The 72,089-nt window shown below is 34.7% G+C and overlaps 5 protein-coding genes and 1 non-coding gene across 14 annotated transcripts; 2 read left to right on the top strand and 4 right to left on the bottom strand.

Moving 5' to 3' along the window:
* The first annotated feature begins 31,777 nt into the window (after positions 1–31,777).
* On the top strand, positions 31,778–36,029 carry LOC115714374 (squamosa promoter-binding-like protein 2). Of its 4 annotated transcripts, none has more exons than XM_030643052.2 (7): positions 31,806–32,071; positions 32,699–32,812; positions 32,967–33,449; positions 33,614–34,345; positions 34,590–34,723; positions 34,883–35,140; positions 35,253–36,029. In XM_030643052.2, exons 4-7 carry the CDS (start codon positions 33,666–33,668, stop codon positions 35,606–35,608), a joined length of 1,428 nt encoding a protein of 475 aa, XP_030498912.2. In that variant the 5' UTR covers positions 31,806–32,071; positions 32,699–32,812; positions 32,967–33,449; positions 33,614–33,665; the 3' UTR covers positions 35,609–36,029. The 4 variants fall into 4 exon arrangements, with proteins under 4 accessions (XP_030498915.2, XP_030498912.2, XP_030498913.2 ...); XM_030643053.2 differs by having other exon boundaries at positions 31,808–32,071; positions 32,674–32,812; XM_061114831.1 differs by having other exon boundaries at positions 31,808–32,071; positions 32,233–32,812.
* Positions 36,030–37,675: 1,646 nt separating this feature from the next.
* Positions 37,676–41,444, bottom strand: LOC115714375 (ranBP2-type zinc finger protein At1g67325). Of its 4 annotated transcripts, none has more exons than XM_061114832.1 (10): positions 41,255–41,436; positions 40,956–41,001; positions 40,589–40,704; positions 39,676–39,943; positions 39,259–39,329; positions 38,970–39,021; positions 38,770–38,879; positions 38,614–38,638; positions 38,359–38,510; positions 37,676–38,097 (listed from the first exon to the last, which is right to left on the bottom strand). In XM_061114832.1, exons 1-10 carry the CDS (start codon positions 41,261–41,263, stop codon positions 38,095–38,097), a joined length of 852 nt encoding a protein of 283 aa, XP_060970815.1. In that variant the 5' UTR covers positions 41,264–41,436; the 3' UTR covers positions 37,676–38,094. The 4 variants fall into 4 exon arrangements, with proteins under 4 accessions (XP_060970815.1, XP_030498918.1, XP_030498917.2 ...); XM_030643058.2 differs by having other exon boundaries at positions 39,670–39,943; positions 41,255–41,434; XM_030643057.2 differs by having other exon boundaries at positions 37,676–38,510; positions 41,255–41,444.
* Positions 41,445–42,836: 1,392 nt separating this feature from the next.
* On the top strand, positions 42,837–46,248 carry LOC115715098 (YTH domain-containing protein ECT4). Of its 3 annotated transcripts, none has more exons than XM_030643899.2 (6): positions 42,837–43,249; positions 43,660–43,700; positions 43,804–44,286; positions 44,506–45,027; positions 45,372–45,584; positions 45,785–46,248. In XM_030643899.2, exons 1-6 carry the CDS (start codon positions 43,207–43,209, stop codon positions 46,010–46,012), a joined length of 1,530 nt encoding a protein of 509 aa, XP_030499759.2. In that variant the 5' UTR covers positions 42,837–43,206; the 3' UTR covers positions 46,013–46,248. The 3 variants fall into 3 exon arrangements, with proteins under 3 accessions (XP_030499759.2, XP_030499763.2, XP_030499762.2); XM_030643902.2 differs by having other exon boundaries at positions 42,866–43,249; positions 43,632–43,700; XM_030643903.2 differs by lacking the exon at positions 43,660–43,700 and having other exon boundaries at positions 42,865–43,249.
* A 372-nt stretch (positions 46,249–46,620) lies between these two features.
* Positions 46,621–49,178, bottom strand: LOC115715100 (non-specific lipid transfer protein GPI-anchored 1). The gene is made up of 2 exons (XM_030643905.2): positions 48,552–49,178; positions 46,621–47,033 (listed from the first exon to the last, which is right to left on the bottom strand). The coding sequence occupies exons 1-2, from the start codon at positions 48,910–48,912 to the stop codon at positions 46,816–46,818; spliced, it is 579 nt and encodes a 192-aa protein (XP_030499765.2). The 5' UTR covers positions 48,913–49,178; the 3' UTR covers positions 46,621–46,815.
* On the bottom strand, positions 49,152–50,781 carry LOC133036781 (uncharacterized). Its single transcript, XM_061113517.1, has 2 exons — positions 50,434–50,781; positions 49,152–49,163 (listed from the first exon to the last, which is right to left on the bottom strand). The coding sequence occupies exons 1-2, from the start codon at positions 50,779–50,781 to the stop codon at positions 49,152–49,154; spliced, it is 360 nt and encodes a 119-aa protein (XP_060969500.1).
* A 4,691-nt stretch (positions 50,782–55,472) lies between these two features.
* LOC115715435 (small nucleolar RNA R71) lies at positions 55,473–55,579 on the bottom strand. The gene has a single exon (XR_004011306.1). It is a non-coding gene; the product is annotated as a small nucleolar RNA R71 (small nucleolar RNA).
* Positions 55,580–72,089: the final 16,510 nt, after the last annotated feature.

Below are 72,089 nucleotides of genomic sequence, written 5' to 3'. Positions count from 1 at the left end.
GTGCCTCCCACTGAAGGAAGGACCCAGGGGTGACAGTCTGTTAGAACAATGGACCTCAACTCTGGTTTTACGCTAGAAAGACAAACCCAGGGGTGGGCGAGCCAGCGATTGGTGAGCCTCACCTAGACTTAAGAGAATACCTTAAGTTGGCCAGACTTAGGGAAGCTGTAGGCCATGCAGGCCTAACTGAAGAACCTCACGCTGCTGATTGCGATTTTTTGTTCAATAGAGACGCAAATTCTTGATATGGATGAATGATAGGAGTACATCCTTCGATCACACCAAGCAGAATTAGATCGCTGCAATCGGGAGTCTAGCAATCTAATAAGACAGTTCAATTAGAGAACTGATAGAAGAGCCCAGGATCTCCTTAGAGATCCGCTCCAAGGAAGACTGGTGCCAAGTTCCTCAGGAACTAGGACAGATTTTCCACTGCCAGAGGGAGGACAGACCTTTCCTCAAACGTCAAACGGTAAGAATAGCTAGATCCCGGCAACCAGCAGCATGGGGGGCCAACCAGGGATCTCTAGCTCAGTAGCACCCCCTATTGTGCTAACACTGGTCGGCCAGCCACCAACAGGAGTACCCATGGCCGGCCAGAGTACATCACTTCCTCCCCAAGGAGAGCAAGGTGAACAGAGGTCGATCTTCGATCGACATGGACCGAGAGTGGGTAGAACCACCCAAAATGGTAATTCGAGAATTAAAATCGATCACTTCAGGCATCTAGATCCACCAAACTCTAACAATTGGTGTGGTCTACCCCCAATCAACACACAGTCGACATTGGTCGACCGTGGAGTCACGGGAAGCCAAACCTTGCCCAATGCAAGTCTGGCTGGCCAAAGAGGCATCTCGGGCGGCCAGACCCTTCCCTTTACAGGTCTAGCCGGCCATGGAGGAGTACTGAGCAGACAGACCCCGCCCAATGCAGGTCTGGCCAGCCAAGCACAGCACCTGAGTATAAGCCTAGACAGCCTAGGCCAACTCCGTACTTGGGAATAGTCGACCAGGGTATGCAGGGGCTAGCTGATCTTCACCATACACTCTCCCTGGGTATGGCCACTCAGCCCCTAACTATTCAGAATCTAAAGCCTCCCCAAGGAGGGCCAGTCAACCAGATCCCCATAACAACAGATCTTTCTGTGCAAGCACAGTTGGACCAACTCAGGGACATGATCCAGGGCATAGTTGGCCCAAAGCATTCAGACCTTGAACTTGATCAGTCAAAGGGATCACCATTCTCGGCATGCATAAATGTCTTGCCCTTGCCAAAGTTCAAAATACTGGTATGGAAGATGTATACCGAACGAGAAGAACCTAGCATTGTTGTCCCAAAAGAAGTCAACATGTTGGATGACACTCCAACATGGATGACACCTATCGTAGCTTACCTCCAAACCAAAGCCTTGCCAAAAGACAAAAATGAAGCTAGCAAGCTAAGAAGAAAAGTTGATAGGTACCTAATCCTAGATGAGATAACGTACAGACAGAGTTTCTTTATGCCTCTCCTGAGGTGTGTCACCAAAGCCAAAGTTGAACGGCTTATGATAAAAGTGCATGAACGCTTCTGCGGCAACCATGCCGAGGACAAAGCTTATCCAAAAAGATGCTCCGGCAGGGGTACTTTTTGCCAACAATGATCGAAGACTCGATGGACTATGTCAGAAAATGTAACAAGTGCTAGAGATTTTTAAAGATACCAAGAGCTCCACCCAATGAGCTCACGATGATGCAATCTCCTTGGCTCTTCGCAGTGTGAGGGATAGACCTAATTGGTCAATTCCCAAAGGGAAAAGGAGGGGTATATTTTGCTATCGTCGCAGTAGACTACTTCACTAAATGGACAGAAGTTGGTGACAATCACCACCAAGAAGGTCTTTGACTTTGTTTTCAAGAACATCATATGCCGGTTTGGCCTTCCCCACAAGATTTTTTCAGACACCGGCAAACAGTTCGACAATGACATGTGCACTGATTTCTGCAACAAACATGGCATCATAAGAGCTTCTTTGTCATGGGTCATCCTCTAGTAAATGAGCAGGTAAAAGTTGTTAACAAAATCCTCAAGGACACCCTGAAGAAGCGCCTTGAAGAAGCAAAAAGTAACTAGCCTGAACTGCTCCGAGAGGTTATATGGTCGCACAGGACTACCAAGAAGATGGCCACTGTGAAAACTCTATTCGCTCTAGCTTATGGCTACAAGGTGATGTTGCTTGTAGAGCTTGTGCCACTGTCTAACTGGAGAATAACCTATGACCAACAAACAAATAGCACCCTACTGGAAGAGTCCCTTGACGAAGTAGAAGAAAAAAGAGAACAAGCCAACCTAAAGTTGTAGGCCTACAAGCAAAAAGTGGCAAGGTACTTCATGAACAAACACATCAAGAGTAGAAAATTCTTTATAGGAGACATAGTGCTCCGAAGAGTGTTCCTGAACACTGAAGACTCAACAGCAGGAGTGTTTGGACCTAACTAGGAAGGCCCTTATAAAGTTATAGAGATACCTAGTAAGGGAGCCTACAAGCTGGGAAGGTACAACAAGAACTTGGAGCTCGTTCTCTTACCAAGATACTGGAATGGAGAGTACCTTCACAAATACTACCAGTAACCAGCTTACAGAACTCTACCCCAAAGTAGTGGTTTTATCTACTCAACATTAGAGTATACAAAAAGCGCTGGCACCCACGGCCCTATTTGGTCGTGGTCTCCCACTGTTCTTCAACAGTGGCCTCTGCTTTACTAGGCAAGCAGGGGTAGCCACTTGACATCTAGAAGCTAAATTTATGTAATATAAGCTTGTAGATTCAATTTATGTAAGTTGGACCGCAACAAAGACTAATTAATGAATAATATCAATATTTATATTATGTTTATTGTGCTTATGAACCACTTGCTCACAGACTAACTTTTTAAAGTTACTCTCTTAGTTCCACATACTTACTATGCATTACAAGAAATGTCACTTTTACCAGCACAGTTCGCTACTGGACTGGTAAAAGTAACTTTTACCAGCGTATTTCGCAAACTGAGCTGGCAAAGAGGTCAAAGTTTTACCAACGTACATTTGCAGAGGCTAAGATATAACTCTTACCAGCGCATTTATGTACTGAGAAAATTCATTTTTGCCAGTGTTTTTCATTTTATGCTGGCAAAAATTCTAATACCAACGTTGATTTGCCAACCCCCTTTTGCGAACACATCACAAGTAAATTTTATTTTACCAGCGTAATACTAACTTTTTCCAGCACAAAAATGTGCTGGCAAAAGTGACATTTCTTGTAGTGATGGTACCCTTGCAAGACATAACCCAAGCAAAGTCTGTGAAACTTGGTGAATAGAAAATGACCAAGAGACTTGGTCACTTGGGGGCACCATACTGTACAATGCATTGAACTAACACAAAGAACTTATGCAGAGAAATTTTAACTCTTAGTATAAGCTACTAAACTTGCCTTTAAGTCATGCAGGCATACTTCGACTTGGCAAAGTAAATCTGGACCCTTACTTGTTAAGGCCATAAGAAGATAGCCAGGATTAAAGACAGCCTGGTCGGTCACATAAGAAGATAGCCATGATTAAAGACAGCCTGGTTGGTCTGCCTAGAGTTATTGGAAGAAATAAGAATGTGGCGTTTGGTTTTTTGATAGAGAAGGTGAGGAAACGCATTCTAAATTGGGATAGTAAGTTACTATCGAGAGCGGGCAAGAAAGTCTTATTGAAATCAGTCATTCAATCTTTGCCCTCATACACTATGAGTGTTTTCTTAATCCTTCTGGAAATTTATAAAGATATTGATCGACTTATGAGGAGATTCTGGTGGCATTCTAAGTCTTCCCATGGTAATGGAATTCATTGGAAAAGTTGGGACAAGCTTTGTCTTCATAAACATAAAGGATGGTTGGGTTTTTGTAATTTGCAAGATTTTGATCTATCAATGTTAGGCAAACAAGGATGGAGTTTGCTGACCAATCCTTCGTCTCTTGCTGCTCGGGTTTTCAAGCCAGATATTATCCCCAAGGTACGTTTCTTGATGCTGAATTGGGTTCTAACCCGAGTTATGCTTGGAGGAGTGTTTTTGAAGCCCAGGATGTTGTTAAATTGGGAGCTAGATGGAGGGTAGGGTCTGGTGCTGCTATTCCTGTTCTTAATCAGCTATGGCTTCGATCCAAGGATAACCCTTTTGTGGTCTCATCTCATGAGGCACTTCATGATTGTAGAGTCTTTAATCTTCTCAAGGTTGATTTTTTTGACTGGGATGAAGAGCTTTTGGAGGATCTGTTTGTCCAAAGAGATTTGGAGTTAATTCGCAGTATTCCTCTGCCTTTGACTTTAGAGATGGACACCTGGTTTTGGGCTTTTGAAGCTTATGGAGGTTACTCTGTCAAGAGTACATATTGAGCTTTGAAAGTACATAATGGGAGATGGAATTTGCAAGATAACTCTGGTTTTTGGAAGAAGTTTTGGTACTTGAAATTGCCCCCAAAAGTTAAGAACTTCCTTTGGAGGGCACTTACCAATTGTCTTCCAACTCTTGTTTCTCTTCAATCTATATGGGTTAATGTGTATAGCATCTGCCCACTTTGTAATGGAGAGGAAGAGATTATCTTTCATATCATGGTTGGCTGCCCTTTCACCTGAGCTTGTAAAGATCGAGGTCTGGGGTTTAATTTTCGTGATGGGGGAGATGAGTTTGGTAGCTGGTTTGAGAATTTCTACAATGCTCATCTAGGGGAAAGTTTAGATAAATTGGCAATGATCCTTTGGGGTGTTTGGGGGGCTCAAAATGACTTGCTTTGGAACACGAAAAATGCTTATGTGGAGAGAGTGGTTTCTGCTGCAGTTACTTTCCTTGAACTCTAGAAGTTTGCTCAGGTTAAGAATGGTCACTTTTCGATAGGTACTGAGCTGCAGTCCAAGCTGTATGTTGGTGAGTTAAAGGTTAATTGCGATGCTGTTCTTTTTACAAGAGAGAAGAGTCATGGTTGGGGTGGTTTGCTCGAAATCATGAAGGTGTTTTTGTTGCAACAGCTGCTGTGAAAAGGAGTGGTGAGCTTGATCCACTTGTGGCTGAAGCAATGTCATTGAAAGAGGCATTGAGTTGGGTTAAAAGTAACTGGGGAGGTGCGGTTTCTCCTGTAGGGGATATACTTGTTGTTGTGGTGATGGAGACTGATTGTCTCATGCTGATTCAAGCCATTAAAAGCAACAAGCAGATTATTTCACCACTTGGTCTTATTATATCAGATTGTATTAGTCTTTTACAGTCTATTTCTTTGTTTCACATTTCAGTTCAGTTTGTTAAACGATCTGGGAACCAAGCGGCTAATTGGTTAGCTCGTTCTTCGGGTTTATGTCCTGACCGTCTTTCCAGTAGGGGGGTTGTCCCTGACTTTTTAGAAGCTATTTTAATAGGTGATTTGCTTTAATGAAAGTTGAAATCTTTGTTTCAAGAAAAAAAAAATCAACAGCAAATACCATAAACAATTAACAAGAGAAAACTGATTATAAAGTTGAGAAACGAAAATTGTTGCTGAAAATTATTAATTACTACGCAAGTGCACGCAATCAAGTAGTATACTCACGCAAGTGAGGTCGAACCACAGGGAATTGGATTAATTACTACTAAACTATACTTATAATTCTATTTGGCAAATCAAAAGTATTTATGATTTAAAAAAAGAATGAAAGTAATTCTGAAAACTTAAATAACACAATTAAAAGTTGAGCAAGATGAGATAATAGGGAGGAGAATCCTGTTGTTGTTTATCCAAATCGTTAATGCCTAATTGCTATCCTATTCTTGAAGTGAATGACAGATTATAAAGTAACCTAGCTCTTTTCAGATCTTCTAGGTTCTAAATCACATGTTATCTAATTAATTCCTTAATTAAACTAACATGAAATCAGCATTAGGTAATAATCTACTTGTCACATAAGTCATGTGAATACTCTCGTTTCACATAGAACATCGATTATCCAATTTTAGCATTCTCAATTCTCACTTTTCAGATTTTGAATTGAGATCATAAAGCATGCACAAGGTGATCAATCTTAAACATGAAATGAAGAACAAATTAAGATAATTTCACACACAAGAATGGAGGAATGGCAATTAAACATTAACTAGGCAAAACATTAAACAACAATCATCATCCTCCCTAAATGGGAAATTTAGTTCAGAAATAAATCCATAACCATTCCTATGACAATATTCAACATAAATAAATTAAAGAGGAATAGAGAAAGAAAGCATTTGGTGGATTGACTCTGGATCTTCACTTTGATTTCCTCTGCTCTTCTTGCCTCTTTCTGCTGTGTTTTAGGGTTCCAAATCGCTTCCCTTGACTTCCAATCGCAGTTTTCTATTTATATCTAACTTTTAGGGTTCGTCGGACAAAAATACCCCTGACCGTACGGACGCTCGCCGCGGCCAAAAGTGGTCTCGCCGCGGCCAAAAGTGCATCAAAAAACTACGTTTCTGCCCAGACTTTCTAGCCGCGGCCATGGAATTCTCGCCGCGGCGAGATGGAATTTTCAGCTTCGACATCTTTTAGTAAAATGGGCATAACTTTCTCATACGAACTCCAAATGGGCTGATTCAAGATGCGTTGGAAAGATAAGAAAGAGATCTAAAACTTTTATGTTTTGACTTTTTCCAAAATATGATCAGAACATAGTCGAATTTAGGCTTGAAGTTTCAGCTTTATTCTCTTTCAAAATTTTCTCTATTTTATAGATCACTGTTTTCCGAAATTTGTCCAATTTATACATTCCAAGTGTTGAAACCTGAAACCAAAGAAAACAAGCGTAATTCTATTCCAAAAACAATAATAAAGAAGAAAAATAACTATAAAATGTGATCCAAAACTTAGGCTAAAAATAGCCTAACAAATTCCCCCAAACTGAATCTTTACTCGCCCCCGAGTAAAGCTAAAACTCAACTAAACTAAAGAAAAAAAAACAATGCAATAGATAACTAAACATTCCAATGATTGAACTACCACTACCACCTGCACAACTTCAAGCAAATCAATAACCAGAATTTCAACTCAATAACTCTACGAACTAACTTGGATGCATAATTCAGAAGTAAGTAATTCATACAGGCACAAAACATCGCTTTTGACATTCATATCACAACCATTCTACACTTTCCAACATTCCGCTAACCCATGTTCAATAAGTTTGGATGACATACCTCTCTCCACTAATGTTGACAATTCTTGCTCGGAATCAAAAGGTCTTTTTTTCGGTAATAATAGCATGGCTTAGGTAAAACGGGTAGATGAGAAGTCATTTAGGCTACATTATACATTATACCATAAGCACAATTATACCAAACAAGTACCCACACTTATCCATTCTTTCATCCCAAAGAAGATAGTAAGAGATTGCATATTTTTTCCTATGTGCCTACCTCATTGTTCACAATTGATTCTCAAGAAGAAATTATCACATTTCATTTTTCTTTTATTTTTCTTCTTTCTCTTTTTTCAATAGAGGCACAACACATAACAACTGTTTAATTTTTTTTTTTAATCTCTTACTGCAAAAATTATTCCCCCACTTACAATAATTTATCCCCCCCAAACTTGCTTAAAAGCTTATGGCATAATAAGGTATGTTGAGGGTAAAAGTAGTTAAAGATAACGAATTCAGCTTAGTTAAGTGGTGAAATTTTTTTTTAGAATAGGCTAAGGCTCAACTTTGAGTATACTAAGGATAAAATTTTTTTAGGTAGGCTTGGAAGGCTCAGTCGATCCAAAGAAAATTTGCCTAAATCACTTTCCAAACAGAAAAAAAATCAAGGATTTCGCTTCAAGAGAGTATGTCAAACAAATTCTATTTCATGTACAATCAATCATTCCACAAACCAAATAGAACAGAAATGATATGCGAGAATAACAAATGTTTTAAGTCTAAATGAACAACCTTCTAATACACATCTAATTCAATTCAAAAAGTTATGACTCAAGCACACAGTTAAGATTTCAATCCATTGCACAAGTGAATAACAGTAAGTCAATCAATATTCCAGCTCAGTTATCAACACATGACACTAACAAAAACAAAAACTAAAAAAAAACGAAAACATAAACTGAAAAACTGAAAAAGAAATTAAATCTCTCCCCCCAAACTAAAGATGCACATTGTCCCCAATGTGACATTAAAGAAAAAGGAAAGGAAACTTACCTGAGTGTCACATCAATAAGCGGTTGACGCCCGTAATAAGCGTCATGCAAGACAACTTGAAAATTGTTGTTGTACTTGCCTTCAAGCTTGGCAAGTGATGAGTTTGAACCAAAATCAGCACCAACAACATAAGACTTTGAATGATGAGCTTGGGGAGATGCCTTTTGTAGCTTGTAGAGGATATAATATGGTGTTGATGAAATATATGAATTCATTGGTGGTTTATTAGTCAATATCATTGATGAAGTCGAATCAATGATGCCATGTTCTTCTTCATCCTCCAATGTCACAGTTTCTACACTTTCATCTAACAACACTTCTTCTTGTTGCTCACTCTCCACTTGGCTATCCATACCCTTGCTTGTAATTTCATATTCAATGAGTTCCTCTTCACAAGGATCTTGATCTTCAATTGTAGGCTCATTATCTTCCTTGTATTCAAATAATGACCCTTCTTCATTGTACCAACAACTCTCATAACTTTCATCATTGGAGTTATTACATTCTGAATCATGAGTCATTGAATTATCACATAAGGATCTCACCATGTCAGTTAAGCGGTTAATCTCTCCTGGAAGTGATTGTAGAAGTGATAGTAGTTGCTCCTCTTTTTCAGTTTGTTGGGATGAATTTGGGCAATAAGGTGGGTATTGGTGACTCCAACCCTGAAGTGATGGATCCCAATGCCAGTCGTAATCAAAATCTTCCATATCATTCAACAGATTTATTACGTCATAACCTCTCATTAATAGAGGCGCTCCAGTTGCCTCTGCTCCATAATCAACCCAGCTTCTTGTTTCATCATTAAGCCCATTATAAAAGAGCCACGTAAAACACCCACTTGAGAAAGTGAGATAACATCTCTCTCCAAGCTCTTTAAATCTCCTCCAAGCAGAATAGAATGGTTCATTGTGTTGTTGGGCAAAATCCTCAAGGTATAGCATCTAGCTTTACCTTGCAGGTCAAACTCATCAATAAAATATTAGTAAAATAAAAAAAATAAAAAAAACTAAATTAGTACTGAAAAGATAAAAATTTGAAATAACAAAATTAATACTAAAACTAAAAAGAAAAACCAAATTAGAACAAAATTTAATTTTTAATAATATTACAAAATTTAATCTAAAAGAAACAGATTAGAAATAAGCAAAAAGAACCAAAGTAGAAGTTAGTATAATTTTATGTAATATCAATCTTTAAACAATTCCCCGGCAACGGCGCCAAAAACTTGTTGCTGAAAATTATTAATTACTACGCAAGTGCACGCAATCAAGTAGTATACTCACGCAAGTGAGGTCGAACCACAGGGAATTGGATTAATTACTACTAAACTATACTTATAATTCTATTTGGCAAATCAAAAGTATTTATGATTTAAAAAAGAATGAAAGTAATTCTGAAAACTTAAATAACACAATTAAAAGTTGAGCAAGATGAGATAATAGGGAGGAGAATCCTGTTGTTGTTTATCCAAATCGTTAATGCCTAATTGCTATCCTATTCTTGAAGTGAATGACAGATTATAAAGTAACCTAGCTCTTTTCAGATCTTCTAGGTTCTAAATCACATGTTATCTAATTAATTCCTTAATTAAACTAACATGAAATCAGCATTAGGTAATAATCTACTTGTCACATAAGTCATGTGAATACTCTCGTTTCACATAGAACATCGATTATCCAATTTTAGCATTCTCAATTCTCACTTTTCAGATTTTGAATTGAGATCATAAAGCATGCACAAGGTGATCAATCTTAAACATGAAATTAAGAACAAATTAAGATAATTTCACACACAAGAATGGAGGAATGGCAATTAAACATTAACTAGGCAAAACATTAAACAACAATCATCATCCTCCCTAAATGGGAAATTTAGTTCAGAAATAAATCCATAACCATTCCTATGACAATATTCAACATAAATAAATTAAAGAGGAATAGAGAAAGAAACTGTTGGTGGATTGACTCTGGATCTTCACTTTGATTTCCTCTGCTCTTCTTGCCTCTTTCTGCTGTGTTTTAGGGTTCCAAATCGCTTCCCTTGACTTCCAATCGCAGTTTTCTATTTATATCTAACTTTTAGGGTTCGTCGGACAAAAATACCCCTGACCGTACGGACGCTCGCCGCGGCCAAAAGTGGTCTCGCCGCGGCCAAAAGTGCATCAAAAAACTACGTTTCTGCCCAGACTTTCTAGCCGCGGCCATGGAATTCTCGCCGCGGCGAGATGGAATTTTCAGCTTCGACATCTTTTAGTAAAATGGGCATAACTTTCTCATACGAACTCCAAATGGGCTGATTCAAGATGCGTTGGAAAGATAAGAAAGAGATCTAAAACTTTTATGTTTTGACTTTTTCCAAAATATGATCAGAACATAGTCGAATTTAGGCTTGAAGTTTCAGCTTTATTCTCTTTCAAAATTTTCTCTATTTTATAGATCACTGTTTTCCGAAATTTGTCCAATTTATACATTCCAAGTGTTGAAACCTGAAACCAAAGAAAACAAGCGTAATTCTATTCCAAAAACAATAATAAAGAAGAAAAATAACTATAAAATGTGATCCAAAACTTAGGCTAAAAATAGCCTAACAAAAATTAACCCTAAAACCAACTAATGTGAAATACAAATGAATCTCAAATGACCAAAGCAACATATCAGACCTAAAACAAACTAACAAATAATATTTTTCAAAGCACATGAACTATACCTAAAAGTGATAAAACCTTAAATAGGGAAAAAAACTAAAAAAAAAATGTAATACAAACCTCAATTAAATAAGGAGCTTGATTCTTCCCCTTTTTACCAACAATAATAGGACTCCCCTCAATTTTCACTCCTTTTCATGCTTTTAGATTTTTTCTTAGCAGGAGTCTTTCTCTGTTTGGGTATGGCCTAACAAAATCATTATCAGAGAAATCTTCATCTAATTTCCTTTCCCTTTCCTTTTTTGGAAATAGATTTCAAACCCATTTTTGAAGCTTTAGGGTGTTTAACTGGAAGTTTTTCCATAGAAGGAGATGGAGAAGAGGAGGAATGAGTGATAGCCATCTACATAAAAAATTATAGAAGATAAAAAAAAATGTGGGTTGAAGCTTCAATGGTAGTTGAAGATCGTAGGAAATCAATTTTTTGGAGAGACTTCTTTTAATTTTGTTGAGAAGATTCAAAATGAAACTGAAAATGAAAGGAAAACTAAATAACATGGAGAAATGGTATAAAAAATAGAGGGAAAATAGTTGAGTGTTATTGAACAACATTGACATCAACATCATATGATTTATGTGTACAAGAGGTATTTTGGTAAATAAAATAACTAAAGAGGTATAAAAGTTGTCTCACCCTTGTAAAGGTAAAATTGTAATAAAAGTTTTATTATTTTTTTTTTTTGTATTTTTCATGTAAATTTTTCTATTATATATTTGAAATAAATAAAATATATTAAAATTTAAAAAAGTGGTGTAATGTAAAAGTTTGAGTTAAAATATATATATAAATAATAAAAAAAAAAAGAGTAAGGTTTTGGTGATGCATTTTAAGAGATAGTGTACAAAAGCTTATGAGAGTGTTGGTTGAGGTTAGTGACGTAATTTCGTGCATGTTGTACTGGCTGGCATATATTTTTTTCGTGTTTTTCAAAATATGAGTTGTATCATGTCGTGCTATAAAAAAATATCGGTCGTATCGTGCCGTGCCAATATTTTTAAAGGGTAGGCCCGGCATGACCTGTAGGCTTCGTATTTTTCTATTGTACTTTACTCGAGTTGGCCCATTTTTCTTAAGGTCAACCCGCTTCCATAGTGAGGCTCAAATTCGTGCTTTATTTTTTCATATTTTTTTTATATAATTATTGAACTAATTATTAAACTATATGTATTTTTTATTGTTTTATTTTTTATATAATTTTTTAACAATAATTTGCTAACAGTCATATAAAAAAAATTATTAGAATTATTAGAATTTAAATATTTATTTTTTAAATACTCAAATTTTTAAGTCACGCACTATAAATAAATTAATAGATAGTTTTAATTTTACATTTGTGTAATAATTTTAATAATAGAATTATAATATTCAATATTATATTAAAGATTAATTGCTATTTTAATTTATTTATAATTGAAAAATACATATTTATTATTACTATATTATCAAATTATAGAATTTTTTTTAATGTGTCGTGTCATACTTTTTCATACTTTTTGTATTGTGTTTTTTTGACTAATTTATTTGTACATACATGACGTGCTTTTTAGATTTGTTGTGTTGTGTTTAAGTACATATTTTTCATAATATGTCGTGTCAATTTGTAAGACCATACTATATTGTGTTTGGGTAAATTGCGGCATAAATACTTAATGTTTCCGATTTTATACACTTAAATATCTAATGTTTATTTTTAGTGCCAAAAATACCTAATGTTACAATTCTCTTATACCGTTACTACCACTTCCGTTATAAACTCATAAATATAGACACGTGGAGGACCCAAATGCATTATATTTATTTATTTTATTTTAAAATTTGATATTAAAAATTAAATATTACTTGTTTTTTTCTAAAAAAGAAATAAGAGAGATGCAATACTAAATTACCATAGCTGAGTGAACCGGTGTAGTATATGGAACATGATAATCGAATTGAAGTGCCAATATCATGTGAAAATTGTTAATGAGAACATATTTTTTTTAAACAAGTAGCATTTAGTTTCTGATGTTAAGAATATTAAGTTTTAAAATAAAATAAAAATAAATGTAATGCATCTGAACCCTTCACGTGTCTATATTTATGAGTTAACGGAAGTGGTAGTCACGGTGTAAGAAAATTGTAACATTATGTATTTTTGCCACCAAAAATAAACATTAGGTAAGTATTTAAGTATATAAAATCAGAAATATTAGATATTTATGTCGCAATTTACCCTATTGTGTTTATATTTGTATTTTTTTATATTTAGTCGTCCTTCGTATTAAAGACTATTTAAGTGTAGTAGAGACTAATTATTAACTATATATTTTCCTTCTTAATTTATAAGAAATTAATATTTTTTTCAAATACATATATAATACTTGATCTACATTAATTCTTCTTAATCCAACAAAAGATAAACAGTAAAAGACATTAAATCACGTGGTCACGTGGGGAGTTCTCATTTGAGCAGAAACACACGAGATCTTGGTAGTTGGTACACCAAGAGAGGCTTAACCAAATTACATGATTAATTAACAACTAGTTGATATTTTGACCCCTATATTTAAGAGCATTTTTATTAAATATTAGTGGTGTCTATATTCTTTTATAAGTAATATTTTATGATTAGTTAATTATGGTGGCGTTTGGTAACACTTTTTTAATCAGTTTTTTGTTTTTAAAATTAAAAAAGTGAAAATATTTTTTAAAAACATGTTCTATAAAACTGTTTTTGCTTTTCAATTTTTTAATTGAGAATCAAAATTTTAAAAACAAAAAAAAAAATCACTTTCAATATTTTTTTAAACAGTTTTTTTTCTTAATCAATATTTTGGACTCCGACACGAACCGGACCAAATCCTCTCCCACGGCCCTTGTGTTGACCCCGACCTCTGACTCGGATTCGAATTCGACCCCGGACCTAGACCCGACTTAAATAAAATAAAAAAATAAAAACAAAAATGAACTTTACAGAACACACTTTTGTTTTCTATTTTTAAAATTGAAAAAAAAAAGTGGTTACAGAACGCATTTTTGTTTTTCAAAAACAAAATTTTTAAAAATAAAAATTTTACTTTCATTTTGTGATTAAAAAATTAGAAAACAAAAATGTTACCAAACGGTATATTTTTTAAAAATTATTTTTCTAAATTATATGAAATCTAATACTTAATTACACTAATAATAATAAAGTATCGAGGAGGATAAATACTTTTTTTAACAATTTTCTATATCTAATTATCTAATCTAGTCTTAACAAAAACAAGTAATTTATTTTTAATATTTAATATTATTTTATTTTTTTATTGTGTAACATATTTTTGCTTTGAGTGCATAATTAAACACAGCCCACAAATTATTTCAATACCAATATAATTATTTACTCTTTCGATCTCATCCCATGTTGATACTAATATTTTATTTAAATTAATTATTACATATATATTTATTCTATATAAAGTGTGCCTATGTAACAGAATTCTTAGTTTATGAGAAAAGTAGGCCTATATAATTCGTAACTTTTTATTTATATTAAAAATAAAATAATAATTACCATTTATATAGGCAGAATTCTATTCGTGACTTTTGCTGTTGTACATTTACGATTTTTCTCTTTTTCTTCTCTTCTAGAATTACCATTTTTCCATAAAAACACTCATTAAAAGAAAAAGTTATATTTTAGCACATACAGTATAATTAAGAAGCCATAAAATTTATAATTTCGTCTTCTGTTAAATAAAATTAAAAGCAACTTAAAGCATTATTATAATTATGCTGCTTTGTACATGCTGCGACAAAAAAGAATGCTAATCTTATTAATTTTTCCATGTTCTAGCTATTAATGCAAACCAGAAAAAGAAAAGCATTTACTAAAACCCACCAAAACTTATCATAATTAAACCTGAGGCATTAGATGCAAAAAAAAAAACAAACAAATCAGAAAGTACATTACAGCACTGTTTTTGATCACGTGCTCATAAATTAGAAGCACAATTAAATACATTAGCGAAATAGTGACTAACATCCAAATTTCAGAGTTGACGAAAAATCTATAACTGAATGAGGTAAAGACTACTACAATATTTACTTTATAAAACTTTTGTTTCAATATCTTACTATTATTAACATCATTTGATTTGGATGTAGAAAAAATATTTTTGGATTGAGGCGGCAATAAAAATAACTGATACTCTCCAGAGTTTTTATTACATGTCATGTGACTCATGTCATAAAAAAATATATTTATACAATCGCAATAAAAAAATTATATGTGACAAGCCAACATGCGGCAAGGAAGGATTTCCTACACCACGGTATATTGCAAAAAATATATGATGTTATTGAAATTAAGTTAAAAAAAAAAAGATACTAACAATCTTATTATGCATTTTACAGTGCTATAGCATATGTTGAACTTGATGACAATACAAAGAGCCTATCTACTGTCATGTTTGCAGATATTAAATAGTTTTACATGCCTTTCATAAGTTGATTTTTTTAATTAAATAAGTTATGCACACCATGTCTAATCATCTTAAATGAAAATACATCACGGTTTGTAGGAACACCGCCGCTTTGTTGACACTACCATATTCAATTTATCAACGAATAAATGGACAATCCAGATATATGCGGACCCGGCTAGAATGAAAAGTGCAAAATACAAAAATTACATTATTATCTCTATCGAAGCAAATGAAGATTGAAATCCACCAATGACTATCATTAGTTTTCTTATCTATAATTTTTAGACAAATTTATCTTCAATTATCAATAATTTAGAGATTGATTTTTAATTTTCTTTTTATCTTATACCCATTTAAGTAATGTTTTTTTAAGTATTGGAACATCAATTTTTAATTTATTTTTGGATTAACTTAAGAACATATTTAAATCATCAAGCTTTCTTAAACACTAATATATTGCATTCGGTATTCACTTTTAATTGACAACATTATAAATTATAATATTTAGATACATATAATAATAATCTCACCTAATAATTAATAATATTTTTTCTTTAATTTTTAATTGTATCACTTTCAACTAACATAGAAAAAAACTAGCATAAAAATTAGTATACGTGTCTTAGTTTTTGCTAGTATATATATATATATAAATATTAAAAGGTAATACATAATTTTTGCCACCAAATAGAACTACCTTTTTTCAGTAATTCCCTCAAGTTTTGCTACAAAGGCCTATAACAATAATGCCAACTAGCTAATCCAACTTGCTCACAACCCATATTAATAATTATAATAATGACTTTTCTTAAAACAAAATTATAATAATGATTGATTTAACATATAAGAGAGAAAAAAAAAGGGTTGCAAGTTGCTTATAAAAAAGGAACACATTTTCTCAACCTACTTTGTTTACATAAATAAATGCTAATATGGAAATTAAAATTATATATTTCCATACAATAGGTTTAGCTTACAATAGACATTCTACACTACACTTTTACTTTTCTAATGTAAATACAAAATGTAGATACTTTGAATTTTTAAACAAACTATAATACAAGCTATTTTCAAGCATAAACCAACTGTGTAGGGTCATAAATAATCATGATCTTAATTTATACTCTTGTTTGATAAAATTGATGCAATGAAAAAAAAATGTATAAAATGAAAAATTTCAAATTAACGTGCAGAACACTAAAATGCCCATTTTAATTTATTTCATAAATGCAACTTGACTAAATAATGTTATACAATATTCATCATAGTTGGATTATAAAATAAATTATTTGACAAGTTTTTTTTTATATATTTTATTATTGTTTACAATAAATCATTATAAATATTTACTAAATTGTATTTTTTTAAAATCAAAGTAATAAACATGTGTGTAAATTTATATTAGTCTCATTCGAAATAAAAAAAAAAAGTTCACACCTATATTTATTTAGGCTATATATATTTAGAAGTTGAACTTTAGTAAAAAATAAATATGGAAACTATAGGAAAAGAAATGTGTAGAGAACAAAAAATAAATAAATCAATCTTTTAAGTTTGATATAAAAAGATTTATTAAATCGAGTATTTTTTTTATACAATTTTTCTTCCATACCAAATGTGAGCTTTTTTTTTATTTTCTACTTTTTTTCTTTTCATTATGGTATTTATTTTCATTCATTTATTTACTAAATATTGTAGGGATTATTTCACAAATACACAAAATACAATAAAAAAATTACAAAAATACGGTTTCATGGAATTTCAAATATTTTTACGAATTCTTTTATTTTATTTATAGAAAATACGGTCTTTATGTTGTACTCATGTTAATTTATTGTCGATTTTTTTGTTATCTGTATGTTATTTTTTGTTGTTGTTTTGATGTTATTTAGATGTTATTTTCATGTTACTTTTATGTAATTTTCTTGTTGTTTTCATGTTATTTTTATTATAAACTGTAAATATGTAAAAAAAAATTCTTTAAACGTAAAACTATAATTTTTTTTATAAAAAATTATGTCTTATGTAATTATCCCAATATTGTAATGGAAGAAGCTAATGGGGCCCACTTAAATTAGAGAAAAAAAAAAGGATAATTACACCAGATACTGAAATTTTTAACTTTTTTACTTTTATGCTGTGGGGCGGAATTTTTTTCAAAAATAATGTGTAAGTTTTATACTGTGTAATGTGTTAAGTTTCACGGTTGTTCTACGGTTGTTTTTTAGTTGTTCCACTATTGTTTTTAGTTGTTTTATTTTGTGTTCCACTGTTGTTTTATAAAAACACAGTATTTTTGAAAAAAAATTCTATGTGACAATATTTTTGTAAAATTTAACTTAAATTTCAGTATTTTTTGTAGGTTTTTCAACAAAAGTTCTCCTCATTTTTATAAGGAATACATTTTTTTTTTCCTAACCACTTTATTTTTATTTTTATTTTTATTAATTAAATAAAAAAATTAATATATCCTTCGAAAAGCTATAACTAAAAAACAATTACACTTTTTAACCAATTTGATTACTTTGTTTAGTTATGTAAGCAAAATAATTAAAAAATAATTTAACAAATAACATAATAAAAGATATTGCTGATTATTTTATATGTTTCAACCTATTTATTTGTCTGACTAATTATTTTAATAATTTCAGTTATAGTTTAATAAAACGTGACATAAAATCTAACTTTCAAACAAACTTAATTTTGATTGTAAAATTTTTGACCCTTATACATTTATGATTGTTCAGTACGTAACTAGTTTGACAAACAAATTAGTGTGAGTAAAGACACATAAGAAGTCAATAAAAATGTTAACAATGTGAGAAATATCATAAGAAGAGATTAATATAATAATTTAATTGTACTTAATTATCACATTAATGTTTACCTAAAAAAATGAAAAGAAAAGAAGTCTACTGGTGGGGTTTAATTATGCTTAGTAACATTATTATTATTATTATTATTATTATTATTATTATTATTATTATTATTATTATTGAGAAAATGCTTTTTGTAACATTATAGTTAAAAAATTGGATAAGAATTTAAAAGAATTCCCCAATAACTTTATTTACTTTATCATTTAAAATACATAATTAAAATACACTACTTTTATAACAAACTTTTACAATACAACATCTCTATTTTATTTTTCATATCTTCTCCGTATTATTTAAATAATATTTTTTAATATTTATAGTACATATTAACAAATATGAAATAAAATATGAATGAAATTAGATGAAATGGCCACCAAGGTGAAGTCCTTCGAGGAAGCGCACCAGGCGGACTTGGAGTCCAGGGCAAACTTGGCCGTGGAGCTGAAGGACCTCAAGGACTTTAAAGATAAAGCCTTGAAGAAGGCTAAGAAAAATGAGCTCCTTTCTCCCATCTCTTGCAGCCGATGCATTAAGCGCTTCGACGATGGCGTTTACATGGCCTGGTCAACAAATGGCCAGAATATCAAGCTCGACTTCTACCCGAAACCCGCAGAGATGATTGTTAAATTCCGGGAGAAGAATAAGAAACTTGATGCCATGCTGGAGGCGCGCATTGGTCCTCGTCTTCCTCCTCGAATTGACTAGGCCGTTATGAATACAACCCAGATTTTTCTTATCTTTTTTTTTTATTTATTTACAGCCAATTATCTTTTACTTAAGACAATCTTTATTTACAGCTGTTTTATTTTCTAAGGGGAAACAATGATTAAGGCCTGTCCCCGGGCCCTTTGTATATATTTGTAATTTTTTTTTTTTTACCTGCCCTTAGGGCTAGGATTTTTATATATATATGATCTTTTTTTATGCACATATCTTTCTTTTGGACCTGCCCTTTAGGTCAGGATGTTTATACATATGCTTTTTTTTTTTTTTTGCATACTTTTTTTTGAACCTGCCCTTTAGGTCAGGATGTTTTACTTGGCCTGTTTTTCGTCTGTCCGTGTGGTATGCCCTAGTACCCCCCTGAGTGGCATAGAAACTTTGTTTTTAAGGCACTCAGTTTTATTTAAAATACAAAGGTTGCATACACTTGGACGGTACAGACTCTTTAAACAAAGCCTAAGTTATATTTTTGGACTATTGGTAATATTTTCTGACGTGATCGGCATTCCAGGCCCTTGGCACAATGGTTTCGTCCATCCTTTTTAGCTTATAGGTGCCTGAACCGATTTCGTCCTCGATTTCATATGGTCCTTCCCAATTTGGCCCAAGTACCCGTACTCCGGTTTCGTGGTGGCTGGGAAGACTCTTCTTAAGACCATATCCCCAATAGCAAATTTTCTGTTTTTAACTTTGGAGTTAAAATATTTGGTCACCTTCTTTTGATAAGCTGCCATTCGTATTTGAGACTCGTCCCGGAGCTCTTCAACTTGATCCAACGCTTCTTGTAGTAAAGCTTTGTTTGTAGCTGGATCATAAGTCGTTCTCCTGTGGGACGGGAATAACGTTTCTACCGGGACCATCGCTTCACAACCGTACGCCATTGAGAAAGGCGAGTGTCCGGTCGTGGTTTTGGGGGTCGTCCGGTAGGCCCATAACACTCTTGGCAACTCTTCTGCCGCTTGTTTTTACAAGCCAGCCTTTTCTTTAGGGTGACCTTTAGGATTTTATTGATCGCTTTCTCGCTTGTCCGTTCGTTTCGCGCTCCTGCCACCGCGGAGAAGCTTTTTACTACTCCGTGTTGGCTGCGTGTCGGAATTCTTCGCAATCAAATTGCTTTCCATTGTCAGAGACTATTTTGTGAGGCAAGCCATATCGACACACTATGTTTTTAATAACAAAGTCTAGTGCTTTTTTAGCAGTTATGGTCTTCATAGGCTCGACCTCCGTCGATTTGGTGAAGTAGTCTACTGCTACTATTGCATACTTTACTCCTCCCTTTCCTGTTGGCAGGGACCCAATAAGATCTATTCCCCAAACCGCGAAGGGCCAGGGCCTAGTCATAAGGGTAATTTTCATCTGAGGAGCTCTCGCATGTTCGCGAACCTTGGCATGAATCACATTTTTGACGTAGTCTATGCAATCTTTTTTCATTGTTGCCGAAGTATCCCCGCTTCAATATCTTCTTTCGAGACCGGGTCCTCCCCGTATGATCTCCACGTAACCCTTCGTGGACCTCTAGCATAATTTGTCTAGCTTCGTGGTCCGATACACACCTTAAATAAGGCATGTTGAGTCCTCTTCGGTAGAGAATTTGATCCATCATTACATAACGATGAGCCTGATACTGAATCTTTCGAGACAGTGCCCTTTCTTGGGGCAACTCACCTTTCGTTATGTATTCTATGATGGGGACCATCCAACTGGGTTCTTGCCCAACCGTTATTATGGCCTCTTTCACTTTGATGCTTGGCTCTGCCAAGCGTTCCACTGGTACTACCCCCAGTCCTTCGATTTCACTATCTGAAGGTTAACTTAGCGTACGTCGCGTGAGCGTTCTTTTCCCTGGGATTCTTTCTACTTTGTAGTCCGTGAACTCGTGGAGCAACGCCTCCCTGACTATTCTTACATATGCGGCCATCCGCTCGCCGCGTGTTCGGTACTCTCCCGATATCCGATTTACGACCGTGCGAGGGAGTCGGCCGTGACTCTACTCTTTTGGCCCCTTACGGCTCGCTAGTCTCGCCTCGCTATCAAGGCCTCATATTCGCCGTCCTCGTTTGAAGCTGAGAAGTCGAACCGTAGGGCTGCCTGGAGTCGAAGTCCGGTCGGGGATATCATTGCAACCCCCGCTCCGGATCCATTTTCATTGGAGGCTCCGTCCACAAACACTCTCCATGTGGGGACCGATGGTATCGGCGCATTCGCGATCGCCTGGGCCACCCGCACTAGGATGAAATCGCCAAGGCTTGGCCTTTATGGAGATGCTGGGACGTAGTGTAAGTCTAATTGACTTAACTCCATTGCCCATTCGAGGAGCCTTCCGATGCTTCGGCTTTTGGAGGACTTGCCGGAGCGGTGATTGGTCGGCACTCGATCGTGTGTGCTTGGAAATATGGCCTTAATTTTCTCGAGGCCATTAGCAGTGCGTAAAACTAGTTTGTCGATGATTGGGGTACCGCGTCTCTCGCTCCTATCATGCGCTTGCCGACGTAGTACACGGGATGTTGAGTTTTCTCTTCTTCCCGTACTAGGCGTCATTGGCCCGCTGGCCCCTGAGACGCCGTATATAGGAATAGTGTCCTCTCCGAGAACGGTTTTGATAGATCGAGGCTTGGCCATATGTTCTTTCAGCTTTTGAATGCTCCTCTCGCACTCGTCCGACCATTCGAATCTTTCGCACTTCTTCAATATGTTGAAGAAGGGGATGCACTTATCTCGTGCACCTAGAGATAAAGCGTTCGTGCGCAACCTTCCTGCTAGGCTCTACACGTCTTTATGCTTCTTAAGGGACTCGCATGCTGCCTGTGAGAGCTTAGATTTTTTCTGGGTTTGCCTCAATCCCCCTCTGGCTGACGATGAAGCCCAGGAACTTTCCTGATTTGACCCCAAAGGTGCTTTTCTTTGGGTTGAGCTTCATACCGTATCTCCGGACTACCTCAAAACACTCTTCTAAGTCGTCTGCATGGCTATTGCATGATTTAGACTTGATGAGCATATCGTCCACGTACACCTCCATGTTTCGCCCCAAGAGGCCTTTGAACATCCGGTTGACCATTCTCTGGTAGGTCGCACCGACGTTCTTCAGTCCGAAAGGCATGACTAGGTAGCAGTATACCCCCATTCGTCCCGAAGCCGTTGCACTCCTTGGTCCGCCGTTTGCATCTTTATTTGGTTGTACCGCGTAGGCGTCCATGAAGGACAAGAGTTTGAATCCGAAGTGGCATCTACCATCCGGTCGATCCCGGGTAGAAGTGAAGTAGTCCTTCGGGGACAAGCTTTGTTTAGATCGCTGAAATCTATACAAACTCGCCAAGTCCCGTTCGCTTGGCACCAGGACGTCGGATTGCCTACTCATTCCGGGTAGTATACGTCGCGATCATGTCGTTTGTCAAAAGCTTGTCCACCTCTTCTCTGTGGCCTCGCCTTTTACCGAATCGAGGGGCGTCGCTTTGTCGTGGACCGCGCATGTCCGGATTGACGTTGAGGACGTGGGTGATGACGTGGGGACTTATGCCGGTCATGTCCTCTTGGCGCCATGCAAAAATATCGATGGCGCCCTTCAATGTTTTTATTATTTTTTCTTTTTCCTCCGGATCTAGGCTTTTTCCTAGCCGGAGTACTTTGGTGGAGTCGAGGTCGCACACTGATATCTCCTCGACATCCTCCATTGGTTCTATAATTTTTTCGGACCTCACCCGGGGGTCCAACTCATCTTCTTCAGCCATTTCTGACTCAATGGTTTCCCGGACCATCAGTACGGGCAGGTGGGTTGCAACGTTGTAACATTGCCTTGCCTCCCCCTGATTTCCTCATTGTCCCTATTCCAGCTTCCTGGGTAGGGAACTTTAAGCACAAGTGTCGTATAGACGTGACTGCGCCGAAATCTACCAGGGTCGGTCAGCCGAGTATCGCATTGTAAGTGGTCGGGCAGTCCACCACCACGAAAGTGAAGTATTTGAATGTGCTTTGGGGGGTGTCCGAGCACAAGGTGGCGGGAAGTCTCCCTTTCCTCATTGGGATAAGCGTCGTTCCGTTGAACCCTGTGAGTTGGGAACCACTGGGTGAGAGGTCTCGGTCCGTCAGGCCTATTGCAGTGAAGGCCTCCTTGAAGAGTAGATTCACAGAACTTCCGTTGTCAATCAAGACTCTGGCCACCACTTTATCGGGCGATGGGGGTCTCGATGACTAACTGATCATGGTGAGGGAAGCGCACCGTTCGGCGTCTTCTTCCGTGAACGTGACGGGGTTAATCCATCACGGGGGCTTCCGAGCCGGGAGTTGAGTAACCCCTCCCAAACCTCATTGTGTTTCATGGCCCCCGCATACCGCTTAATTCTTTGCGTGGTCCCTCCAATATGGGGTCCTCCCCGAGATCATGGCCACTCTCCCATCGTCCGGGTGGCACGGGGATGTGCCGGGCATCTCCGCGAGAGCGACCGGAGCCACACTCCCCGCCGCACCCCCGGTGTTCCCCGCGACACAACCCCGTCGCCCGACCCGATTAAGGTGAGGCAACACCGATTCGATCCACTCATGAGGTGCCCCAATCTGGACAGGTTTTCAATCTCATCCTTGAGATTTTTGCATTCATTGGTGTTGTGCCCAATGTCGTTGTTGTACTCACATCTTTTGTTGGGGTCCCTCCGGGAGTTATCCTTGTACAAGGGAGGTGGTCTCCGGTAGTGCGTATTTTGCCTAGTAGCAAAGTACACACGCTCTTGGGAGTCCGTCAACTCCGTGTACTGGGTGTACTGTGGAGTATACCCCCTCTTTTGGCATTTCTTCTCTGTTCGGGTGTTGCCTTTGGAGGATCGTTTACTCCTCGAGCCCTAGGAAGGACCTGCCAGTCGTGGGGCAATGGAGCGCAAAGGCGAGGGAGCTTCAGTACATTTACCCCTAAGTGATTTCCAAAATGGGATGATGCGGGGCCAAGGCTTGGCCCCGACCGTATCCGAGAAGCGTAGAATTGTATGCCGCTCATTGGTGGAGCCGCTACGGCACGAAAGACCCGATGGCGGGGCTTTGGACATATACCTTGCTATCCCGGTGGGATAGCATCCTCCATAGGCCACTATTTGGGCCTCTTCAAGGTTGATGTATTTTTTGACTCTTTTCAGGAAGTCCTGAAGGCTTGCAGCTCCTTCCTATTGTAGTTTGTTCCCACGGAGTCCCCGTACCGGATGCCTCGCTCGGAGAAGGGCAAGCCGTTGTCCGTCATCAACTCTTCGTCTTCGAGGCTTCCTCTCTAACCTTTTTATATAGTTTTTCAAGGTCTCGTGGGCACGCCGATGTTGGGGTCAAGGCGCCGACCTCCGTGCTTGACCTTCTTGCGCGACAACCGCCCTCCGAAGTTGGTCTCAGTAACTTATTCCAACAAATGTACCCCCACGGATCCCGGGCTCCGCTTTTTGAACCATTCCTCCGTGGACCCACTTAGAAGAAGGGAAGCTACAGCATGGTACATTTTCGCGTCATTATCGACTCCTCATGACCGTCATGACATCGGCTAAAACCGCGATGGTCGCTTGATCGGTGAGTTCCCAGATAAGGTGCCATTTCCGGCATCTTAAAGTTCTTTCGGGAGCTCTCGTCTGTGGATGTAAGCTTAAGGCACACGGCTCAGCTCCCCTTCCCCGCGGGGCCTCAAGCCCGAGTCGTCGCTTCTATCTCCGGAGACCGGCGATATCTTTGCAGAGTATGGCGAGTTCCGCCATGATTCCTTCATTTAACGTTCTCGTGGAGACCGCGGGTCCGTACTTCTTATGGTCAAGGTGATCCCGGAGGTCACCTTGATTCCCATTGATTAGATTTCTCAAATCGACGGGAGGACATCTCTGTCCCCTTCTCCCTCTACCTCCCAAGCCTCGGTGCACCTGAACGTTTTCGTGCCCCTTCGATCCCGAGGGCCAGACTCCCTTTTAGTTTGCCCCTCTGCATACCTTTCCTTTCTGGGAAACTGAGCGACCTTTGCGATCCTCCGCGCTCTTTTCTTCTCCTGTGGGTGTATAGGTTTTTCTTTTGGTTCCCTTCACGGATACCTTATAGGCTAGGTTCCCTGACTTTCGTCGTTGGGTTCTAGGCAAGGATTCCTCGGTTCCTTGCCGGTGTCCAAGTAGCCATCGTCTTGGATGCACGTGGATGCCGCCACCGCCTCCATGGCTTTTCGCATGGCCAAGATACCTCTTGCATTTTTTGGTTTTGTACTTTGGGCCGCGATCTCAGCTTCATGATCGACAGCCTTCTGTCTTAGAAGCACCAGCTCTGAGTAGCTACCTTCATCGTAGGCATACTCATCGAGGTTTCCCTCGTAATCATCATCAGGAATTCCTTCTTCTTCCTCGGAGCCCTCAGCTATTCTTGAGGACACGTCTTCCTCATTTGGATCTTGAGCATCTTTCGTAGGCGAGGCTCGATTTTGACGAGTGCTTCTAGTCTCCACCCTTATTGCGATGTAAAGTATATTTGCGTGCTTTCCGCCTCAATGAAAGCACCAAAATGTTGACCGAGGTTTTCGCAACCAATAAAATAATATAAAATTAGAGAACCGTAAGAAATTAGCAGAAGGATTTTTACGTGGTCAGCGCGTTAATGAGCCTTACTCCACGAGTCTCCGTGTATTTATGAGTGTATTAAATACAGAGAATGTTCTCGGTGAGTATTTACTCTTCGCACTTTACGCAACCCAAGATTATCGACCCCATTTAATGAGCTGAAAAGGTGGGTATTTATGCGTTGTTTTTTGCAGTGATTCCTGTGATTATCGTACATGTATCTCTATAAATATCCATAAAGTCAGTATTCCCAATGAATATACCATGGGTAATGCATGGTCAAATCCCTAGTGTGCCGTAGGGTGGCTTTATGTGGAATGTCCTTATTGTCTTTTGACTGACGTGACTCTTCGCAGGGTAGCCGTCAATAGACTTACATGATCATTACTTCGTAGGTGCAGACGGGGCCGGGTGCCGTCGACTTTATCATGTAGCAAAGCCCCAACACGTTTCCTCCCATACGGCATTAAATGCGAGATGACTGCTCAGGAGAAGCCTGACACCTCGTGGAGATGCTTTGATGTTATTTAGGCCTCCGGGAGCGTAGGGGGCTTCGGGTGCCTTCTCCGGGAAGCAAGTCCCGGATACTGCCTTCCTTCATAAAGACTTAGCAAATAATTCAAATGTTAAGATTTTTTGGTCCACGTGTCCCTGTCCGGTTGGTCCACGTATATTGGGCAAAATCAGAGGCAACAATGAATAAATAGGCAATATAGTCGCGCTTTACTATTATGATAAATAATTATTTAAAAATATAATTCTAATATATAGTAAAATTATAAATATATTATCTTATTTCATATTATTATTAATAATTTTATTATTAAAAACTAAATGCACAATTTTATCAATTATTATTTAAAATTATTTATTAAGAGGTTTAAAATTTATTATATGTAGTATTTTAATTACTTTGTTGAAAGAAATTATTATTATAAAAATAAATAAATAAGGTAGTGTAGAAAAAAATTATGGTGTTTCTCATAATGTATTATTATTTTCATATATCGATCATTCAAAACTATTATTATTATTATGTTTCACTTATTGTCTCATTGTATCTTACTTATTTTTATCACCATATCTCATTCGTTGTCATCACTGTATCTCATCCCGTGTCATTACCGTAGTTCACTTGTAGTTATCACTATTGTATTTTCCAAATCTATATCTTAATCTTAAATTTCATCTCGAATTTTAAATATTTTATTAAATATTTAAGGTATTGGAGAAAATTCATTATTTTATTCTGTTATTATTAATCAATATATTTTAAGGCAAATATAAAAAATGTGATATTTTAGTTATGAGAAATGCTAAAATTAAGGCAACCCTTCTTGGTATCATACCACTATTAGTGTAATTAAGAAGCAAGTTTTATATAACTTAAAAATTTAAGATTTATGGAATATCACTAACCAATTGTACGATGCTACCTATGAAAGGTGTTAGGCAATAACTATCTTCTCCATATTATTTAAATAATATTTTTTAATATTTATAGTACATATTAACAAAATGAAATAAAATATAATTTATATATTTTAAAATATGTTTGAATTATGAATAATACTTTTGTATATAAAGAAAATAAAGATGCTTTATATCATCTCTTGAAATGAGTATTTGCTTCTTCACTCTTTAAAATTTTAAGGAGTCTCTATTATAAAGTAAGTAGCTATTGAGAGAGTGCTCTAAGAATATTTTTAATGATTATAAGGTTGGGTAGACAACATCTTATCTAATTCAATTGTACTCAACAAATCTAATCTAATCTAATTACAAAAGAATAGATATCTAATTATAATTGGATTGGATTGAGTATTAAAAATTAAATTTTAATTGGATTGAATTGGTTATTGAATGTCAATCTCAAATTTAATTAAAAATTGACCTAATCCAATTATATTTATATATAATAAAAAAATTATTCTATATATTTTTTTGACGTAAAAAAATTATTTATATTTGTTTATATAGATATTAATTATATTTTTAGTAGTTTTTTTTTAAAAAAAAAATTGTAACACTTGGTTGTTTGTGTATTTGCTTTCATGATATTTCGTTCTATTTTATTACTTAGTAATGTTGTTATGTTAGTTATGTTACATTTTTAATTGCATTATATTTATAACAAAAATATTTTTATGAAATACTAAACTTAAATAAATGATGATATTTAGTTTTTATGTATTTTTTTTTTATATTTTTAAGTTAATATTAGAAATGAGGTGTGTAATTAAATATGTAATTAAAAAAATAATCTCATAAAATTAGTAATGAGATTAGATTAAGTTGGGTTGGATCACATAATAATTTTCTAAATCTAAAATTAGTTTAAATTAGATGAGATAAAAAAAAAATACTTAATTAGATGGTATGTTGAACATAAACATTCATTATTAGTATTAAGTCAAATAAAATTTTAAAAAGGAGAAAAAAGAAATTAAGTTGGGCAACGGTGCCCTATTTATCACACTTACAAGGTCTCCTCCACCTCACCAACAGCTCTATTGGTGGTGATGTTGTGTGGCAATTTTATTTATTTATTTATTTATTTTTGACAAAACATATTAAGTCAAAACTCTATTTCTAGAGTTAAAGGTTTAATATATAAAATACCACAAATTACTTTTACAAGAGTAACGTGACACTGTATTTGGTTCTCTGACTCTATGACTCCGTTGTCCTCTCATGGTAAAAGAGGTCACACTCTTTTCTGATCTTAGTAAATTGGGTGACATTAGAATTATAAATATAATCATTAGGATCATTAACAATGAACATTAACCCTTTCGAAAAAGAAAAAAAAGTAATTAATATTAACATATTAAATGGTGTTTGGTTTATTGGAATGTAATTATAATGGTTATAGGAATAGTAATAGAATGTAATGGTAATCGTAATGGAATTACAATTATGGGATTATTTTTACTATATTTGGTTATTATTATTATTTTTTGTTTTTTGAAAGAAAGAATGTCATTCAATTAAAGCAAATCAGCTGTTACAGGAGGACCAATAAATATAGGACAAGCATCTGTCCACAACTGAACTCCTAAAGGACTAGTAACAGACTTAGTTAGTGCATGGGCCACACCATTCGCATCACGCGAAATGACACAACAAGAACCACCACCAACAGCCGCTAAAAGAGAAATAATCTCCTCAACAATTGGCTTAAACATAAGAATATTATCCGGACAATTAATCCAAGAACTAACAATTGAAGAATCCGTCTAGTTAGTGCATGAGCCACACCATTCGCATCACGCGAAATGACACAACAAGAACCACCACCAACAGCCGCTAAAAGAGAAATAATCTCCTCAACAATTGGCTTAAACATAAGAATATTATCCGGACAATTAATCCAAGAACTAACAATTGAAGAATCCGTCTCCACACGCACCAAAGTGAACCCCAGCCTGCTAGCCCAAACAAGACCCGTTCGGAGAGCCATAAGCTCGGCCACCGCCACTTGGAAATCCCCCACGGTGCCCATAGCCCAAGCCGCCCACACCACCCCCTCACCACCACGAATCACACCGCCAAACCCCACAAACCCCCTCCCCGGAGTGACCGCCGCATCCACCGACAACACAAACTCCCCTTGCGCCGGCGGACACCAATGGAGCCGCCTCTCCACACCACACCCGACCCCCCTCAAAGTCCCACCCATTGTAGAGGCTCCCAACAAACCGCCAACCCCCAAACCCACACCCTGAAAATCCTCCAAAGCTTCCCGAGCTAAGTCATCAAGCACATCCAAACGAGATTGCTTTTTCCCAAACAACACTGAGTTCCTATCAAACCATAACCACCACCAAACCATCGACAACAAAGCAAAAGATTTCGGATTAAGTACCTCAAATAGAAACACCAGCAATTCCGGTAAAGACCCATTACTACCACGAGATAGCCACTTCCAAAGCCACAACTTAGACCACAAAGGCCTCAACGAAGAGCAAAAGACTAAAGGATGTTCCGGTGTTTCCGCCTCCTCACCACACCTTTGGCACAGCGGCTGAAGAGGAAGCTTACGCTTGATAAGCTGAGAATTAGTTGGAAGAGCGCGATGATACATTCGCCAAAGGAAAATCTTTACTTTCTGTGGCACCTTCAAATTCCACATCCCATTCCACCAATGCGCCTGATCCACAGAGGAACTACCATTCCGTTCACCCGCCATCTCAAGAGCAACAGCATACCCACTCTTGACAATATAACAACCATTAGAAGTATAATGCCAACACCAACTATCCGAACATAGACCTCTCCGCAACGGAATACTAAGAATAATCTCGATATCCATCCCCAAAAAGTATTGGGACAAAGAGTGGCCATTCCACGCCCCATCCACACCAATCAAGTCATTAACCATCACACAGATAGGAGGAGAAGGTGAGATAGGCCGAAACGTTCTAGCCCTAGGAAGCCAAGGATCCCGAAAAGCATTAATACCTCCCACAACCTTCCGCATACCATTTTGCAATAATTCCAAACCCCACATCAAACTCGACCACAAATGAGACGAACCATGTCGATCTTTCGCCTCCAAAATAGACGAATGGGGAAAATACTTATGCTTCAACACACGGCCAGCCAATGATTCAGGCGATTGTAGCAATCGCCACACTTGTTTAGCAACCATAGCTTGATTAAAGAGCACAAGATCCTTGAAGCCTAAGCCCCCCTTTGATTTGGGCTGGCACACATTCTCCCACTTCACCCAAGCAATTTTCCGCTTATCATTCTTCGTACCCCACCAAAACTGAAGAATAATTGAACGAAGCTTATCACATGTCGCCACAGGCAATTGGAACATACTCATTAAATAAGTTGGAACCGCTTGTAAAATAGCCTTAATCAGAACCTCACGGCCACCAGCAGAAAAGAACTCCGCTTCCAACCCCGTACTCGCTTTTGAACCTTGTCACAAATACTAGCAAAAGTCTTCTTCTTGTTTCGTCCAATAACCGTTGGTAAACCCAAATACTTATCATGAGTGGCAACTGACCCCAAGCCTAAAATACCCAATACACTTGCACGATCCGCAGGTAGAACATTCGGACTGAATGTGATAGTAGACTTATCAAAATTGACTTGTTGGCCAGAAGCAAACTCATAACACTGAAGAATCCGACGGATAGAATTCGCCTCCCATCCATTGGCTATACCAAATGTCAAACTGTCATTAGCAAAGAAAAGATGAGACACTCGAGGCCCTGACCGGGAGTACTGAAACCCCCATTAACTCACCACTAAACTCTGCCTGACGCAGCAGGGAAGACAAAGCCTCCGCACAAAAAAGAAACAGATAAGGAGAGAGCGGACACCCTTGCCTCAATCCCCTTATAGGCACCACACATCCCCGAGGCTTTCCATTCACTAAAAAGCTATACTAAGCCGAAGTAACACAGTCCATGATCAAATCCACCCACCTACTAGGGAACCCAAACTTACCCATAATAGCACGCAGAAAACACCACTCAACTCTATCATACGCTTTACTCATGTCAAGCTTCAAAGCCATAAACCCCCTAGCGCCATTATTCTTCTTGAAAGAGAGTGTAACAACTCGAACCCCACCATAACATTATCATGAATAGAGCGACCCGGCACAAACGCACTTTGAAATGATGAAATTAGAGGAGACAATGTACCTTTCAACCGTAAAGCCACGGCCTTCGCCACAATCTTGTACATCACACTACAAAAACTAATAGGCCGATATTCCTTGACAAACGACGGCCTAGAGATCTTCGGAATCAACACAACATTTGACTTATATTTGGTTATTTTGTAATGAACAATATAATCAATTTTTTTTATTTGGTTTAGTATAAAAATAAAATTAAATAATTAATATATTGACCAAAATATTCTATTTTATTTATTATCAATGATAAAGAGGTAAGGGAGAAAAAGGTAAAAAAGTCTTTTTTGTAATGTATTAGTAATTGTAATCCTCATTCATCAGTCATACTCATATAATGAGAATTGATGCAAGTGCTGTAATACTCATTACAATATAAAAAGATTACAAAAAATCCAATTAAACATTATAATTGTAATTTCCATTCCATTCCTATTCCGATTTTCATTAGACATTAGACGAAAGCAAACATTCACTTAATTGTAAACATTTGGAAGGGAGTGGAATGGGTTAAAGGGGAGCCCCCAAGGCGAGGCCCCAACAACTCAGTTTTAGCCCTTGGGGTAATTACTTAGCTTAGCATATAGGTAGGTACCTAAGGGCAGAAAAGGCCAAAGCTTTTTTATTCCTTTCTTTGTTGGTGCGGTATGTGTGTGTGTAAGTATTAATCCTGCGAAAACGGCCAAACGAGTTTGGGAATGGGAATGGGAATGGAGATGGAAATGGGAATGGGAATGGGATGAATGGGAATACGATAGCAAGAAAGTGATGGTACGTCTACACCACGCAATAACAATCCAAACACTCATCACCTCTCTCCTTCTTCTTCTTCTTCTTTTTTCTCTTCAACAGTGAAATTTAATGCCAATCCAAACATAGCATCTGCAATTTCAACTGCAAAAATCAAGTAAGCTATCAAAATCTTATACCCTTTTTTATGTATGTATTTATTGCCCTTCTTCTTCTTTTAAATCCCAAATTCCAACATGTAAAAGGAAAGGTTTTTCTTTTGATTTTATTTTAATACTTTTTTGGGTTTTTGTTTTTTCTTTTAATCGATTTAACTAGACAAAGGGTTCTCTTTGCGGTGCATGTGATCGGCGAGGCTTTGATTCTCACTTACTCACTCACTCATTACAATCTGACTTTTCATTTATTGAGCTTGATTTTCTACTTTCATGCTTTTCTTTTTATGGATATCATATAAATATATGTATTCAATTGGTTGGTGGATATGGTAATTTCGGAGAAGGATGAAACAGTAGTGGCTTTTAATGGGTTAATTTAATTTTTGTATTTATTTTCCTAAAATGCCTAATGAAACATAAAATCCAGTCTTTCTCTCTCTCTCTCTCTCTCTCTCTCTCTCTCTCTCTCTCTCTCTCTCTCTCTCTCTCTCTCTCTGATTCTTATGATTAGGTGTGTGAACTGTGAAGGTTGTTATTTTCGATTTTCATTAACTTAATAAGAAGAGATTTGTTGGTTTGTTGAATTTTTGACCGATTTAAGGGATTTTTTAACATTGGTGTAATAGAGGCCGTGGTGGGTCTGCTTCAAAAACCGGCTTTGATAGATTGCCCTACTGAAAACTTGCTTCTACTGGACTCTGATAATTAGTAATAAGTGAAGAGAGAGAGACACTAAAATGGTAAGTATCCAGATGGGGTTGGCTAGTAACTGTAAATTTTCTTTCCATTGAGCTTTTATTTATTTATTTTTTATCTAAAAGAAAAGTAAAATTAACCCTAAAATTATATATAAGTAGAAATCTGAGCATAAAAATCACCTTATAACTGTTGCAGGGAAATGGGAAACGCCTGCCATCTTTACTGGGGCTGAGTTTGATTGTGTTTTCTGCGAATGATGGGACTTGTTAGGTACCGGAGTGAGAAAGTAATGGCAGAGATATGTATAACCCATTTTGTGGACCTTGGGATTTATGTAACCAGCTTTTTAAGTGTTTGGCTATCATCAAGCAAAGAGGTGTTTTTGTAGAGGTATCTTTTGAGCTTGGTGAATTCTCTTCTAAAGGGTATTTTACAACTTTCGATTCTGAGAGCAGTTTCACAAGGGGATGGTTAAGGCAATATTTATGGGCTTCCGAGGAATCTTCCAATGGGATGATGCTTTGTTGATCAATTTTCTTATTACATTTCTTGGCCTTCGTCTCCATAGCTTGAGTTGTGAATTGGGGCAGATCTGAACTGGTATTTGGTATTTGCCTCCTATTTATGTTTTTCCTCTGAACCAGATATGGCCATTGATTACATATTGTGAATTTTAAGGTACTTTGCCAATTCCTTAATATTTTTACATATTGTATTCTCATTATTATTTCTTTGGTGTTTCATAACCTCTGTGCTCCATTATGTTGTTATTGCATAAAAAAAATAAAAAAAGTCAGAGTTAATGTTTGCAGCATCTGACTGACAAGAAGTTTGCTTTTCAGTTTTTTGGAGAATAGTAGGTGAAATCAATTTATCCAACTTCTTTTATCAGCCATGGAGTGGAATTCGAAACCTTCCTTGTTGTGGGACTTGGAGAACCTTTTTGAATTCGACACAAAGGCAACTGAAAATCCAAAGAAGCTACAATTAACAGGCTGCAATTTCGAAGGAGATCGAGGAATTAGCTCTGGATCTCTCCATTCACCTGGGGATGGTGGGGGGAGTGCAGGTTCTGGCTCTGATTTGGGGCATGCTTCATCAAGGAGCTCTATTTCGGCTTCCATCAATTCTTCTTCAATTGGGGAAAGCAAGACATCCAAATTCACTCTTGATGGTTTTGAACCTTTTTCAAACGAGTTGATGAGTAAAAATGAAGCAAACAAAGCTCAACAACATGGATCTTCCCCGACACCTGATATTTCCACTGGTTCTGGTGAAGCGTTGCTCAGTCTAAAGTTGGGGAAGAGGATGTACTTCAAAGACATTTGTTCAGAAAATAATGTCAAACACTCTTCCCATTCTGAAGTGTCGCCATCTGCTGCAACAGTGAAGAGAAATAAGTCCAGCTGCCAGGGTAACCTTTCCCCACCTCGCTGCCAAGTTGAAGGCTGTAACCTGGATCTTTCATCTGCTAAAGATTACCATAGGAAGCATAGAATTTGTGAAAACCATTCCAAATCTCCAAGGGTCATAGTAGGTGGTGTGGAACGTCGGTTTTGCCAGCAGTGCAGCAGGTAATCTTCTCCGAAATACTATTTGTAAATCAGAAGCTTAAGAAATCCAGGTAACATGTTTGCTGCAATTTTCTCAAGCTCCTTATTGTCATTCGAGCTTGGGATATATATGGTAACCGATGTCTTCTTATCACATCATCACTTAAAAGTTAAAGTGTTCTATATTCTTTTATATTTTGCATCAGAAAAATAGTTTTATTCAGTATTGCTTACTAATTTGAACAAGTGCTTTTGAAATGTGAAGGTTCCATGGTCTGTCTGAATTTGATGAGAAAAAAAGAAGCTGCCGCAGGCGTCTCTCTGATCACAATGCAAGGCGCCGTAAGCCTCAGCCAGAAGCGGTCCGGTTAAATCCAGCGAGACTTTCTTCACTGTATGGTAAGAGTTAAATGGTTTTTTTTTTTATTTTATTTTTCATGTTGTTAACTTGGAATTCGATGTGATGGAGTTTCTAGTGGTACATTATGGAAGTAGACTTGGTACTTTACCATCCATCAATTTAGCTTTACTTATTTATGTAATCAATCACCTCTGTAGATGAGACACAGAAGATGAGTCTTGTGTTTGACCAGCGGCTTTATTCAAGGCATGCAAATGTAGCATGGGATGGCCCTGATAGTTCCAAATTCGGGCACACAAGGGAGTATTTGTCGAGGCCTGCAAAATCAGGAGCCGCAGCTGGACAGCTTCTTTTGCCCAACAATGGTCAAATGCCTAACAGTATTACCATGCTTTATCAAGATCCCAGTCGACTAACACCAAATAAAGGCACAGCAACTGAGGTTCACCACACAGGTTTGATTTCGATCCCTGCTAGTTCTGCCTCTCTTAACCCCTTACATTGCTTTGTACTTAAATTTTTATATATTTATTAAGAAGGTTATTGACACAAAATAAGAGTTTGCAGGCTTTGAAGAAACTGCCATATCTTCTGACCTGAACACATCTCAGGATCTTCATCGTGCTCTCTCTCTTCTGTCAACTAGTTCGTGGGGTTCACGCGAGACAAAACCTGTTTCCCTTGATACTCTCAACAACACTACAAACAATAGCAGCATGGTTCAAAATGCAGTGCATCCAATTAGCCAAGGCTTACCCATTGCTTCAGAGTACTGGCAAACTCAACACCACCAACCCACCATTGATGCTGCACCATCACCTTTCTCACATCATCAGCGTAGTAATGGCAGCAGCCAGTTTCAAGATCTCCATTTGTTCAAAGCTCCCACTGAGTCTGGATTTTATTCCTACCAGTTCAATTAAACGTCTTCCTTCACCTATCAAAACTTTCTAGTCGTACTTCCGTTTGTAGTCTAATAAGGCCAATGATTTTTCATGCTTTATTCCTACCGTACATATATCCTTACTCTTCTCTGCTCGTCGCCGTTTTCAAAATAGTTCTGTGGTTTTTGTTGTTGTCCCTCCAACTTTTTCTTGCCAAGGCATTAATCTTTATCACCCGGTGAATTTGTCTTGCAAGTTATGTTGCATTGCATTTAAGTTTTCTACCGTACTTGAGTAATAGCATTTAGTATGCTCATTAATGTTACGAACCTATTTATTTCTTTTGTAATTGCATTTATGTACTAGGGCCAAATGGGTGAACATGGCTTTACACTGCCTAAGTTGCCAAATTTAACTTTGTAGTTGAGATTATCAATGACAATTGTTCATTGTTGCCTTCTGTTTTTCGTTTCTACTTTGCTAGAACACCCGTCTGCTTTAATTTTTCCTTCTTGGCCTTTAAGCCCAGAGAGCATAACTCTTTGACATACACAGCTCTTTACTACCAACCAAAACCCATCATGTCGAGTCTCCTCTAAAGGTAAGGAAGGTACTATGGTTATTTTGTCCCTTTAAAGGAAGTGTATTTTGCCTCTTGCTATCAGTCAATTAAATTATGTTTTTGCCACGTCACCATTTCCAAACAGTTATTGCTTTTAAAAATAAAAATAAATTAATAAACACTTATTGAGATAAATTGAGGCAAATAAATTTAGAAAGAAAAACTATTGTGTCATGTGACTTGCTTTTATAGAGTTAATCGGACATCTTGATTTAAATAAGTAAATCATGCTTCTGGCGAGGACACAACCATTGCTATAATTTTTTACTCTAATAGAGCTAATCGGAAATCTTGATTTAAATAAATAAATAAATCATGCATCTGGGGATTACGTCTTGATTTTATTTTCATTGTTTTAACTTGCAACATTTCACCTTTCAAAAAAGAAAAAAAGAAAACAAAAATTGCAACAGTTCATTGTCATGCTTCTGGCTACCGAACTGTTGATAATATTATCTTTATATTTATTTTAAGTCGCAAGGTTCTACAAGCAATCAAAGCCAATGGAATCTTCGTATACCTAATCCGTGGCATGATGTTGACATTAAATTCACAGCACATGCATAAATAATGAAATAAACACTTTACTCATTTTCAAATTTATTTTTCTCAATGGACAGCACGAAATAGAAAAATACTGCAAAATATTCATTAATAACAGCTTATATTTCCAATCAACATAGCTGAATAGGGTTGATACCTCCTTCAAAGAAAATAGCTAGGGTTGACGTGAGAAATAATAAACGGCAGTCATGGTGCTTAACACTATTTAAATTTTGAAGGGTAATATTACTATTAGGGCAATTTAATATCAAATTTTATTTTTTTTATTATTATGATAATGATTATAAAAAAACATCTAATTAGAGGGCACCACATCATGCTCAAATTGATATGAACCCCCAAAAGGTTTGGTTAAGATGGTATTATCTTAATGGAAAAATGCTAATGAACACCCATAGTGTTTAGCACCACTATTATGTCATACCAGTACCGGTGCCACTTATTTTAATTTAATAATGATTATCAAAAATTATTAACCATTTACAAGATGTCACTTTATAGTGGTCCTAGACACTACGGTGCCTATTAGCAATTGACTAAGTCTGTATGTTGAAAGTAAGAGCGATGAGTTCAATGTTTTGCCAAAGAAATCGGTATTGTTGGACTTAACTACAAAAGAAATTGAACTTTTGTTTTCCCAACCTGTCAAACTCTCGTTACTAAAGAGAGAGACCATGACATTTGATGATAAGGAAAACCATGAACCAAAAGTCGAATCACACAACGCAATACACTATAGACACGACACCACCCGTAAGAGTAAGACCATACCTGTGCATCCACCACCACCACCACAACCACCACCACAACCACCACCAGATCACAGACAATAAAATGGGAAAAGAATTACTTTCAACCCATATATATATAAATCCTATGAGCAACTGACTAATCAGCAATTAAATTAAATCAAAATTGGATTTATCACCTTAGCACCCGCTAATCTATTTCTTAAGAAATGGTGAAGAGATTTAGGATCAATGAAAACCAGAAAAGGTAGACCACCTTAGCAACCTTTAAGCTATTGGGAACATTTCTAACATGCACCAGATCATACTGGCTGATTCTAAAAGTACAAGGCCTACTAACTATTAAAAACCAGAACCAACCTGTAAATCTTTTAACCAGATCATACTGGCTGACACAAGATGCATTGTATGATCCACAAAGATCACAAATACCATTGCAGTTAATACAACAACTTGACACATATCATGAGAAGGTAGAGTAACTTGACAACCGCTGCAACATGAGGACGACAAGACTGACTTTCAGACACCCACAATGAGCAATGCTGGACGACTCTGGACCTTCTCAACCCTCAAACATGTTCTAGAACTCACTGGAACAGTAGACAATTTTTAAATTAAAGGATGCAAGGGACAGATAGGAAAAGAAAATAAATTAATTCAAAAGCCATCAGGAAAAAGATATACAGAGATCTAAAAAGAACAAAAATGTGTAACCTTAGTTGATCCCTTAACCTGAGTGTGAGTAGCTTCAATAGAATATAAAAAATTGTGCTGTTCGTGAAATTAACAAAGAGCCATAGCGGTTTCAATTTAGATGAGGATATACATAGAAGATGTTCGACACAACGAACCTGATCATTTTCATCTGGTGTAGGAGAAGGAGTCTTGGTTGAGTCAGCTGGTTTATCAGCCCCACAGTTCTGCCTGTTACACTTGGTTCTGAATGGATAATTTATGTTATTGCATTTCTCACACTTCCAGCTACCTTCTGGCATCTTTTGTTCTGGAAATAAAAAATGCACAAGTTGATGCAACAAGAAGACAAACATAGCTCAAATTAAGCAAAAAGCTCTGGTTTGATGGAAATTGATTATTGGCAAACTTACTTGAATTTTTGTCAGACTTTGATGCCTTCATTGCAAGGGAAAGTCAACATGTTATCAGATGAGATTTAAAAATAGATATATATCACAAGATTGTTATCTCCAGTGAAATCAACTGTAATAATCTTAAGCATAACAAAAAAGAGAGCACAGACAGACCTGGGAGCCAGGCTTTGGCGTGTTGCATTTTCTCATGTTGCAAACAGTTCTAAATGAGAAATTAATATTTCCACATTTTGGGCATGTCCAGTCATTATCACGTGTGGCATCTAAAATGTGTAAGCGATTGATCAACAAAATTTTACAGTGATGAGAACACAACAGATAAACTACTTTCAAAATCATTCTAAAGGACTCACCTGCACCCTTCTTTTGTAATTTATCATCCGGAAAAAATCCAGGCCTTGGGCCCTGTTAAAAAAGAAAAGTTAATTTTGAAAAATAAAAAAAAAACATAAACACGTAAATTTATCTCATATAAGCCAAAATGAATCCTCTGATTCAGAACGACGGTGTGGCAGAAGTTTGGCACCAGAGTAATTAATTTTTACTAAAATCTAAAGTACTTAAGGCCAAATTGAATTCTAGCACATAAGACCCAGTTCCTAATTCTAAGAAGGAACAAGAATAATAAACTTCAATGCGCACCATAGCTGCAGGCCCCATGGGTAGACCCAGTCCATATCGATCCATCATTGGGGGAATACCATACATCCCACCTGTAAGAGAAAAGGGATTCAGACACCAAAAAAAAATAAGAGAAACAAAGGAAAAATCAGAACATTGTCAAGACACTAAGAATTCAGGATTTGAAAGATTGTTTCTCATCTTTCAGATTACAACTTAGGGCTTCTGAGATTAATTGACACCAAAGTACGTGATCACTCAACTCAGAAAATCATAGATATTAGATAAGGTTGGACATATAATGAGCTGACAGAGTTATGCTATTCCATATTGATGGTTATAAAGTAATATATACTCTAGCAAAAAAGAAATGCATTAGTTAACACAGGGACTGTAGTCCTTAATCACACACACACATACACACATCATTACCATTACCCATCATTGAACCACTTGAATAAGGTGTCGGTCCAGATAAATGCAAAGGTCTATAAGGGCTGCCTGTAGATAATCGGTTGTTGTAGTTGTAATGATAAGCTGATCCCCCGGAAAATGGAACATCATAAGGAGGAATAGATGAACCATTAAAGAGAGATGGACCATAGGGTGGGACACCAAGATACATCGATGATGGAGCACCAGAACCCATATAAGGTGCAGATGAGGAGTAACCTTGTGGGGCTTGGATAGGCTTGGCAGCAGATTTCTAGGAAATACAAACTTATATGAATATCACAAATTGGAACAAGAATAGCATAAAAACAAGCAAAAGGAAAGTAGAGTAATCAAATAGAGAAAGACATATGCAAAAAGGACTTCTAGTCTACAACAAGGGCAATACCATTGTCAACCAGAACAACTTGCATGTACACTAGGTTTTAGCAATTTAACACAATACATGGTATTTCGCAATAATTATAGTTTCCCACTTGCATGTCTTTCTCTCTAACAAGAAAAAACATCAATAGCGCTCTCATCATATTTACAGTGGGATAGACACTGTGAAAGAAAGAAAAAGTACATGTTGGCCTTATTAAATTGGGGATGGACCCAGAAGGTATTTTCACTTGACCCTTTTTTCAAATGAGGTGGGTTAAGAGATATATAACAATGTATACAAAGATTCAAAGAGAATTCTGCAGTGATCATCATTTAACACTCCTGTATATGATTATTCTGAATTTGTACATCTTTCTCTTTTAATTAATATATTTTTTTAGTGTATTAGATATATATTATTTCAAAAGACATTGTCTCTAAAAACCCTGGTGTATCACCTTCAAATATCCTACTGTTTTATCAATGCCTCCTACGAAAGAAAATATTGGCATTCATACTAGTTCAAACTTACCGAATTATGATCGGCTGGCCTTGGCTGAGTGCAATTACGCATATTGCAAGTTGTCCTAAATGAAAAGTTGACATTTCCACAGCTAGGGCAGGTCCAATCATCTTCCCTTCGACTACCTGAAAGATTAAAATTGCAAGTTTACATAAAACAGATATAGAGCAAAACAAGTCATAACTTGAAATTGAACTGGTTCTCAAAATCAGAGATCACATAAAATTTTCTACCTATTTCCTCCATTCAGTTTCAATAACTCTAAGAAATCCAATACATTGTTTCCGTAGAATATAAAACTTTCGCAACAAAAACAGCACCACCATATATTCATAAATATATACATACAGTACATATGTAAAATTATATAGCATACCATCAGTTCGAGCACGCTTTGCAGCTGAAGAATTTCTGTTATCGACCTGGAAAAAAAAAAGAATAGAGAAATAAACAAGTCCAAATAAATCAACTAATTCCAGCTCGTAAGACCCTAATTATTTGTGTTTTAATGGCGGCTCAATTTTAATATTGGACTCCCGGCATCGAATGAAAAGAATAAATTCCTCAAAATGCTAACAAATTCTCAAACGAATTGAAATTAAGATTAGTTCCACAATATAATCTGAAGAAAATATAGATCAAAGAGACTGGAGAAAAAAAGCGAAGAGGAGGTACCTGAGACATATCGCCGGGGAGGTGGAGTCGGAGATGGAGATCTTAGGAGCAGGTTTGGGCTGCGAAGTAGGCGATTATTATGCCCTACTGCTACTAAACAAAGAAGAGAGAGACTCAGTCGATTCGATTTGAGGCTGGAAAAGCTTTTAGCCCATATACTTTTTTTTTTTTTTTGAGGGGGGCCTCCTCCGACTCCATACGCTGCGTTTTATTCTTTTCCTTTTTCGTTTTTTTTCTTAAAAATCATTTTTCGTTTTATTTTAAGAATTATAAAAAGGCTAATTAGAATAATATATTTATTAAATTTTTATATTTATATACATAGTGTGAGATAATTTAATAAAATAATATAGTAATAAATAATATAATTTTTATTGTTGTGATTAGAATTAGAAAAAAATTTAGTATTGAAATGGCTCGTTTGGAACGTCGTATCGTATTGTATTGTAGTATATTGAACTAGATTATATATATCATATTTTTATATAATACTATATTAAATTTTAATTTATACTAAAATATTATATATATTTAACTGTCTATAAAAGTTAATACCACAAATAGTTTTACATAAAAATACTAGGGGTGTTCGCGGTGCGGGTGATGCGGTTTTAGACCATTTTTCTAAACCAACCCGCACATGCGGTTTTTCTAATTTCCCAAACCGCACCCGCATCACGAAACTAAAAACTCGCAAAAACCGCACCGCAAAAAATAGTGCGGTGCGATATAGTTTTTGTGGTTTATGCGTTTGGACTATCACTAAATAATTTAACTATCACAAATATAATAAATTTTGAGCAAAACTTATCAAAATACTATAAGGCTTGAAAATAAATATGAAAAAAAAAAATTTAAGTGTCAACAATACAATAATTAGTGGATTTTGAGTTGAACATTCACATATTGGACTTAAATAAATATAAAAATTGGTATTTTTATAATGTATGGTGCGGTACGGTTTGAACCGCATATTAACAATTCAAAACCACAAACCAAACCAAACCGCGCGGTTTATGAAAAATTCTAACTGTGACTGCACCGCAAAGAATTTCAAACCGCATTTTTTTTTGCGGTGCGGGCGGTTTGAGCGGTTTGGGCGGTTTGATGAACACCCCTAAAAAATACTATATAAAATACAATTTAATATAATACTATACAATACAATGCGGTGTAATATGGCGTATCAAACGAACTTTTAGTGTTGATTTAATACTAAATTTAAGTTTTTCCATAACAGTTGCCCTAAGCACCCAATAATATAAGGTTCATTTGGTACGCCGTATTACACCATATTGTATTATATTAAATTATATTTTATGTAAAATTATATATGATATTAATTGTATGAATTTTTTTAAAAAAAAATTTATAAATATTTAAATATATAATATTTTAGTATAAATTAAAATTTAATATAATATTATATAAAAATATGATATATTATTCCGTTTAATATAATATAATACGATACAATTTAATAAGATGTATCTAGCCCAATAACATATAAAATTAGAAATTTGGCCGCCAATAACTGGTTTTTATATATTTTTTTATAGTAAAGTGCCAAAAACATTATAGGAAGGGAAAAGAAATAGAGCGGGCTTTTTAAGAGGTGTACATAAGATAGGTGGCAGCAGTAGGAGCTATGTAAAGAGTTTTTGCATCCATATGTGTCTATGGCTTATTGCATGGTTCGGCACATCTCTCGTTCTCACTCCCAAATCCCAATTCCAAAGCTATCAACCCCTCACTACACAACCTTCTCACTTCCTCTCTCTCTCTCTCTTTATATATGTATATGACTTTACCACTGCTATGATAACTCCAATACTCGAACCTTCACTTCTCATTCTCCCTAACATTCCAAAACCCCTTTCGTTTTCCACCTTCAAAACTCATCATTTTCTCTCCTAAACAACCCATCATCGACTTTCGCTTAAACTGAATCCATGGCTGCACTCCCGTCCACCGTTGATTCTGTAAACTCAAACGGTACGATCTTTTCAATCATTTTCTGTGAAATTTAATTGGGTTGTCTTTAAATTCTTGTTTTTTCCTTTCAGCGATTATTAGTTTCGGGGCTGAGATATGTTGAATTTATGGGTCTATTTCCAATGGAAAATTTATGCTTATACATAAAACTAATTATCCATTCCATGCACATGATTTTGTGGCCATTTCATAGACCCAAGAAAACGAATGAAAGAAAGTAAAAGAAAAAGAAAGAAAGATGATCTTGTTGGAATGGTTTTGTGTTTGTCTTTTACTTTCTTTTGAGTGTTTGATTTTCTGTTGGGTAGTTCTGAATAATGATTGCTGCTGTTTTGTTCAGTTCTTGCTAGTAGTTTTATCTTTGCGACTGAGTTTTCTTTAGCCTTTTCTTGTTTTGGGTTGTGACTCAGGTTATGAGAATCCAACAGGTTTATGGAGCAGATCATATCATGTTAGTATGAACCATCGGTTTGCACTCAAATTTTTTTACTTGTTTGATCATGTTATCTCCTTATTCATATTTGTACCCGTGCTCTCTCTGTGCATTTATGCAGAGCGTCTATGATCAAAACCCTTATGTTATATTTCAAAGTTACGAAAACACTCCTCAAATGTCGTACAGACCATATGCTCCCTCTTCTATGAGGCGTCATGGCCACTTTAACTCGCCACAACCATTTCCCACCTCAGATTACCAGTCACCAGTTTCTCCAAATGCTCAATACGGTGCTGCATTAAGTTCAGTTACTCAGGCAGCATTACCAATTGAGTTCAATCAATGTACGAACAGTGAGATTGCTCGGCCAAGACGAGGTCCATCGCCACTTGAATATTCTGGTAGAGAAAGCAACCTTATTGAAAATTTTGATGGTTTTAGTTTGATGCAGCAAGGATTCGAGAGGTTAGGAATCAATGGATTATGGTCAGACGTGTCTAAACCTATGAATAATCAGAGTTCTCTAATACAAATGTTACCTGCAGCTGCTTCTTCAAAGCAAGTTGATTTACAGGAATTGCCTGAACTTAGTTTTAAAATGGTTAGTTTCAGTTCAATATATAAGTTGATTGAAAATAATGCCAATGCCCTGTTTAACAGCTCTTTAAGCTACTCATACATAATTTCCCTTGCTCTTGTATATTTTATCTGAGCTGAAAAAATCAAATTATTCGGTGAGAAATTGCACTTGCCTCCAAAATTTGATCACAGTGATGCTGTGTAGATATTTTAGTGTATGGTCTAACTGTGATTTTTACAGGCTTTTCAACATGAAGGACTAGTATATGGCTCCAGTTCTTGTACAAGTTCCTATAAAGGCTACTGTAATGATGATTACCGCTGTAGCCATAAAAGTGTATCAAATTACAGGCCAGGGAGTAATGGACAAACCTGGTCTGTAAGTAAGGAGGCCAAGGAAGGAGGAAAGCATGATCTTTTATGCAGTTGTACAGGTATGCTAGCAACACAAACTGCTCAAAATAGGGGTCCTAGGGCTTTGAAGAAAAAAAGCCTGACTGCAGCAAATGGTTCCATCATTAATGAAAGCAAGAATGGAACATCCCCAAATGTTTATAATGGGAATTTGAATCTGCTGGACACTTCCATCAAGTATAGGGATGCAAAGTTCTTTGTCATCAAATCTTACAGTGAAGATAATGTCCATAGGAGCATAAAATATAGTGTTTGGGCAAGCACTCCAAGTGGCAACAAGAAATTAGATGCTGCATATCGTGACACAAAAGAAAAAGAGCAAGACATTCCAATATTTCTGCTATTTTCAGTAATTTACTTCCAAGTCTTTAAGCTACCATTTATACGTCTGAACCTGAACAAATGTCTAAATCATTCCAAGTTTATTAGTGAATTATGTGTAGCAAAACAAGGGATTAATTTAGTGATCTGATGGGCATAGGTCCGAATGGAGTAATTTAATGAACTTTACTGGCAAGTTTATCAATGTTATTCATTTAAGCAGTCTTCTAATTTGCATTTCAGAGGAGTTATAATTTCTTTGTGTTTAGCGTTAAAAGATTACAGGTCCTTTGGTTAACTGTTTGTGTGCATGCATGCATATTTGATGGCTCGTATTATTTCTTTATTGTTTTTGCTGTATTATTGACACAGGTTAATGCTAGTGCCCAATTCTGTGGAGTAGCTGAGATGGTAGGGCCTGTAGATTTTGACAACAGTGTGGACTATTGGCAGCAAGACAAATGGACTGGGCAATTTCCTGTCAAGTGGCATATAATAAAAGATGTTCCAAACAGTCAGTTTCGTCACATCATACTCAAGGACAATGACAATAAGCCCGTTACTAACAGTAGAGATACTCAAGAGGTAAGAAATAATATACAGGACCTGAAACTTTTGTTACATTTCTAGCCATGGAGTTCTCTGCTCCACTTTATCTTTTTGGCTTTATTGCACGCTTTATCTGTATATCAATGTGATCAGAAAAGAAATAACTATGTTTAAAGTAAAGTTTTTCCAATGGTGCTAGTACTACTAGTATAGTATTTAATCGAAGATTTTTGCAGGTGGAATTGCAGCTTGGTATTGATATGCTGAACATTTTCAAGAACTATGAAGCTCTTTCCTCCATCTTGGATGACTTTGATTTCTACGAAGAACGACAGAAATCGACGTGGGTAAGAAAGGTTGGTCGGCAAGCAAACTCAACTTCGTTGCTTGAAAATAGAGGTAAGATGCTGCATCATCCCAACATGTCATGTCACTTTCCATTGTCTTACTCAAGACAATTTTAAACAGCTATTGCTGATCAACTTGTCATTTTAAGTGTGAAATTAGAAGTAGACAAAAGGGGAGTTCTTTTTTAATACTTTGAGCTAGAACTCAGTAGACAAAAGGGGAGTTCTTTTTTAAGACTTTGAGCTAGAACTAAGTAGACATTTTGAGGAAAAGAGTGTCAAAAGCCCAACATTCTCCATTGGCTTCTCTTTTTTCTTCACATATTTTGGTGCCTTACATGTGTGTTTTTTCATACTGTGTAATGTTTATACATTAATATATATATATATATTTGGGGCTTTTATCAACAACTTAATTAGCATTAAGAAATAAGCCACCCTAAGAATACTTCAAACGGTCAACATATGGTTTATTGTTCCTAGATCTGAGATTCAGTCCTTCGCATCAATTGCTATAGCTTTTTAGTTTTTTTTTGGTTTTTTAGTTGAGAAAACCAAAGAAAAAGAATTAAAGATGATGTGAGGTTGAAAGTTAACTGTACTAGTTGTGTTTTTCGGCCCCACCCCTAAAACTTGATAGGAAAAACAAACAGTAAATTGATATTTGAACAAAATCTCCTAATGAGCTTTTCATGATTTCGATTTGATCCGTAAAAAAAAAAAACTAAAGCAAATCTCAAAGATATAAATAGGAAACTGAGAAAAGTCTGGCAATAACGGTACACGTGGGACTACACATAACGTTATGGGTACAAGTACATACGACACGGTCTAAGAAAACAAACACAAAGAAAGCTAAAGACAATTAAATGTTGTTGATGATCCTGAAGCTCTAGCCAATGGTCACCTAGTTAATCCTCTCAGGCAAAAGCTCCAATGGCGGCCATAGCCATTGCTAGCAGAGCAGCAATGCAAGGCCCAAGCTGAATCGTGCTAGAGTCGCTGTTACTTGTCTGGGGTTGGGATGATCCTGTTCCTGTTGTGGAGGGCGTCGCCGAAGCCGCAGGTGTTGCTGATGTGGCATTTGCGTTTGTGAATATGGCAGCGTCCGGGGAGTTAGGGGCTAAGCCTAGAAGCTCTAGTAAGACAACACCAATAATGATAACTTAGTATCCATTTTTTACAGATTACATATTCACAACAGTTTTCCATCCAAGGTGGTCTTTGGATGATATTTGTGACAATATAATATTTTCTAGCTAAAATGACATTTTTATTAATTTTTTGCAAAGTATATTTTGTAAACATAAAAAATATTCAACACTACCTATGTAATCTCATTTTACAAAGCATCATTCAATGAAAATGAATTTACAAAATAACATTAGAAAAGATCTATCTACTTTTAAAATATATATATAAATATATATATCAAAAGAATAAATTAACATTTCGAAATAATTTTCTTTCTCTAATTTCACATCTCTTGATTATGTTTATTTACAGAATATTATATATTTGAAGCATATACTACATGGCATATTAAAATGCATGCATATAATGTAATCTTGTACAGCAAATTTCGATTGGTTTTTCAAAGGGAAAAGGTAAGAAAACACAGAGGCCAGAACAAGCTATTATTAATGGTTACAGTTGATAGTTGAGAAAGTAATTGGCAGAAATAAAAGAAAGAAAACAAAATAAAATAAGTGGCACTAGTGCTGCTGCTATACTACTACTACTACTATCGTTTCAAATTTTCAATAAAAGCAGCACCTACTCAAAAGTCAAACCTATCAACCTTGTTATGGCACATTAAAAATTTAGTTAAACGTTTTGCTGTGCTGCCCAACAAACACAATTAATGCAGCACATCCTACTTGTGTTTTTGAAATTGCTTTTTTCTTTTTTTTTCTTGAACTTAGTAATTCAGGTGTAAAGTGGTTTAGTTTAGGAGAAGAGGAGAATTTTTGAAGGCCACTACAGGTGGCTAGTATTCTCTACCGATCCTGTATAACTTAAAAAAATAAATTTTATAAAAATTATAGGGTGACAGTAACACTTATAGAAGGTGCTAGTTACAATCAGAGTGATCTAGTTCTAAATGATTAAAAATATATATTTTTTTGGAAGGTTTCATAAATAGTTTTCAAGTGTACGGAAAAACTATTTCGGTTACTCACATGCATTAGCATTTGTACAACTTTTTGACTTGGTCAATTTATTCTTGTCACGGATCATGATAGTATTCTAGCAACTACCACCAACAATATACCATAATTTGCAAATACCTATTTTGCCACTACTTATATCCTCATAATCTTCATGTTTCAATGAGTAATTTGCATATATCAATATAATAATATGACATGTTAATAGTAAAATTCTCGACAAACAACTCTTTATATAAAATCAATTAATTTTTATTATAAGTAGAAGAAAATAATAAATTGCGTTTATCTTTTAAAAAAGCAATAAATAAAATATAAATTTATAATATTCACAACCATGTATGTATGACAAGTATATTATTATGGAACATTGAGTAAATCGTTTGAAAAAAATCTAATTATATTAAATCTTGCTAAGCCTAACAAATCTAACATATGAACTTTTCTTTTTTATGAAAATAGAAATTGGTTTAAAAAGAACTTACTTGGACATTCAGCAAGGCTAGCGTTTTTCAAGGCACAAGTAGAAGGTAACTGAATAAGCTTAGTCTCCTGAATACCCATACTCTTAATCTTGTCGTTTCCACTATGTGTTTGTTGCATAATGAAACACAAGCACTCTGGCTCACTATCTTTTATACCCTTCACAGAATCACAACAGTCCTTCGTCGGAGTCGCCGCCTTTCCCGTCGCGTAGGTCAGGCAAACAGCCAGCTTTTGAAAATCACTACCACACTTCTCTGGTATCGACACAGCACACTCCACCACAATACTACTACTCCTCATTAAAACGACAAATATCACCAAAAACGACACAAAACTCATCTCCCTTTTCATCATCATCATCTTCTTCTTCTTTGATGAAATTTGTATACTCACTCACCCACAATCACTAAACTACAAAGATACTGTTGGACAGGGTAGTCTACAATTGTACATACATATATAATTTTTTGATGATCGACCACGTCAGCATTTGAATGGAATGAACGGTCGTGATGAATGATGATTAAGTGTATTAGGTTCTTTTCTTTACACAGCTCGAGGCTTTTAATGGACACCCATTGTGGGTAGTTAGGCTGCATTTAAGTGTCACACTGGAACAAGAAACAGAATTGAGAGCAACTTCAATTCAATTTGCTTTAAATGAGCTTTCAATATAGCTGTACTCGTTCACACGTGGCTTACTTCCACCACGTGTTCGAAGGCTCCATGTGCTTGTTTTGCCGTTTGTTTGTTGTTGTTGTTTTTTTTTTTTGGTCAATCTGAAAATTATATATAAAGATTGAGAATTGGTAAAAGGTACTATTAATATTTAGTATTTTTTTTTTTTTAGTATTATACTGTTATTAGTATAATTAAGTCTTATATAACTTTTTTTTTTGAATCAAAAATGATTTTATTTAATAACTTTGAGCAGAAACAATAGTCTTTAAATCAAAAGGTGCATCATGCTCATTGAAAGTACAATCTCTTTAAACAAGATCTCTAGCAATACAATGAGCGACCTTGTTAGCAGATCGTTTAACAAAAACTATAGAAAATTAGAAACATTGCTTAATGAAGATAATAAGCCTTAATAATCAGGAACAAGCAATCCAAACTGGGAAGGCATTTCAATTGAACTTTAAATAGCTTGAACGACAATCAAGGAATCAGTTTCAACCACCACATTTGCTTTCTCTTTATCCAATTAAAGCCTCCTTGATGCCAAATATCTCTGTTAGGGGTGTTCATAAAATAGTCGATTCAATTCGCAAAGTGCGGATATCCGCACTTGTGCGGATTGGATTGGATTAGAAAATTCAAAATCCGCACTTGTACGGATTGGATGTTGATTGACATGTAAAAGTAACCGATCCAATCCAATCCACACATATTTATAACAAAATTAAAAAATTATTTATACAAATAACATTTTAATGTAAAGAAAATAGTAATTTAAAAGTCTAATACAATTATATTGCAAAACTTAATAGATAAAATGTATATTCTATTCGTTTTTTTTTCTATATACAATTTAAAATAAAATAAAATATTTTTTTATATATACAATTTTTTTCCTTTAAATTTGTTATTTATTATTTTATTAATTTAATGTGTTGTTGTAGACATAAAATAACTATAATTTATTTTATTTTGTTGCTAGTTATGTGGAAAAAAATATTTTTTTTTTATAAATATTAAATAATTTAATATTAAAAAGTAACCAATCCAAAGTAACTGATCCAATCCGCACTTTTGCGGATTGGATTGGATTGGCTTTGAGCTATTGTGCAGATTGGATTGGATCCAAAAAATGAAATCCGCACTTAGTGCGGATTGGATGTTGTTTGACCAAAAAAGTGCGGATTGGATCAGATGAACAGCCCTAATCTCCGCTACTTCAGGTTGCATCAAACCAAAACGGCTTCCCGAAATAGCTTCAATAAGATGACCATTTGAATCTCGGGCCACACAACCATAACCAAACTTGTTCTCTGGTTGAAAGATAGCGCCATCAACATTAACCTTAACCATATGTAACATTGGTTTCTTTGAGTGCTCTCTAACATTATTAATATCATCTAATAACAATGCTCCCATTTTTTGTGATTGAGCACTAATCCATTGGTCAAGAGTTGTTCTAGTTGATCGCACCACTTCTAAAGCAGAAGAAGTTTTTCCATTCCACACAATATCATTTCGGACGGTCCAGATTTTCCAACTCACCATTCCAGCTTCTCAAATAACATCATTGGACTGCGAATCAAACAAACTAAAGAACCACAAGCTAAAGTCATTACCACTTATAACAGCAACATTGACACAAGAAAAGTTTCAGCATGCTCTACTAAAATTGCAGCCAATAAGTATATGAAAAATAGTCTCCTCAGTTAAGTTACACAATGGGCACATAATCTCTACATTAACATATTTTGTGTTCAATTGAACCTTTGTTGGGAGACATCTTGAAGTAGCACGCCATAAAAAATGATGTACTTTAGGAGGAATATCAAGCTGCCTCAGCCTCTTATACCCATCTCTGTCAGCTTCAAAGGTTACGGTGTTGTTGGACTGCTGCAATGCATTGTAAGCAGTCTTAACTGAATAAAAACTAGTTGAAGATTTATTCTAGAGCCAAGAATCGCTCACCACACTATCACTCAGCTGGATAGAGAAGATGAGTTCTTTATCTCTATCATTAAAAAGATCGTTCACCACTTCAGCATCCCACTGTTTCGACCCTACCGATAGCAGATTTGGAGTGTCATATAACTTAAGAAAATAAGTTTTAGAAAATATCGCTAACCAATCGTTAAGTAATAGCTATAGAAGGTGTCAGACACCACTGATACTTAATAGCAATGCTTAAGTGTAAAACTAAAAACAAAAGCTGGTGGATAAAAATGACTCATCTCCCTTGGGATTTATTAATGAGCTCTATTTATTAATAGTTCAACTTCGAACTGTGTGTACAGATTGTTGTCTCACAATTAAATTAAGACGTATAATAATGATTTTAATGAGAGTATTAATAGTAATTAGTAAATGTACATATTTTTTAGACACGTACGAAATGTGTACCCCTGACTTGGCTCCCGACTCCTAGCTCTCGATTCGTACTCCGCTCCTTGGCCGAGCTTAAACTTTGAACCCTAAAACTCAAACTCATCGAACTTAGACCCTGAACCCCTCACCTTTGTCCCAAACCCAATCCCAAACCTCGAGCCAACTAAGACTTCAAACCCCTTGCTTGTAAAGTCTCGATATTTTCAATAATTTCAAAGGGATCGAAATTTTGACTTTCTATGAATTTATTGGATTAAAATTATTTCACTAAACCTAAGTTAACCCGCATTGGTAGAATAGGCTAACATTTCATAAAATTCAATTCTACTCTTCCCATTTCAAACACCTGACCCTCTCTCTTACTCCCTTCTCTTTGTCGCTCTCTGAACTCACCCAAAAAACTTGACCCACAACCCACCACCCACAACATCGGTCCCTTCTCTCCACGATCACCACGACCACAGACCCAACGACCCACAAATCCAACGACTTCTCCATCAACCACGGCTTCTCCATTGACAATGTTGTCAAATGTAAGTATCATTTTTTTCATGATTTTGAGTTTGGGTTAAATTTAGGGTTGGAATGGTCGGATATGTATTTTGGACAAAATTTGGGTTTTGGCCTGGTCCGGTGCAGGCTCGATATCAGCCCGATGTATTTTTTTATTGGAAAGGTTAAAGGTTGAAGACGATAGCCCGATGTAGGCCTGATAGTGTGCTTAGGTTTTATGATTTTTTTTTTGTAAGGCTCGATAGTGTCTATTTTTGTGCTATTTTTTGACCATACATCGGTCCAATCAGGCCTTACAAAAAAAGCATAAAACATAAGAACACTATCAGACCCTATATCAGGCCCATCATCAGGCTATCATCTTCAACCTTTATCCCTTTCCAACAATAAAAATACATCGAGCCTATATTGGGCTTGCATCAGATCAGGCCTAAAACCAAATTTTTCCCAAAACACATATTCGACCATTCCAACTCTAAATCTAACCCAAACTCAAAACTGCAGACCATTAACCCTAAATCTAAATAAATATATCAATAATTTCATATATTTTAACCCTAAATCATGGAGAAAAACAATACTTACCTTTGAGACATTGTTGATGGAGAAGCCATTATCGATGGACAAGTCGTTGGGTTCATGGATCATTGGGTCTGTGGTCGCAATGGTCATGAAGAGAAAGGACTGAGGTTGTAGGTCGAGTCCTTGGGGTGAGTTCAGAGAGTGAGGGAGAGAAGGGAGGAAGAGAGAGGGTCAAGTGTTCGAAATGGGAGGGGTAGAATTGGGTTTTTATGTAATGTTAGTCTATTCTACTAATATGTGTTGACTTAAGTTTAGGAAAATAATTTTAATCTAATATATGCATAGAAAATCAAATTTTTCATTTCAAATAACAATAATAAAGTGAAAAATAGAATGTCCTTTCTATTGGCAGAACTATATTGTGTTCTGCAAGGGCTTTGGTCCCATACAATTTTTGGTAAAACATATATAGATCATTGATATTGGGCACCAGTAGTGCCCAACACCTTCTATAGGTGGCGCCCCATGATTGGTTAGCGATATTCCTTAAAAGCTATTTTTCTTAAGTTATATGGGACTTGATACTTAATTACACCAATAAATGTATGACACCGAGGAGGGTGCTAGGTACCAGTGGTGCCTTTTAACAATTCTCAAATATATATAGGATAAGTCTAGTGTGGGGATTTCAATATTGGCCATATTGGTGAGAATTTAATTGAGTGTGTATTAGATTTTCTTTAGTATTATTTTTAGGTCAGTTTTAAAGTGTTTTTAAATAGTTTTTTTTGTGTGTAATTTTACGTTTGTGATTTTGCTGGTTTAGTGTTGAAGAAAAATAAAGAAATTTTGGAAAAATATGAAAAAAGGTCAAATAAATAAACTCTCAATGCTAGAGAACCAGGAAATTCATCTAAGAAAAAAAATCCAAACGTTTCAGTGCGTTTGGAGCTCTGAAGGCGAAGAAATTGAAAATAATAGAGTAGTGCCTCAACATTACAATTCCATGTCAGGGCGCAAAATGACCAAAATTTGGCAAAGAGGGTCGCTTTTTACCAATACATGGGCATGCCTCAACACTGGGGTTTAGTGTTGAGGCAAAGAAACGAGGAAAGCTTGCTGCCAAAACTCACCATTTGAGGGTTGCGATACTAAGGGGTAGTGTTTAGGTCCGTGTGCTGAAAAATATCTAGTGAATCTTGTGTACAAGACACGGGCCGCGACACTAGGCCTGTAGTGTCGCGACTCTCCCAAGGGAAAAATCACATTTTTTTTCTATCTTTTTTATATTTTTTCGTCTATTTAAAAGAGTGGATTTCACACTTTTAAGCAAGAAATTAGAGAGTACAAAAATTAGAGAAAAGAAGTGGCCGAGAGGCTTTTTAACAGACTTTTTCAACAATTTCTTCTCTTCTATTTTCTTCTTATGTTCTTAATTAATTTGTGTCAAATTGTTACAATGAACATGAGTAGCTAAACTATTATTAGAGTATTGATGGAGATTGTTTGACATCTTTATAGCTTTAATATGATTTGATTCTTCTTCCAATTTTTTATGTGTTCTATTTCATTCGTTCTTTCTTTTAATTGCCCGACCATCAATTAATTTTTTATGATTTCGATACAAAATCTGAGAAGCTAGTGTCGACTATGCTATAGTGAAATAAGAATAAATTTTGACAAAGGACGAGAGTACCTATGTGGTTTAGATTACAATTAGGGTTTCTATGCTTGATGCCTTTTACATGTTTAAATTTATCGCGAGAGTAAAAAAATTGCATGTAAGTTAGATTTATATATCTTAGCCGACTATAAATTACTTGAGTAAACCTGCTATTACATAGAAATTGGTAATTATAAATTAAATTATATTATGACATATAAGATAGATAAAATTAAAATCAATAACCTTAAACTCTAATCATTGTCAATTTTTATTCTAATCTAAATGTTTTTTTATTACTTTCAATTTTAATTCTCTCTTCTAAATTTGTTATCACCTAATAGAACTAAAATTTAATGTTTTAGTACTTAACTATAATCCATGTAGGTTCGACCTCACTTGTGTGAGTATATGCTTGAAATCGATACATACACTTGCGTAGAGAAAAATCAACAACTAGTTTTTGGCGCCGTTACTGTAGATTATTTAGTTAATATTAATAAAAATTAAATTTTGTTCTAATTTGGTTTTCTTTTTAATTTTTTTTTACTAATTCTATTTGTATCAATTCTTTTTCTCTTTTCTCAGGAACAACTAGTTTATGCGACGTCAAGGACCAACTGTAAGAGTGCCTGTTGATCTTGAAATAGAGAAGACTTATAGACAGAACAGAAGAAGGAAGAGATTGGAAAGAGCTATAGTAGGGGTTGAACAAGAAGTGGATATGGCAAATAATGACAATAATAGAGGTGTCGTAGAAGACCAGGTTAATGGTCGGAATCCACCTGACGGGAGCTTGAGGGACTATGTGTTACCAAACCTGACAGGGGCTCGATCTTTTATAAGGTCACCTGCCATTGAAGCTAACAACTTTAAAATCAAGCCAATCATACTACATATGATTCAATCCACAGTTCAGTTTCGGGGACTGCCATCAAAAGATCCCAACATGCATCTTGCTAACTTTGAGGAGTTGTGCAAGAAATTTAAGATGAATAGGGTTAGCGATGATGCAATTCGGTTAAGGCTCTTCCCATTCTCCTTGAGGGATCAAGCAAAGAGTTAGTTGGTTTCTTTACCATCTAACTCCATCAACACTTAGGAGGAATTGGCCTTAAAATTTCTCTCTAAGTTCTTTCCTCCTGCTAAGGTTTCCAAATTGAGATCTGAGATCAATAACTTTATCCAACAAGATAATGAGTCTCTTTATGAAGCCTGAGAAAGATTCAAAGACATGATCAGAAAGTGTCCTCATTACAGGATAGAAAAGTGGATACAAATTCACAACTTTTATAATGGGTTGACTAGTACTAACCCTACACTCATTGATGCTGCTTTTGGTGGAGCCTTTATGAAGAAAAGTGCTAATGAGGCTTATGAGCTATTAGATGAGATGGCCATGAATAACTAACAGTGGCCAAGTGAGAGAAGTCAATCAAAGAAATAAGTTGGTTTTGCATGAAAAGGATGTTATTACTGTTGGAATATATTTTACCAAGACCTAGATTTACTAACAAGTATGTTTTTAACATCCTAAATATGAATCTCTAAAACGATGAAATTTAAACACATATAAAGTATGAGATACCTTACATTGGTTGCAGCGAAATTAAATGACTCATTCCGCTTAGATCTTTAACCCTTGTTCCTTTCTGTCGCAGAGTATACTGAGTCTGACACTCCTTCAATTGTTTGGATTCTTCAAAGTCTTACACACTATGATTGAGGACTAACTTGCTATGGGTGGGCATGCACTCAATCACTAAAGGCTCGAAATTGTTTTGTGAAGAACACTCTAAGGATTCAAAAATAGGAAGAAGAAGAAGAAGAAGAAGAAGAAGAAGAAGAAGAAGTCTCAAACTCTCTAATTGTCTGACAAGATGTAAACTAGGTTTAGAGTCATTAGTTGGATTATGAGACTATTCTTTTCTTCTAATACTAATTCACTTAGGGTTAGGATTGAATTATATGGAATAAATAATGATAAAATAATAGCAAAAATAGGGTATAGTGGCTGGCCATGATGTGGGCCCAACACTAGTTACATTTTTGCTATTTTTCTCAACCATTTATCTATTATTTCACAAATGTCATATTTTCTAATTTCAATCCTGTAAATGCCAAAACTATTTATTTAATAAGTATAATTAATTATCAAATAAAATTATCATTTATATTATTTATTAATTAGACTCCACAAAGTCTCTTAATTAACAAATAAACCCTAAAATCCTATTTCTTCACAATCAAGCCATATCTTAGTGAAAATTCATAAATAAGACATAATCTAATTTAGAATTATAATTGATTAATTAAAATCAATTACCTGAGTCTTACAAGCAGTTTGTCTCAACTAGTATGGGGACCATGGGCCTATATAACTGAGCTTCCAATAAGCAGATCTTGAATTTACCAAGTAAATTCCCTAACTTATTAATTTCTCCTTGCACCACTATAAATTTGGAATTGCACTCTCAATTATATAGAACGCTCTATATATTCCACGATATAGATACACTATGAATTATCTATTTGTTATAATCCTAATAATTAATGATCCTCTATAGATGATTTACATTGACTAGGGACAACAATGTATTTTATCCTTAAAACATTTAGTGTTGTGAAAAATTGTATACGCAAGTACACACAATTGTCAACAAGTAATAAAGTGATAAGTTGAGTATCGTCTCCATAGGGATTAAAAATTAGAAATTAATTTACAAAACTAATTACTCACAAATTGGTTTCAACAAAATAAAATAAAGTGATGAGAATATGTAAAAAATTAACAAACACAAAATATGAAGAAAATAAGCTAGAACTATTAAATTGGCCTAAATATGTAAAGTTGATATATGGTGCAAATGAGTATTGTTGTAAATTGATGGTGTCGACTAGGAATTTAAAATGTCATTATCATTTTTCCAAAGTGTTTATGGTTTGATTCTCAAATTAATTAACATATCGATATGCCCAATTAATTTTAAGAATACTAATTTAAATACAATTCCTTCAAGTCATACAAGGTAAATAACATATTCCTATGCCATTTACAAATCACAAGGTAAGACTTCATGTTGGCAAGCTCCGAAGTAAGAAGATTGGCTTGAAGCCGTTGTGGTTCCAGCTCCATTCTTGGGTAAGGGAAAATACCTGGAGCCTGTAGCACTTATGGAGATCACTTCCGAAACCCAACTTCACGGGAATAAAAGAGCTCAGGAGGTATATGAAAAGTGGAAACTCCCCCTTCCACGAGAAAAACCATCTCTGAGCTAGCGTTCCGTGGGCAGCATTCCGGAACGGGTAATCAACTGCTAAGGGTACGCAAAAAATACAAAGATCCTGATCCGAGAATGAGAAATGGGAGTCTGCGGATGCCCCCCAAATCAACTGCTAAGGGTACACAGAAAATACCAAGATCCCGATCCGGGAATGAGAAATGAGAAATGGGGAAGATATGAAGTGTTGGTTGTTTGAACCATACACTTCGAATAATCTAACGTAGACAACTCTTAAAGAAGTCTAGCAAAATAAAAGTAAAAGCTCCAAAAGAAAATGGTAAAAGACTACTATTATTACAACCAGCCCCTACGGTTAGGGTAAAGTTAGTTGTCTCCGCAAATCAAAAGAAGTAGAAAGGGGGAGGAATGTAAAAAACCAACAACAACAAAAGAATAATTGTTGCATATCGTGGATGGTCAATGATGGGTACTTCTAGACGGGTTGGAAGACTCTACCCCAGGCATCCGCTCCACAGTCTCCCTGAAGAGGTTGTGGACGATACTCCCGTATGAGGCGAGTCTGCTGGGCATAGTTTGCTTCCAACAGTTGGTTTTCCTTCTTCAAGCCCTCGACTTGAAGCTTGGCCTTAACAAGATCAGCAAAAAGGATGTCATTGGCATTGCGCGGGTCGCGATTGTCCTTCTTGACCTACTCCAGCTCCGTGACTAGTGCACCAGCTTCTCTAGCAACCCTCTCTGGCAACAAAGCCACCTGCTGCAATATGCAAAATAAAGAAAAAAGTTGAATACAATGATAGAGATCAGAATGAAGAGATTCAGAACTTTACCCCAACTGCCTCTTGCTTAGCGGCATGGGCTAAGGCAAAGGCATCGACAATACTGCATGTTGCCCAAGTTTCCAGGGGCAACTCGGAAGCATTACCAGTTACCCAGTCTAAGAGTTTGACTGTAAATGGTGCAGCTTCACTCCCCACCTTTGGAGCCAGACAGTTCTCCAAAGCCTCCACTTCAACTGTTGTCCTAGTTGGGGTTAAGGCATGAAGGCCTTCCGAGATTTCGGCCTTCCTCACAGCCGAAAGCACGTTGGCCCGCCTGCGTAGAAATCCCTTATCTACTTCTAGACGCTCCCCCAAAGCCTTTTTTATTTCCCTCTCCCCCTACATGGCGTGCGGGTCAAGGGGATGGTTTTTGTGGGGAACGTGAACCCCACGGAAGGTATCTTTGGAAGGACAGAAGGACGGTACGGGCGGAGTCAACCCAACTTTAGCTGTGGGTCGTGAAGCTGGGGGTGGACACTTATAACAGCAGCAACTTGGATATCTGCACTTGTATCGATTTGATTGGATTAGAAAATCTAAAATCTGCAGTTGTGCGGATTGGATGTTAATTGACATGTATAAGTAACTGATCCAATCCAATCCAATCTGCGAAATGCGGATATCCGCACTTGTGCCGATTGGATTGGATTAAAAAATCTAAAATCTGCACTTGTGCAGATTGAATGTAAATTGACATGTAAAAGTAACTGATCCAATCCAATCCAATCTGCAAAATGCAGATATCCGCACTTGTGCCCATTGGATTGGATATGAAAATCTAAAATCTGCACTTGTGCAGATTAAATGTTAATTGACATGTAAAAGTAACTGATCCAATCCATTTACATATATTTAGACATATTTTTTAAAAAATTATATATGTAACTAATATTTTAATGTGAAAAATAGTAATTTTAAAAAATTAATACATATGATATAAATATATTTTAAAATATAATAAACTAAATTTATAATCCATTTTTATTATAAGGAAAATATAATCTAAAACAAAATTAAATTTTTCTTTATACGTACAATTTTTTTATTCTTGCTTTAAATTTATTATTTTTTTGTTTCATTTATTTTAATTTATTATTGGAAACATAAAATAACAATAATTTATTTTATTTTGTTATTAGGTATGTTAAAAAAAATATTCTTTTAATACATATCAAAAAATTCAATATTAAAAAGTAACAAATCTAAAATAACTGATCTAATCTGTACTTTTGCAGATTGGATTTGATTGAATTTGAGTTACTATGCGGATTAAATTGTATCCAAAATATAAAATCCGCACTTAGTGCAGATCGAATACCTATGAGCAAAATAGTAGGGATTGAATCTTATAAACACCCCTACCACGTATTAGTCTTCCTTTGCTATCAACTTTACCCAACTCTCGAACACTTAATTGTGTTATTTTAATTAGTGTTTTATAAATACACACACCATGAAATAGTAGTACTTGTAGAAAGTTGTTTCTAATGAAGCAAACATCATTGTTAAATTTAACAGGCACATCTCTTGTAACCTGCCTCACCAAACATCATTTAATTATTTATAAATTTTCTCTACAATAATTAATTATTGTTCTGTATATAGTCGAAAAAATCACTAATAAAGTTTCTTTTTTATTTTGTGTAGTAGTTAATATAAGGTAAGGTTATGTGGGAGGAATGGATGGGTTGGGGAGGAGCTAGAATTAGAGATTATTTTACTCTTTATTTCTTTAAAAAAATTGCTATATATTTTTAAGCTACAAAAAATTGTAGTTTACATTATGGTTTTTTTTTTTTTTTTTAATTATAATTAGTTTATGAGTTATTATATGTTTTTATTTATTTTGTTATGGAATCGCTTGTTTTTATATTTATACCACATATTTTTTAGAATTGATTTCCAATTTTTTTTTTTTTAAAAAAAATTATAACCAGTTTTATGAGGTATTATGTGTTATGAATATTTTATTGTGGAACTAGTTTTATTTTTACTTTATGTTTCAGTGTTTTAGGAACTGATTTTTTTTTAATTGTAATAAGTTTAAATTATTGCGTGTTTCTTATTTTTATTCATTATGTTATATAATCGGTTCTATTTTAATTATAATTAGTTTGATTTATTTCGTTTGATTTATTTTTATTCATTATAACATTGTTATAGAACCGATTCTCTTTTAGTTATAGCTGGTTTGAGTTATTTTGTGTTATTTATTTTTATTCATTATATTATAGAACCGGTTCTACTTTAATTATAACGATTTGAGTTATTTTATATTATTTGTTTTTATTCATTATGTTATAGAAACAGTTCTATTTTTAATTATAACTAGTTTGAATTATTGCGCGTTACTTATTTTATTCATTATGTTATATAACCGGTTTTATTTTAATTTATAACCAGTTTAAGTCATTCGTTTTTATTCATTATGTTATAGAACTAGTTCTATTTTTATTTATATTTGAGATATCTACTTCTGGTGATGTTCTCAGTGACTTTTCCGGCGACGGTGACTTTTTCGGTGACTTTACTGGCAATGATGACTTTTTCAGCGACTTTTTCAGTAACTTTTCTGGCAACAATAACTTTCCCGGCACCAGTGACTTTTCTGGCACTGGTAACTTTCTTAGCGAAACTTATTATCATAAATTTTATCAAATTTATTTATTGACTTTGTTTTGCATCCTATATTTCAAACTTTGATTATTTTTTAATCTTATATTTTTTTTGCACTATTTATTGGGATGAATTGAAAAATATATATATTTTTTTTTTGTATTTATTAATAAAAAATACTCTCATATTATATTTCATTAAAATGTACATACTTTTGTGAGTGAGTTGCCTAATATATTCCTACTCTCCACTTAAGTCTAGCACATAATTTACATTAACATAAGGGGTATAATAGGGACATCATCTATAAAAGTGAGTATATCTTAAAGAATATAAAAATGAAGTAAAAAATTAAAATAAATAAAGTAAAGTGGGTATACAATATAATTTACTCTTATTTATTTATGTTATATAAAAGTAAACTCTATTAAATTTTTCTAAAAAAAATGAATAATTACATAAGACACTATTTTTTGTAAAAAAAATTATATTTTTACGTTTAAAGAATTTTGTTTTACATCTTTACAGTTTTTCATAGGAACAACAAGAAAATTACATAAAAGTAACATAAAAATAACATCAAAACAACAACAACAAAAAATAATATACAAATAACAAAAAATCAATAACAAATTAATAAGAATACAACATAAAAAGACTATATTTTCTATAAATACAATCAAAAAAATCGTAAAGATATTTAAAATTCCGTAAAACCGTATTTTTGTAATTTTTTTTATTATTTTTATGTATTTGTGAAATAATCCAAAAAAAAAGAAAAAAAAACCCTTCTCTTACACAGTTACATTACAAATTTACAAGCCCAACACGTCACGAGATACACAGTGACTGTTGGAGCAGTGTGGGCCCAAATTTATCTAATCTAAATATGGGCCTTTCTTGGATACCATACCATGATATAGTCTGCATTCATAATTAGCTTAAAAGGATAGTTGGGCTTTCGAGATGTGTCTCGTAAAATCCACTAAGGAACAGAAATAGAAATACGGCCTAAAATTTTGATAAAAGAAGGGAACATACAAAAAATACTGTTGCACCGAATTTTTTTCAAAAATATTATGTTTTTATAAAACAAGGGTAGAATACAAAACATAACAACTAAAAACAACAGTGAAATAACTAAAACACAACCGTAGAACAATAGTAAAAACTTAACAGAGTATACAGTATAAAACTTACACAGTATTTTTGAAAAAAATTCTGCCCCGATAAAAAAAGTAAAGAAATTGGAAATTTCAGCATGTAGTGTAAATAATTCATAAAAGAATACATCAATTATTTTAATTTGCTAAGAAAAGAAAAGGAAATTAGACTCTGTACCCTTTTTATATTGTCCTCTTTTTTATTTTTATCCTATTTTTTAAAGTCTATCATTTTTACTTTTTTTTTAAATACTGTACCAATTTTTCTCATGTCACTTCAAGATACTCTCCGACTTTTTTATGTCAAAGTATTTTAAATACAACACATATAAAAGAGGTATAAATTAGAGGTAGATTTAATTAAAACGATTATTTTAATTTTAAAGCATTCGCACGAATTTATTTAAAAATTCAAGTTTGAGAGAGTTTTTTAAAAAAATACAATTAGTGGACTACTGTTATCACTAGTATTATTTTAGGAGAATTTATTTCCTTTTTACTCCCTAATTTTTTTATATTAATTGAGATTTTGATAACTTTGTTTTTGACAATTTTTTTTGATAGCTTTTTTATTAATTAAAAATAATGATGAAAAGTTGAGAAAACTTTCTCTTTCACATTTATTTTATATATTTGTACTTATATTATGGGTGTATTTGGTAACACTTTTCTAATCAGTTTTTTATTTTTAAAATTATAAAAGTAAAAATATTTTCTAAAATCATTTCTATAAAACTGTTTTCACTTTTCAATTTTTAATTGAGAATCAAAATTTTGAATTTTTTTTTTTAAAAAAATCACTTTCTAATTTTTTCTAAACAATTTTTTTCTTAATTAATATTTTTGAGTCTCACTCCAACCTAGACCTTAGAACCCAAACGGATCTTAGCCCCAATCCTAGACCCGGCGCCGGGGCCGGCCCCTTATCCTAGGTTAGGACCCGAACCTAACTTAAATAAAATCAACAAATGAAAATAAAAATAAAATTTACAGAACACACTTTTGTTTTCTGTTTTTAAAATTGAAAACAAAAGTGGTTATAGAACACATTTTTGTTTTTCAAAATCAAAATTTTAAAAACAAAAATTTTACTTTTATTTTTGTGATTAAAAACTTCAAAAACAAAAGTGTTACCAAACGCTACCTAGATTTTTTCTTTGTTTTTCGTTCTAATTCTAATTCTCATTCTCTCTTCATGTTCATCTTCTTCTTCTTCTTTTCTTTTTTATTTTTTTATATTTTGTGTTTAAAAAATTACACATATGTTTCTAGTTTTTGTTTTTTATTTTCTATTCTTTCTATCTTCTTTTTTTTTTCTTCAATTTCTTCTTCTTTCTTCTCTCTTGTTTTTGTTAATAAATTAGCAATGGATAAGAAAAATTAAAAAAGAAAAAACCTCATAGCCATTCATCTTCTATAGCTTCCAAAAAGAAATAAGTTGTCCATTCTTCAGAAAAGAGAAAATCAAAACGTTCGAAACCGATCATTAAAGATTCAGACCGTTATTTCGAACTTGATGATAAAGATTTTGAGATACCCAAAGTGATGAATATATTTATGTTGTTTTTCAGTTGTTTTAGGATTTTTTTCCTTTTCTGCAGTAGATGTTCTGGGTTTTTTTTTTTCTCTGGTCTATATCTTCTGCTCATTTTATTTTCTTTTTGTTGTGTATTTCGTATTTTTTATATTTTTTTTTATTATATTTACATTTTTAATATTTTTAACAGTTGTTTTATTGTTGTTCTGGTTTGTTCTTTTGAGGCATTTTTTTTTTTTTAAAATAATTCATTACATGATACCCAAAACTCATTACTTATTGATCTTCTCATATCCATCATCTTCTAAATTTTCTTCTTCTTCTTCTTAAGCTCCTTTTTTTTTCTTTTCAATTTTTCTCTTCATTTGTTTTAAAGATTGATTCACGTTTTTTTTTTCAAATGTGGTTGCCATTAGTTCTTGCTCTTCTCATTTCCATCATCTTAAAAAAAAAATTCAGTTTCTTAAGCTTCTTTTTCAGTTTTTATTTTTTTTTATTTGTGCATGTGTAGTCTCAAATATCAATTTGGAATTTTGTTCATCACTTCTTGATTTTGTTAAATATATATTTTGTTATTATGTATGTGATATTCGGTGTTTAGTATTATATACTTATTTTTTATATTTTTTAACGGTTGTTTTTAGTTGTTCCAAATTATTTTTTTAATGTATTTAGGATACTGAGAAAATTTTCAAGGTGAAGGTTCCCTCTTGTTATGTTATGGTAGTCTCCACTGGCAAAAGAGTTATCGACTCTGCTGCTTTCTCGATGTGCACAAATGTATAGGAATCAATTGGGCATGCTCTCTTCCAATGTCCACATGCTAGATTAGTTTGGAAACGTACAAGTTTCACCATTGTTTAGCTCAACAGATGTATAATGGTGATTATCTAATCCCCCTTTCTTCTTTACATTCTCAAACTAATTTTGAGTTTATTATTTATACCATGTAGGCGATCAATATGGATAGAGAGAAATAAAATTTTACATGGTAAAACTAAAACAGAAGGAGCACACACCACTGCTTTTGCTCTAAACTATATGGAGAAATATTACTCATCTCATTGACATTCAAAACATGGGAGTATTGTGAGTGATCATGTTCCTATTCAGACTACGACAGCAACCAGTAACCCAACTAAAGGTATTCCATGAAAGCCACCAAACGACGTAGGGCTAAAGCTTAATATTGATGCGGTCCTGGACTCTGCATCAAAAAAATTGGCTATGGGTGCGATTGTTCGAGATCACCATGGCCATGTAATCACTGTCCTTTCAAAGTTAGTACAAGGATGTTTTCGTTTAGATGAAATAGAAGCTAAAGCCCTTTTCTATAGCCTTAATTGGGCACTGCAAGAATAATTACATATCATCCATATCGAAACAAATGCGGTACGAGTCTCTGATTCTTTGAATTCTACATCTAAGGATTTATCTTGCTTTTTGAATTTAATTTTTAGATGTTTGTTGTTTTTTATTCCTTTTCCCTAAGTTATTATTTTTCATGTTAGGAGGAATGCTAACTATGCTGCTCATAGTTTGTCAAAACATACTTTAGAGTTGGATTAAGAATTTTGTTGATTAGGTGAAATCCCCTTTCATATTTTTGCTATTGTTGTAAATAAATATTTATAATAATAGTGAAAACTTTCTAAAAAAACATAAATATATAATATTTATAAATATAATATTTAATAAATTTTAAATAATAATGTTTGACAAATCTCAATACATATAAAATAATATTATTATAATAATTATATATATATCATATTATAAACTTGTTAAGTTTAATATTTTTATTAACCAATTTAAACGACATTAAAATATCATTATATAATTTATTAAATACATCATTAGTATTTCTAAAAAAAATGACATCATTAGTATATTATTATATAATGCACTCTTTTTGATGTCTCGGGTCCGGTCCTGGGTCCTAGCCCCAGTCCCGTCCAATCTCGGGTCCCGATCTGGTCTCGGGTCCTGGTCCGGTCTCGGGTCCCAGTCTGGTCCCAGGTCCTGGTTCTGTCCCGGGTCCCAGGTCCCGGTCCAGTCCCGGGTCCCAGGTCTCGGTTCGGTCCCGGGTCCCAGGTCCCGGTTCGGTCCCGGGTCCCAGGTCCCGGTTCGGTCCTGGGTCCCAAGTCCCGGTCCGGTCCCGGTTCGGTTTCGGGTCTCTGGTCCTGATTCGGTCCCAAGACGCGGACTTAGGACTCAGGACCGGGACTTGGAACCTGAGACCGGGACCCGGACCCTGACCCGAGACCTGGACACAGACTCAGACCTGGGATCCCAGACCGGACCTGGGAGCTGGACTCGAACTCGGACCCGGGACCCGGAACTGGCTCGGGACTAGACTGGGACCTGGGACCCGGGACCGGATCAGGACCTGGACCGGGACCTAGGATCTGACCAGGATTCGGGACTCGGGACTAAGACACGAGACTGGACTGAGACGCGAGACCTAAGGTCGGACCAGGACCTGAGACCCGGGGCTAGATTGGGACTCGGGACCCAGGTTCGGACCTGGGACTAACTCGAGACTCGGGACCGAACCGGGACCTAGGACCCGAGACCGGACCGGGACCCAGGACCAGACCGGGACCCGAGACCGGACCGGACCGGGCTTGGGACCCAGGACTGGACCGAGATTAGACCTGAGATCAAACCGGGACTTAGGACCTGGGATCGGACCGAGACTCGGGACCCGAGACCGGGACACAGGATCGAGCCAGGGACTGGGCCAGGACCCGGGACTTAGACACTCTTCGGGCCGGGACACAGGACCGCAGCCGGGCCCAGGACCGGGACCCAGACTAAGGCCCAGGCCCAGGACTGAGACCAGGACCGGGACCGGGACTCAGGACTCAGGACCCGGGATCGAGACCGGGACTGGGACCGAGACCCAAGACTTGAGACTGGGACCCGGACCCGAGACCTAGACCCAGACCCGGGACCCAAGACCCGAACACAGACCCAGGACCCTGACCCAGACTCGGATTGGAACCCAAACTTCGACCCAAACCCAATCTCGGACCTAGACCCGAGACCCTGACTCGAACCCAAACTAGGACCCGGACCAGACCCGTAGTTGGTGTTGGAATAGAGTTTATTAAAAATATATTATCTTTACACAATCTATTAATACATGTCAATACCAAACACAGTATTGTATTAAATAATACTAATACAAAATTAAAATGAATATAAAATTATAAGTTAATATTAAAATTCTTAAAAAAAAAAAATTAGGGTCGGATCAGATTCGATCTAAATAAGTCGAGTCAGATCTGACCTGATTCGAGTATTTGATCTAGCGGGGCGGGGCAGATCCTTAGATGATTTGGATCAGGTCGGATATTAGCTAGATCATATATGACCCGACCCATTTACACTTCTATGAATAATGGATTTTTGTTTTTATTTTTCTTTTTTTAAAAAGAACAATGCACTCTTTTTTATTAGTATAATCTCAAATTATTTTTCTTTTGTTATAAATTTAAAAAAGAGTTATTATATTTACACCCCATAAATATATAATTAAAGACACCCTATTTATTATAAATATTAAACTAATTTATTTTTTAAAAATATATTCTTATACTTTTTTCAATTTAATTTTTACATTATTAAGTTATTTTTGTAATTATTTAACATATTTTAATTTATATTCTTTTATATTTTTTAAATTATGAATATATTTTTAATTCTTTTTTTAACATGCAAAATTATTTTTAGAGTAATAATTGTGGACAGAACGTGCATCATCGAGGGAGTAGCCAATTTATTAAATGAAGCAATCCCTAAACGAATATCATCACAAACATGCATTTTCCAAGAAAAATAAATAAACAAATATCATCAAAACTATTTATTAATGTATTATTGCAAAAGGAAAAACTAGTATAAATGTATATTATATGGTATTAGATCGCCTTTGATTTAAATATAGTATTAAAAATTAGGAGTTTTTTCATTTTTACACTTCAAAATAGTTTTTTTTAGTATTTTTACAAAATTCTACATAGAAACCCCTATTGAAACTAGCGCTGCAACCTAAATTGTAACAAAAAAGCGTATAGAAACTCCTATTGCAACTAGCGCTGCAACCAATTTAGAAACCCAAACCTTAAATTTGAAAAAAAAAAAAGTTAAAAAAATAGAATATGGGGTAATTCCCCTAAAAATTAATTAATATTACATTTGTAAATACCATTTTAGACCCTGTGTTTTGCAAAAGTTATCAATTGGACCATCTGTTTTGTTAAATGACAAAATGGACACTGTATTTTCTAAAATGGTACAAATAAGACCCTGAATTAATTTTTTGTCAAAATAAAATTTAATTATAATCCAATCTAAAAGTGTTATGTTAAAATTGCATGTTTACATTTTTTGTATCTGTTCGTATTAGGAATTGTTTTCAAGTTGATTATATTAAAAAAAAAGTTGTCAAAAATTAAGCTCAAGGTCCTATTTTTATTATTTTGGAAATTACAAGATCTATTTTGTCATTTAACAAAACATAGGGTCCAATCAGTAACTTTTGCAAAGCACAGGATCTAAAATGGTATTTACCCTTTTACAAAATACTTATAATTGAAAAATGCTAAAACGTATTAGTAGTGGTGTTTAGCACCTTCTTATGTATTAACAACACTATTAGTTCAATTAAGTATCGGGTCCCATAAAATTTAATATAATAATTTTTAGAGAGTATCGCTAGCTGATCGCAAATCGACATGTCTAGAAGTGCTAAGTACCAATAATATCTAATAACAATATTCTTTATAATTATAATGTGTTTCAATCCATTGCTTGCATAATAATAGTTTAAGATGAAAATGGTATCAAAAGTAAACTATCATAAATAATTATTAATAAATGACATATTAAATGATAATTAATAACTTTATTATGGTTATTTTAAAAAAATAATATTATATCAAAAATGTTTTATAAAGTCCGACATTAATGAAATTAATATTAACAAAATACTTTATTTATTATATGTTAAATTTGATTTATTTCACCACCAGTTTTGGGTGGGGTGAAGAGGCTTTAAAATGACTATATTAGAGTTAGTCTTATATTACTGTGGAAATAAATTATTATATGTAAGATAAATGCAGGTGCTCCTCCCATTGTCTATTAGTTTTGAGATAGAACCTCATGCATCTTAATCATACCTTAGCCACTTTCATTCCAAATTCTAACATGATACCACGGTCACTTGTTATAAGCTCAAAGTACCATCGGTCTAAAAAGGCGAGCCATTGAAAGAGTTGTTTGTGATCCGTTGTGCGTCTAAAGTCGTCGGTCCAAAAAACCAAGCCAAACTTAAAAAACTTCCACTGTCTCCCCCTTTAACTTTCATTCGGGACTTTTCGGTCAATGTGTGCCAGTTTTCAATATTGGGGTCTTTGACCCGTTTCAAAAATCTACAAATTTCCTAACGTGTACACTCACAAATTTCTCAATATTTGGCCTTGTTGGATTCTTTCAAATATCACGTTCGACCTCGTAGTCTCTTAAGGTTGTCCGTTATACCTACACTTTTCGGGCTCAAATGTGAAGAGGGTGTATTAGAGTTAATCCTACATTACTAATGTGTGGAAATAAATTACCATATACAAAATGAATAGACTACTCCTTCTATTGCCAATTAATTTTAAGATAGAACTCCATACACTTTAATCACACTTTAATCCCAAATTCTAACAAACCATAACAAAGTTATGTCTCACATACTTTAGTGGTTTTTGTTTTCTTTATTGTGAATATGTGAAAATGTTTTCAACACTCCTCAAATAAGAATATATCAAGAATGTATTATAAATTTTGGAGGTCAAATATCAAATTTACAAAGAGGTTGTGTCGTTATCAAAGTAATTTTATTTATTAATTTTTTTTTCTGTCAGGTTGTAGATTAAAATAATATATCTATAATTATAATGTATGCATCAATGAATATGTGACGAATTCAATTTTTTAGCATTTGTCATATTTAACCCATTTTTTTAGCATGCCATTATTGAAATCTACTTTTACAAAAATTCTAAAGAAAATATTAATGCATCATTAAAGATTTATATGATAACACAATTTTTCTTAATAATTTTTGTTTTGTTTTGTATTCTTTATTAGTTTCTCAACACTTTCTTGCAAGTTATTAGCATATTAATTAAATAAAGAATAAAAGTGGGGAGTTTGAATTTTTTTTTAGTTGAGAGAGAGAATGGGGAGTTTGAAATTTGAATTATTGAAGGTTTTGTAGGTCAAATATAATAATAGCAGAGATGGTGATCTGGTAGGGGACACCATATATATTTATGCTACTAAATGGGGTGTGTGACCACGTGGACTTAGAATCATATATGTCTCCATAGCAAAATCCTTTTTTTTCTTTCTAAATCATAGCAAAATCCTTTTGAAGTTCATATACTAAGTTAATTAGAATTTTTATATATTAAACTTTAATATGTATTAAATTATATTTTATCTGAATTTTTTAGCCGTTAAAAATTCTTTTGAACTATTGAGATTATTAAATTTAAGGATTTTTGTCTAATTTAATTCAATTTTACTATTTGAGTGATTGTTTATGTACTAAACCATGCTATTTTGATATCTATCAAATTATGTCCCTCGAACTTTGACATGTACCAAATCATGTCTTTTAACTTTCATTCATGTTAGAATTTTTTTATTAAAATTAGACAAAAATTCTTAAATTCAACAATCTCAATAGTTCAAGTAATATTTTTTAACTACTTTGAAGACATAATTTAATACATGTTAAAATTGAGAGAAAAAAAATCCTCACTAATCTTATATATATTCACCTTATAGTACGGTTTTATAGAATTTTAATTAGCAGGGTTTTATTCAATTATAAAAAGTGATGTTTAGTAATTTCACATGGTTATGTTGGTCACGTATATGATTAAGTAACATAATTAAGTGGTATTGGGATTTGGGAACCATTTAAGGGATGCAACGTGTTAAAGTTTTATGTAAGGAATTTTAATGATTGTGATGTTATTTAAATAAATTATTATATATGACCTGAAAATTAAATAGTGGTAATTTAATTTGCCTACTTTCCTGGCGTTTGTATTGCTTATCAAAAATGTTCCATGTGAATACAATCGGATTACTTGTCCAATATTTATTTATTTATTTATTTATTTGCTTAACTTTTCTAAGCACATCCCTTGCTCTTGGTATATAGGTATATGATATGAATAGATATACATTGTATTATATTATATATATTAGCAAAGTTTCAAGTGGGCCCTCATCAATTATGGAGTAGTTAGAACTAATACATCTTATATCTATTCCATATAAAATGTGCTTATATAACTGAATTTTTGGTTTATGTAAAATTCATGGGTGACTTTTTATTTATATTTAATAAAATAATAAAATATTATTTATATATAATAAAATAATAAAATAATAAAATAAAAATAAAACAAATCTCATTAATATTTGAACTGATATTTGATGCTAATCATTTATCTGTTTTTATTTTTTAAAAAATACTTGAGCTTACCAAAATCTATAAGAACAAAACCAATGAAGAAAATTTTAACAAAAAAAATGAACGAAGAAAAAAAGTGTCATAAACATTATTCTGATATTTGATGTTAATCATTTATCTGTTTTTATTTTTTTAAAAATACTTGAGCTTACCAAAATCTATAAGAACAAAACCAATGAAAAAAATTTTAACAAAAAAAATGAACGAAGAAAAAAAGTGTCATAAACATTATTGAATAATGGCAATTGCCAATACAAGAATTTCAGCACAAAAAATTATACTTGACCCCTAGACAAGATTATCATCTTCCAATCCTAATAATATAAATAATGAACAACACCTCATTAGTTATTCTAGGAGAATGATGCATGGTAATGTCAAAAAAATCATTAGATGATAATAATATTTCTCTAATAATGATACCCTAAGTAAGAACTAAGAAGTATTGTAGCGTTTTATTTTTAAGAGCATGAATAATATTAAGACAATTGGATTCCACAATCAAGCTCTTATTCTCCTATTAAAAATAACACATTAATATACATGTAAATGATTCTTAGTTTTACAATAATAAATTATTAATAAACTCACAATTTCATAAAATTATAAAGTAGTAATTTCAATTAATTTTTAAAAATAATTTATAATTTTTTCGGAGTATTGGTTATAATTATTATTTCCAATTTTATAAAAAATAAATATAATTTTTTTTTTAAAAAAATAATTATTAGAAACTTGTCATAAAAGGTTATTAGATTGTTACCTTATTAATTTTTTTTAGTGCCCATCAATGGGTGTTACCCATTTAGAAGTGTTCCGTATATATATAAAGTATTTTAACTAAA

Source organism: Cannabis sativa, chromosome 4, assembly GCF_029168945.1.
Source record: "Cannabis sativa cultivar Pink pepper isolate KNU-18-1 chromosome 4, ASM2916894v1, whole genome shotgun sequence".
Taxonomy (NCBI): Eukaryota; Viridiplantae; Streptophyta; class Magnoliopsida; order Rosales; family Cannabaceae; genus Cannabis; species Cannabis sativa.
This window is presented reverse-complemented; position numbering and strand designations above follow the sequence as displayed.

Excerpts from the sequence above, each read along its gene's own strand:
- LOC115714374 (XM_030643055.2), top strand. The coding sequence starts at position 33,666 with ATGGAGTGGAATTCGAAACCTTCCTTGTTGTGGGACTTGGAGAACCTT. Across the intron at positions 34,346-34,589 it reads TTTTGCCAGCAGTGCAGCAG|GTTCCATGGTCTGTCTGAAT; the intron begins GTAATCTTCTCC and ends TGAAATGTGAAG. Across the intron at positions 34,724-34,882 it reads GAGACTTTCTTCACTGTATG|ATGAGACACAGAAGATGAGT; the intron begins GTAAGAGTTAAA and ends TCACCTCTGTAG.
- LOC115714375 (XM_030643056.2), bottom strand. Across the intron at positions 39,022-39,258 it reads CCATGGGGCCTGCAGCTATG|GGCCCAAGGCCTGGATTTTT; the intron begins GTGCGCATTGAA and ends CTTTTTTAACAG. Across the intron at positions 38,639-38,769 it reads CGCCAAAGCCTGGCTCCCAG|GCATCAAAGTCTGACAAAAA; the intron begins GTCTGTCTGTGC and ends CTTGCAATGAAG.
- LOC115715098 (XM_030643899.2), top strand. The coding sequence starts at position 43,207 with ATGGCTGCACTCCCGTCCACCGTTGATTCTGTAAACTCAAACG. Across the intron at positions 44,287-44,505 it reads CTGAACTTAGTTTTAAAATG|GCTTTTCAACATGAAGGACT; the intron begins GTTAGTTTCAGT and ends TGATTTTTACAG. Across the intron at positions 45,028-45,371 it reads CAATATTTCTGCTATTTTCA|GTTAATGCTAGTGCCCAATT; the intron begins GTAATTTACTTC and ends TTATTGACACAG.
- LOC115715100 (XM_030643905.2), bottom strand. The coding sequence starts at position 48,912 with ATGATGATGATGAAAAGGGAGATGAGTTTTGTGTCGTTTTTGGTGATA. Across the intron at positions 47,034-48,551 it reads TAGCCTTGCTGAATGTCCAA|AGCTTCTAGGCTTAGCCCCT; the intron begins GTAAGTTCTTTT and ends TTGTCTTACTAG.
- LOC133036781 (XM_061113517.1), bottom strand. The coding sequence starts at position 50,781 with ATGGTGAGTTGGAAAATCTGGACCGTCCGAAATGATATTGTGTGGAAT.